The sequence below is a fragment of the Chenopodium album genome, chromosome 1, assembly GCF_948465745.1.
Source record: "Chenopodium album chromosome 1, dcCheAlbu1.1, whole genome shotgun sequence".
NCBI lineage: Eukaryota > Viridiplantae > Streptophyta > Magnoliopsida > Caryophyllales > Amaranthaceae > Chenopodium > Chenopodium album.
In genome coordinates, this window is record NC_137834.1 from 9,705,443 (window position 1) to 9,777,531 (window position 72,089).

General features: G+C 33.8%; 2 pseudogenes; one reads left to right on the forward strand and one right to left on the reverse strand.

The window, feature by feature from the left end:
• Positions 1-7,851: 7,851 nt before the first annotated feature.
• Positions 7,852-11,378, forward strand: LOC145628053 (pyridoxal 5'-phosphate synthase-like subunit PDX1.2 pseudogene; annotated as a pseudogene).
• A 232-nt stretch (positions 11,379-11,610) lies between these two features.
• On the reverse strand, positions 11,611-59,649 carry LOC145559246 (beta-amyrin synthase 1-like; annotated as a pseudogene).
• Between the last annotated feature and the right edge of the window lie 12,440 nt (positions 59,650-72,089).

A 72,089-nucleotide genomic window follows, 5' to 3' on the forward strand; every position in this document is an offset into this window, starting at 1 on the left:
GATCTAGTTTCGGTGGATCTGGGTCAAGGGTGGGTGGGTGATGGGTCTGTTTCTATTTTTTTTTCTTTTTTTTTTTAAACTTTTAGCGACCGCTTATGACGGTCGCTAATTTAAAGATTTGCGACCGTTTCATAAAGCAGTCGCAATTATTAATATTTGCGACCGTTTTCTTAACGGTCGTTGAAAATAGTAAAAACGGTCGCAAAAAATCTGTAATTTTGTTTTTTTTTTGCGACCAAAAGAATAACGACCGCCATGTTACGACCGTTGACGGTCGCAATTATATTTTGCGATCATTTTTGCTATTTTCTGCGAGCGTTTGAGGCGGTCGCAATTTGGTCGAATTTTAGTAGTGCTTGAAAAATAGGAAAAACCTAGCCAAGATACTAGAAATAAAACCCTCCCAAGGAAAACCTAGAGAGAACTCTCTATTATTATCTTCCATTATGGTCCTAATATTCGAATAATTAGTTTTTTAGTTATTAAAACACTGAAATAACTAAAATTAAGCAGCTATTTAATTACAAACACTTTTACACAATAAGGGAGTTACAACCAGCTACTCAAATCAGCTAGTATAATCAGTTAGTCAAACTAGTTAATACAATCAGTTGTATCAACCAGCTAACCGCTAATTACCAAACAGGGTCTAACTATGTGTCCAAGATCCTTACTTTTTTGAGCTGAACTGTACTGAATTAAACTGATTGGAGCTGAACTGAACTGAACTGAGCTGAAATGAATATTTTATGAAAGAGAGAACTTAGGAGTTGAACTGAATTGAACTGATTGGAGCTGAACTGAATTGGGAGCTATGGAGATCAACCTTAAAGTTCTATAATTTGGTGAGGGAGATAAACGAAGTAAAGTAATATGCATTTTTGCTTTTATATCAGCCGCTAGATTTGTTTCTTATGAATGGCTAGGATTCATTCTCATCCTTCTCATTTTGAGGCACTGTACTATTCAAACGAGTTTATTAAACTTTTTATAAGGTAGGAAAAATAAGTAACAATCATACAAAATAATCTTTTTACAAATTTCCCCTATTTAATTTCAAAAGTTGTAAAATTATCTCTTGAGTCTTGAATCTCTTACATTTATATATTATTTATTTTATTAAAAAAAAGTTCCATTATATTGCTATATTTTTAAAGCCATCTTTTACTTTCTCCATATCTTTTTATTTTATTTATTTATTTAATTTGGAATTTAAACACCATTTAGTACAAAGTATTAAAGAGACTTTAAATTAAATGTACTATATATGGAGTAGAATTATGGAGTATATAATTGTGTGTTTTGTTGTTTAATTATCCAGTTTGTCTTAACATATAAGAATATAAAATTTATTAGACATGCACTAATGTTTCCAGAATTCGAATTATACCATTGCTTTGTTAAATCAAAGTATCTCTACTAAAATTTCGAACATTGTGCAACTACATAACATTTAACACATTCATCGCTTGTAAGCAAATAATTATAATAAAATATCATGCAAACTAGCATAAGGTATAATGCCACTAGTAGTAATTCTTTTGAAAGGGCTTACCATATATACCTCTCACATTGCGCGCGTTGAAATACCTAGTGTTATTATATTTTTGTTGTTGCTTTTTTTTTCTTTCTAATTACTTGATTTTGTTTCTACATACTCTCAGTTTAAGATTTCTTTTATTTTCCTCAAAAAAAAAGTGTTTATTTAGTTTTTCCTAACAATTTGAATTATTAATTATCTTTCGCGGCAATAATTATTGATTTGTATATCCGAATGCACAATATTCATTATACACCCTCAATATACATAAAAGTTAATCAAACCAAAGAACATAAAGGCCAAAACAAATGAACATGAACCTAAAAATAATGATACAATAGTAGTCAAAGTGAATGAACATGAATCTCTAAACCATCAAAGAGCATGAAATGAAATTTATTGACTTTTACCATAAGACAAAGGAAAAATTGCCCAGAATAATCCGACCTTTGGGCCGTCCGCGAAAAATAATCCCACCTTTCGATTATTTTTAAATAATCCGACCTTTAATGTCAATCCACTTCAAATGGTCCCAAGTGACCGGTAACCTGTTAAATAGGTAATTTTTTTATTTTTTTGTTTAAACTACACGTGTCACTCTATGATTTGTCTAAAATTTTAAATTAAAAATTGAATTAAAAAAAAAACTCTGCCCCAGCCACCAGCGTATTGCAGCCCCAACCACCGCCAAATTCCAGCCAGCCACCGGCGAATTATAGAGCCAGCCACTGTCGCCGGATTGCAGCCCCAACCACCGCAACCGATTTGCAGCCCCAACCACCATAACCTCGTCGCTATTGTGGGTTTGTTCGCTCTACAATTCACACCCGAAATCTAGGCGGGGAAGGTGAGGGAGGAAGAATTAGAGGCGAGGAAAGCGGAAGGAAATCGGTATCAGGATTGGGGAAGAGGGGGTACGACATCGACGTTGGGGATGATTAAAGTAGGATTTCATGGGAGAGGGAAGGGGGTTGATGGTTCGAAGGAGGGGAAGGGGGCGACGGCGCTGGGGGAAGAGGGTTGGGGGTTCGAGGGAGGGGAAGGGGGCTACGGGGAAGGGGGCGACGACGCTAGGAGAAGGGGGCACCTACGCTGGGGAAGGGGCACCGGCGATCGGATCCGCGGCGGTGGGGTGTCAGGCAGATTGGCCGGTGGGGATGGGCGGAGGTGTTGATGTTTTTTCAATATTTAATTTTTTAAAACTTTTTTCTCTAAAAAAAATTAAACTTTTTTTTTTGCTTTTTTTAGCCAATTATAGGCCGACACGTGTCATCTAACTTGTTATAACAAGTTAGGTAACCGGTTGGGACCATTTACAGCGGATTGGCATTAAAGGTCGGATTATTTAAAAATAATCGAAAGGTGGGATTATTTTTAGCGGACGGCCCAAAGGTCGGATTATTCCGGACAATTTTTCCTAAGACAAAATATTTATCAATGAAAATGTACTACTAAGCTAGTTACACCAAATATGCATTGAAAAAAGAATTAAACAAATAAATAAACTAATAAGGTTTGAATTTGATAACCTGTGGGCTTAAGATAACATGCAAATTAAATAAAAATAAAATAGTAAATGAAGCTTAAAATTAAACTGTACAACACAATAATATTAAGCACTTTTTGTCAAAAACTACCTTTTAAAATCATTTAAAATTAATTTTTTGTGAGAAGTTACCTAATAAAAAAAATGTTGTAAAAAACTACCTATTAAAATAAAAATGTTATAAGAAACTACCTATTAAAACAAATAATTTTGTAAGAAATATTATTCGTCCAAGTTTGTCTTTGACTAATTTTTCCGGCGTTGACCATCCTCGAGCAGTCACATGATAGGTGGCATTGTTGGTGGGGCATGGAAAAAAAGGTTCTAAAAGTGATTGGCAGGTGGGTGGTCAATGTCAGAAAAATTAGTCAACGGTGAAAATCCGGTAATAAGGAAGTCTATTACAACATTTTCATTTGAATATATAGTTTCTTACAACATTTTTTTGGTTAGATAGTTTCTCACAAAATAATGGCTTTTAATAGTTAGTTTATGACAAAAAGCCCTAAGATACTTTTGTTGGTACAAACTTTTATAATTTGGTCACATAAAACATCTCTAACACACGTACATCTTAGCATTTGATCACAGAATATTAACTACTTGGTCTGGATTCAACATCATACGAAGTACATGTTGTTATTGTGTTATGTGATAATTTCGAAAGAAATGCTAATCTAATAATCTGACGGATAATTTAGATGATGAAATATTATCCGTGATGATAGCAACACAACCAATTAAGAGTGGTAAGCCTAGAATCACAACCAAAACAATGCCAGTGAAAAACCAATGATAAGTTACATCTTGGAGAAGAGCAGCTTTGCATGATTCGCAATCGTAGCATAAGGTCTTCGGATCATTGTCCCATCTGTTGCAGTCGACGTTCGAGTAGTTTCCGATCTCTGGCTTTACCCAAACCGCTGGACTTGTGTAATTGAAATTACATTCTTCCGGTGGCTTGCAACAACCAGACTATCATTGAATAAATTAAAAAAAAAAAACAACTAATTTCGATATTTGACAATACTTGTCGTCGCTATCTGGACTTTAAAATATATTTGCTTACAAGAATGGATTAAGGCCTTGTTTAATTCAATATATTTTTGCTTATTCAAGAAAAAAATTTATTCAGATCATCATCGTTTCATGTGCGGTTTTTTTTATCACTAATTATTTTTAATTACGTAATGAAAAAAAATTATAAATACATATTAATAATTTATTAATATGTATCTAACAAGACCCCCCACTTAATATAATATTCTTTTCAGATTATTGTACACACAAGGTCAAAGCTTGGTCAAACCAAACAATCAAATCTGATCCGTTAAAAATTGATAAGAATAATAAGGTGAATTAAACAAGCCCAAGACTATGTTTGACAACACATTTAATGAACCTTCAATATAAAGTTGTTGATAATTCAAGCCACCTTAGGGTTCGTTTGGCATTGCTGTGATTTTCTGTTTTTTGGTTTTTTGTTTTCTCAAAGTATATGATATGAGTCCCATAATGAATCAAAAATTATATAAACTTATTAAAATTATGATAATTTTGAAAACTGACAACAAAAAAGTGGAAACACCTTTTTCTTGTTTTCTGTTTTTGGTTTTTGGTTTTCGAAAAAAACAGGAAACTGAAAACCAAAACAGATGCCAAAATGATTGTTTGGCTGTTTGAAAAAAAAAAAGAAAAAAAAAGATTGTTTGACAAAAACTTTAGATCAAAAGTATAATTGTTTAAAAAAAATTAGTCGCACACTTATTTTATTTATTTATATTTACATTACTACTCCATAGTATATACAAGTAAACTTAATTATTTCCCTCAAAAAAAAAAAAAAGTAAACTTAATTATTTGGATTAAGGTCTTGTTTAATTCAACATATTTTTACTTATTTAAGTAAAAAATAAGTTCATATCAGATTAGACAAAATAAGTTCAAATTAGATCTTCGTTTTATGTGTGGTTTTTTATCGCTAAATATACATTACTACAAATTTAATAAGACCCCACTTTTTATAATCTTCTTTAATTTTTAGATAATTGTACACACAAGGTCAAAACTAGGTCAAACCAAACAATCAAATCAGACCAAATCAGTTCTAATCAATTAAAAACTGATAAAACAAAATAAGGTGAACTAAACAAGTCTTAAGGCCTTGTAAAAAAAAAATTTTAAAAAAAAGGTCCTAAAACTTTGTTTGGAAACACATTTAATGAACCTTCAATAATAAATTGTTGAAAATTCAAGCCACCTTAAATGAATGTTTGGCTGTTTCAAAAATAAATAAATAAATAAAATAAAAAATGATTGTTTGGCAAAAACTTTAGATCAAAAGTGTAATTGTTAAAAAAAAATTAGTCGCACACTTATTTTATTTATTTATATGTACATTACTACTCGGTAGCATATACAAGTAAACTTAATTATTTGGATAATCTCTAAAATAAACAAACATAAACTCAAAATACAAAATACAGAACAATTAATTTAAAGTACTCACCTCATAAGGAGATAAATTTCGTTTGTGGAATTTATCAAGGGAGTCTCGCCTATAATCCTTACCAAATTTTTTGCACACATGCTCTTTTACAATAACCTTCTTGTAGTATTTTTCCCAATTATATGTATCATGAACCTTGTTCTGCATCCACTTAGAGTACGACTCTACGTGGTACTCCTTGTACGATCTCCCAGGGATCGATTCTCCTCCCCCGTTGCTGCTCACAGCCAGCACGAATATCCCCAAGCCGAGGAGGATAAGTAATAAAGGCGACGCAACGATTGGCAGGGCTTCTGCATTATCCGCCCCCCCTGCGATGGAACAGACAATGCCACAGCAAAGGAAGAGGAGTATAATGACTCCGATGATGGTGAGTGTTACACCAAGGAAGCGAAAACCGGAGCAACTTGAGCCGAGAAAATCAAGTAGGTTCGATCCCAAGAGTAATGGGATAAATAATGAAATACTCCCAACTAAAGCAATACACCCTCCAGCTGCGCCACTCATCTTGCACAACTACAAAATTTTGTACAAAGACTTTCTTGTGAAGATGACTTGAGCCGTGCAATAAAGTGTTTATATATAGCACATACATAAAAAAAATATTACGTTTTGTGTGCGGCTAACCAAGAACAAAATAACCACTATAAAACTGGTTGAATAACCCTTGTAACACCGAGTAAGTAACCTCTATAATACCAAGTTACAACAATATAACATTGGCGAAGTGACTCCGATAACACTGACGAGTAACTCCTATCACACTAGTGAACCAACTCCATGATTGCTGTCCATACGATATGATCAGCCACATATAGGAATTTATAATTGTCCAATGTCTTTTTTTTTTTTGTCGTAAACATAATTAAATAGCCCATAAGTACACATCCTCCTAATTTTAGAGGAGATGAATTGAAATCAATCATTTTTAGAGACTTTATGAAGTATTTTAAACTCAAAATAATCTGTTTTAAGATCATTTTAACCAATTTTGGACTAAACTAGCTAGTGATAAGTCACCAGGAATTATACGTCGACTAATAGATTGGCTATTTTTACAATATTATTCTATTTTGTCTGATCATTTTTATTTTTTTTCTGCGAACCAATTTTTGAAGACCAATAAGATCTGTTTTCTTCGGCTTATTTTCAGTTTAATTCAATTCAGTTCCTAATTTTCTTTTCTCATAAATTATTCAATTAAGCTCCAATCAATTCAGTTCAGCTTGTTTTCAAAAAAAAAAAAAAAAAAAAAAAAAAAAAAAAAAAAAAAAAAAAAATCAGTTCAGTAAATTAGAACAGACCTTAAGTGGATTGGACTTTTCTCCTTAAATTAATGAGATATTAACATCCTTAGTCCTTAGAAGCTTCGTCTCATGCTAAGTCCATAAATATTAGTAACCTATGGCGTTCACGTAGCTCTATTCAAGTGGGAATATTTAATTTCATATACAATAACTTAAATGGTATCTATCAACTTCAAATTTTGTCGCCAATCAAATTTTGTAATATAATACGTTGAAGTCAATAAAAATATAATTTTCTTTTGATCGGGTAATATAATACTTCACTGATACCGAAGAAACTTACATTAAACGTACGTGCTACTACGTAGTAGTTGCATTTTAAAAAACCAATAACGTATACTATGACTTGGTCTCATACGCTCAAGTCAATGCTTATACAATGCTGGCTTGCCATCTTCTCTGAGTGCTTGATCCAAATTATCCAATTATCCTTAGATTCGATTATGTATGTCGATGCGTTACGCTACATTTTCGGATCTTGTCTACGTCAATTTATGAATTACCAAGTTACAATATTGTGACTTGTGAGACTACTTAGGGAAAAAAAAATGTTATAATATGGTGAGATTATTTCAATTAGTTATGCTTTGTAATTGGGTTGTTAAAATTACTCTATCATATAATTTTGTATGTGATGGAATACGGAGTACTTATAATTTATGGATAAGAAATAGTATATCCTTAAGTATTGACTTATTAGTAGCAATTTTTAACCTAAAAAGAGAATTAGTATTGTTTGATTTGAGTACTTAACTATATAAGTTGATTTTTTTTTCTTTTTTTGTTAATATATGTACTTCCTCTGTTTTTTTTTTTTTCATTTTTTTTTAGAGTTGCAACACTTTTCTTTTCACGCTTGTCGATACATGTTTTAAATTAATTTCTATCGTTAATATCTTTAATTTCCGACAAGTAAAAATTATAAATATTTGATATTAAAATTGTATAAGTCGATACAAATCTAACAAGATCCCACATGACTATATTTTAACTTAAGTATAAACCATCAAAGCTAGTCAAAACAGAATATTTGAATAGTGTAAAAGTCAAATTATTGCAACTATTAAAAAACGGAGGAAGTATTAGGAGTCAAGGGTGAATGTGGGTACTAAACTTTGCCAAAAGTTGCAAATAAGGGACTCAAGTATCAGTTGTTGCAGTTAGAGTACTAAACTATGTACTCTACCTGTTTAACCTGTTCTAGCCGGTAATAGAGAGCTTTAATTATATAATTTTTTTTTTCCTTTTTTTATTTACTTGAAGTCTGAGTGTGATTTCAATAATTGTCATAGTACAATTAAGTAGCAAAATAAGCACTTCAAATCAGTCTTCCTCTATATTCAATTTCCCTATTTTTTATTAAATCTCGAAAAATCCCTTATACCCCATCAACATCAACACATCAACCATCAGCAATCTCTGTTTTTTTTTCTAACAGGCATTTCATCAAACACTTAGAGCTCATCAATGGCGGACAACAGCGTTGTAGTGTTTTACGACGGAACCATTGTCACCAGGCCACCGACACCAACAAAAACCCAAATCCTTTTTTCGATCAAATCCGGGTTAACCCAGATGCTACGCGGCGGTGCAATCGTCGAAGTCTCCGATCCTCGGCAAGCTAAAATCGCTGAAAGTGCAAGCGATTGCTGTCGTCGGAGATCAAAAGGGTATCGGAAGAATGGCAGACCCATCAATCATCAAAGAGATTAAACGCATCGTTTCGATTCCCGTCATCGCTAAATCTCGGGTCGGGCATTTTGTCGAAGCCCAGATTCTTGAATCAATTGCATCCGATTACATCGATGAAAACGAGCTTTTATCGATTGCAGATGAATATCATTTCATCAACAAACACAATTTTGGGGTCCCATTTGTTTGTGGGTCGAGAGATTTGGGTGAAGCTTTGAGGAGAATTCGAGAAGGTTCGGCAATGATTCTACTCAAGGGAATTTATGTGGGTCTGGTAGTATTGCGCAAACTATAAGAAATGTTAGGCAAATAATAAGTTCTGCATCAATTCTCTTTAACCAAGGCAAAATCATCATTGCTCTGACATTCGAATATTTAAAAAAAAAAAAAAAAAAAAAAAAAAAAAAAAAAAAAAACCCGGTTGTAACCTGTTAATAGAGGTAAACTTATTGGAATATTCCCTCCGGTAAGTACTCTACCAAAGTTTGAGTACCCATTTTGCAACATGTGAAAGATGAGTCCCTTATTTGCAACTTTTGGCAAAGTTTAGTACCCACATTCACCCTTAACTCAAAGTATTAGTTAGCAATTATTTACAGGAAAATTTGTTTAGAAGGGATATATATGTTCACTATTTTATTTGGAAAGACCTTATATGTTTAACGTGGTCTAAAAGGACCTTATAAACTGATTTTGTTGTTTGGAGAGACCTTGAGGTCGGGATCCGACAATAATTGACTTTTTTATCTGACATTGACCTCTTATGTGACCTTAAAAAAAGACCCTTTTTTTTTTTAATGATTTCCCTCAAATTCCCTTATTTTCATTTGTGCCATTTGGGGATTAGAAGAGAGTGAAGGAGGAATTAGAGGGAAATCGTAGAAAAAAAAAAAGAAAATGGAGTCGTTTTTTTAAGGTCACGTGAGAGGTCAACGTCGTAGAAAAAAGTCAATTATTGTCGGATTTTGACTTCAAGGTCCCCCAAACAACAAAATAAACTTATAAGGTCCTTTTAGACCACTTTAAACATATAAGCTCCTTTTTGACAAACAGAGCTTTTTTGGTGCAGCAGGCCACACCGTGTGGCCTGCTGCCAAATCAGTAAAAATAACAGATTACACTGTATAACGGGGTTACTATTCACTCGCATAACGGGGTTACTGGTTTTGTTAGGGTTACTTGTATTTTTTTTTTCAGGGGTTACTTGTATTTTTTTTTCAGGACTTGTATTTTTTTTTCAGGGGTTACTTGTATTTTTTCTTTCAGGGGTTACTTGTATGGATTATTTATTCAGGGGTTACTTGTATTTTTTTTTCAGGGGTTACTTGTATTTTTTTTCAGAGGTTACTTGTATGGATTACTTATTCAGGGGTTACTTGTATTTTTTTTCAGGGGTTACTTGTATGGATTATTTATTCAGGGGTTACTTGTATTTTTTTTTTTTTTTTCAGATGTTACTTGTATTTTTTTTTTCAGAGGTTACTTGTATGGATTACTTATTCAGGGGTTACTTATATATTTTTTTTTCAGGGGTTACTTGTATTTTTTTTCGGGGGTTAATTGTATGGATTACTTATTCAGGGGTTACTTGTATTTTTTTTCAAGAGTTACTTGTATTTTTTTTTTCAGGGGTTACTTGTATTTTTTTTTTTTTCAATATTTAGTTGTATTTTTTTTTCAGGGGTTACTTGTATGGGTTAATTCAAGGGTTACTTGTATAAGTTATTTATTCAAGGGTTACTTGAATGAGTTACTTATTCAGGGGTTACTTATATGAGTTACTTCAAAGGTTACTTGTATGAATTACTTATTCAATGGTTACTTGTTACTTATTCAACGGTTACTTGTAAGCCCCATACCAAACCAGTAAGACCCTACAAGTAACCCTTGAGCAAAACTAGTAACACTCTACAAGCAATCCCTAACCAAACCAGTAACACCCTACAAGTAACTCTTGAGCAAAACTAGTAACACCCTACAAGTAACCCCTAACTAAACCAGTAACACCCTACAAGTAACCCCTGACCAAAACCAGTAACACCCTACAAGTAACCTGACCAAACCAGTAACACCCTACAAGTAACCCCTGACCAAACCAGTAACACCCTACATGTAACCCCTGACCAAACCAGTAACACCATCACCAAACCAGTAACCCCTGACCAAACCAGTAACACCCTACATGTAACCCCTGACCAAATCAGTAACACCATCACCAAACTAGTAACCCCTGACTAAACCAGTAACACCTACAAGTACCCATAACCAAACTAGTAACACCCTACAATTTTTGACGTAGAATGTTTGATCTAAGATTCCACGAAGAAAACGAGCTCACATTTCTTTGGTTCTCATCAATTTCACTACTTCAAATGTTGTTGATGATTTTAAGGATAATTAATCACAATTTTCACAGCAATTTAACACCCAATTTCTACAATTTCGGGCTTTAATTGCAGCAATTTGGCAAAGAGGAGAGAAAAAATGGGTGGAGTAGAGATATGGTTGTTGGTGATGTGTGGTTTGGCTTGAAGAAGAAGCTAAGAAAACAGGAGAGAGAAAATGGGTATTGTAGAGATATGGTTGTTGGTGATGTATGGTTTGGAGAATAAGATAAGAAAAGAAGAGAGAGAAGAGTTGTGATATTTTTTTTTAAAAAAAAATTAATAATAATAATAATTGTGGCTGGCCACACCGTGTGGCCAGCCACATACAAAAATTTGTGTTTGACAAAATAGTGAACATATATGTCTCTTTCAGACAAATTTTCCTAAAACTAATTGATTTTCATAGTTTTACTTGATCCTGAAGTAGGAGAAACAATATTGTATAAAGTATAAACTTGTCGAAAACTTATACATTGGATGAAGTAATTATGTCAACTAAAAAACTCTGGCGTTTTTATTTCATATTAAGAAGTAAATTTTACATATAATCTTCGCTCCGAAGAGTAATTTAAACAATAGGCAAATAAATTGATAAAGAAGGGCATTTTTAGAAATGAATAAAAACATAATTAAACAGAGTTGGTTGAAGGTAATGGAACAATCTTGATATATTCAGAAAGTGCCCACAATGGGAAATAGTTCCTGTACAATGGATAATTTAATATGCATGTCTTCAAGGATGTTCCCGTAATTTCCTATTTTTAGGATACAAAATACAACACAAATGAAAAACAAAATTAATTTAACATTCAAAATAAAAATCATAAGATATTAATTCTACTCTCGCTTTATATTGTTTGCAACTTTAGAATTTTATATATCTCATAAATAATATACGCTAATATTACAAATAACATGAAACGATGGATGATTTTACAGTACTCGTTTGAAAAATGACTACCATATTATTTTAATAGTATACAATATGATTGGTTTATTTTTTCACCTTATAAAATGGTCACAAATAGTCTTTTATATCTACTATGCATACATATTTTTTGAAAATTTTAATCCAACATATAATAATTTTTTTTCGAGAAATTATAAAATAAGAATAAAAATTACATAAATGTAACTAAAAATTTGATAAATCAAAAAAATGTTGATAATATTTTTATATACCTAAAATAAAGTAAAAAAATTAATTATCTAAAAAAAAATATATAAATTATAAACTTTATAATCATGAAAACATTATGGTAATCATACTTCAAATGAGTACTGTAAAATTTTCAATGAAACGAAGAAAGTATTACTTTTTCTATGTCCAAATTAAATAAGCATTTTTCATGGACAAGCATGTTTTGGAGAGGAATTATTGTTTGATTAAAGTTTGAACACGATTCACACGAAGATAGTGAAAATAGGTTATTATCATCATAAAGGAAATTAGAAAAAAAATATGTGGTGGGATTTGTCAAGTCATGTGATGATTAAAAGAGAAAAAAGACTCCTAAACGAAACATCTTGGTAAATAAATAAATCGAATAAATTAAGTGAATTTTTTTTTAGGAAAAATTGTCAAAAATAATACAACCTTGAGCAATTTACCAAAAATAAGTCAAACTTTTAATTATTTTTGAATAATATAAACTTTGAGGGGTATCCGCTTTAAACAAGTTAAAACCGATTAGTTACCTCATGAACATATTATATGGAACATGTGACATTGTATTTTTTTTTTTAAAAAAAAAAAAAAACTATTAAACAACTTTATAAGATAAATAAAAAAAATTGACCAACTAAATAAGTCGTAGGTAAAATAACTTGTTTAAAGCGAATATCCCTCAAAGTTTGCATTATTTAGAAATAATTACAGGATTGACTTGTTTTTAGCAGCTACCGCTTAAATTTTGTATTATTTTTGACAATTTTTCCTTTTTTTTATCACAAAAAAACCTCAATATTGACTTTACCACCTACTCTTTTTAAATATTTATATTAATACAACAAATACATCTAAAAATTAGGCCCAACAGAAACACGTGTCATTAAGCTGTTGGGTAAAGTTCTCGTCTTCTTAAAAAAAAAAAAGGAAAGAAAGCTGTTGGGTATAGTAAAGGAAAAAGGAAAAAAAAATCTTATATACTAACCCAACAACTAACCACCCCCACCCCTAACCCATACCATCCTCTCCCGGGCACCGGCACACCCCTAATCTTTGCCCCCACCCCACCCCACGGTGGTGATGTGGATGAGGCAGGAGGTGCCGACAGGGGGAAGGGGTGCCACCCACCCCCCACACCACCCCCACGATGGTGATGTGGATGAGGCAGGAGGTGCCGACAGGGGGAAGGGGTGGCCAATGGTTGGGGTGGTGGTTGGGTTAATTTTAGGCTTTTTCAACCCAATATCTTAATGACACGTTTACAAGGTAAGAGCCCCTAACATATTTTTGGATGGAATCTGTTATACGATGATAGAAACCATTTTATAGATTTTTTTTGTGGTGTTAAAATCTATAAATGTACTAAAATAACAACCGCTGACATCATCACTTATTAAAATTATACACATGTCAAGCTGTTGTTAAAATTTTCCCCGCCTAAATCAATTGCTGACATTATATTTTTTTTTTACCTTAAATTATTACAATATTTTTTGTGAAGAAAATTATTATTATTATTATTATTATTATTATTATTATTATTATTATTATTATTATTATTATTATTATTATTATTATTATTATTATTACTATTGTTATTATTATTACTATTATTATTATAATTACTATTATTATTATTATTATTATTATTATTATTATTATTATTATTATTATTATTATTATTATTATTATTATTATTATTATTATTATTATTATTATTATTATTATTATTATTATTATTATTATCTGACTTCAAAATATAATTACTCTCAGTTAAATAGTACACATAATACATAATTTGCTTAAGTTTTTACTGTTCTTCAAAATTAATAAGATCTAAATATCATTCCAAATGGCAATTAATAATTATGTTTTTATAATTTATTTCATATGAGGGACATATATAAAAATATATATTTATTTCAATAAATTTTTTTACGCTGTGCATCGCACGTATGGGAGTTATCTAGTATAACTAATATATAAAGCTAAACTTTTAGTCAGGTCACGAGACAGCGACACTTGACGTTCCAACTTTTCGCCAAGTGTCGCGCCACGTTGGATAAATTTAAATACACTTCATAGGATTAAAAAAAAAAAGTTTAGAATTCTATTTTCAATCAAATTTGGATAAAGTTTTAGGATAAAATTGTTAGTTAAGAGTTTTATTTTTGATAAAATACCAATATTTCATATGTATAAATTGAATTATAATTTTATTCAAACAAAAATTAGATTATAACTCTAAAAAAATATCAATATTATTATTAGTCATTTACATGCCTACTACATAGTTTAAATCGTCACAAAAGCACATCAATTCCTAACTAATTTTGTATTAGAGATATATTTTGAAATTTGACATTTACATTTAAAATTTATCTACAAAATTTAATATACAACCCGGACATCGCACAATGCACAGAACTAGTAAAACATTAAGAGAGTAGGTGGTAAAAGCCAATATTGGATTTTTTTTTTCTTGTGGTAGAACTTAAAATTTCCTAAATTAAATATACAAGTTAAGAGATACACGCTACGCGTATACAATATAAGAAATTAGATGAAAAAAAATAATCGATTCAAGAGTGGTTTTATATTTTATGGGGAGTTGAATATGTAAATTATGTGGAAGAAAGGGAGCAGTTATTATTGAGTAATTATGATAGGAATTTTTTTTATTTTAAAAAAAATAATTAACTGTAATTGTTAATAATAAAAAAAAAAGTAATTTTGCAACTTGAGAAGGGTAATTTGGGAATAGTGAAATTTATCACCCAAAAGACCCTTTCACTTTATATATAGGATATATATATATATATATATATATATATATATATATATATATATATATATATATATATATATATATATATATATATATATATATATATATATATATATATATATATATTTGGGAGATGAATTGAGTTACCTGTTGAGGAAAATCACCATTTCCCAACTGTGAATTGATTATAAGTTTTGCTGCACGGTGTAGAGGACCCAAGTCCCTTTTTGCCTGATTAAGATTTAATAAAATTTAAAGATTAGTAAAAGTCAAAGGGATTCTTATGTACAATCGGGTATAAAGTACATCCAAGGGTATATTTTTACTCATCTCAATGATCTTTGCTTGTTCAACCATCAAATGAGCAAATATATATATATATTTGGGTACACCTTGCACCTAGGTGTGTATATATATAATTTTAGAGAGCTGAACTTATAAGATTTCAATAATTTATTAATGGTTCTTCTTTTAAAGATAAATAGATAGATAAATCCATTAATATTTACCATATCAAGGTCCCATTAGTAAATTAATGTATCTTAGCAACCCCTTTTTAATCTCATAATACTTTCATCACTTTGACTACATGTACTTACTAATCGACCTTTGAAATCTTTAAACATTTTTTTTTAATCATACAAAAAAAAAAAAAAAAAAAGTATTTATTAAGATTAATCAATCTAATATCTTTCAATACTAATTAACATTTGTATTCATATGTTGTAAATAGTACAAAAGATCAAAATGAGTAAGAAAGTGAGAATAAATGGAGAGCTTACGCCTACACTTTCTAGTTTTCTAAACGCCCTATTAATCACATACATTACTTTGACTAATGTTTGTATTTTATACATAAGATTAAACATAGTCATGTGGATATTTGTTAGAATCGATCCAATATGTAATTTCAAATTAACATTTTAAAATTTATAGGTTTTTTTTTTTTGACAAAAAAAAATTTATAGAGGATAAATAAGATGTCAGTGATCAAAGTTTTTCAATGATGTACATATATATTGTTGGAAGTAGAGTACTTCCAATATATAAAGGAATTATAACTCTATAACTACATATTATATGGTACATAGGGAGTAACAAGTATTACATACAACATTACATACTAATCTAAACACCAAAAAAAAAAAAAACAAAGTTGGTATGTACCTGCCCACCATGGAGTAGACCCATCAAAGCCCACGCAGTTTGGACCAAGTTGGACTTTGGAAGTGGCACAAGTTCCTTTTGTTATATCCATGAGGGCAATAGATAATAACACAAGTATAAATAAATATATGTATACTTCAACAACAATGCAAAATGCTAAAGGACTAAAATTTAGAAAAATTACCGCATTTGAAGAAAAAGAAAGTTAAGATAAATAATCTCACTAAAACATGTAATGTTGTCTCTTGTTAATACTTCATGATAATTGATAAAGTTTTTGTCTCTCGTAACATGTTTGACCTTTAGTATATGAGTTTCTCATATTGAGTTGGATTTACATATAATAATTGTTGATTTATTTTTTTTATTCACTTTAATCAATAAAAATAAAATCAAACTTTATTTTCTAAATAATTGTGCCCAAGCTAAATATAAACTCTATTTAGGGATGAAAATATAAGTTAAACTGAAATATGCGTGTAATACATTGTGCATAGACGCATAGTTGATATTGCAAAGTGTTAGAAGAAGCCATGAACTTAATTACCTCCTTGTGACATGAAAGATAGCTCTCACCCCAGCCACCATCCTCCATTTGTGTTGCGAGAAGAAATTCAACACCCTTTCTAATGGTTGCACAATTATCGTACCTCTTTCCTGTTATGGCTAGTCCTTTAAGAGCAAAAAATGTCCCATACGTGAAGCAAATTCCCCAACTTCCATACCTAAACTCAATATTATGTCAATGTAATAATTCAGCAAAAGGTAGCTTTTTACAATATTAATTATTTTATAAACTAGTTTATTACAATATCTATGGAAAGTTAGTTTCTTACAAAAAAAAATTTAATAAGGTAGTTTTTCACAAAAACTGATTTATGCGTAGTATAATGTAGTAATACACATGATAATATGGATTACATATTTATGTAATATAATATACATGATAATATGGATTACATACGTAGCTAATAACATACCAAGATCCATCAGGAAATTGAGAGTTCTCAATGTAATCAACAGCCTTGGTGATTAAAGCTTCAATCTCTTTCTTCCTATGGCTTGGATATAACTTCTTGAACAATACTAGAGCTTGAATTACTGAACTCTACGTACCTATAATATATAATGTGTATCACGGTACAATCTTCTTATATGCATAGCCATTCAAAAACTAATAACAAATGTCGAACTTGTGAGCATTAATTTACAGGAAATTCCCTGTTTCTCATAGAAACGAAATTTGTTTCTCATGGGGACATTTTTATAACTAAATCAACAACTTTTTCATTATTGTGAGCTTCACAATTGAATGAAGTTGAATAAAGTTGTTGGTTTATTTACGAAAATATCATGTGAGAAACAAATCATTATCACTTTGTTTGGATAGGAAGAAATGGAAGGAAAAGAAGAGAAGAGAAATGGAGGGGGACAAAATCTCTTGTTTGGGTAAAAGATTAGGGGAAGGAAGGGGAAGGAGAGAGAGGGATCTATTTTCCCTCTCTCTATAATAACCATAATCTTTTCAAAATTGGAGAGATTTGGAGGGAAAATGGAGCTCACCTCCCCCTCCCTTTCTTTTCCCTTCCCTTCCTCCATTTTCCCTCCCCTTTTTTTCCTTCCTTCTTTGCTATCCAAACAAAGCGTATGAGAAAGTAGGGCATCCCCTTTATTTACTAGTTTGAGTACTCACTCGTGCTCAACCACAACGTTGGCAAAGACATTTGTTGTGTTCATAGCCTGAAATGGTACAAAAGAGCATGTCAAGTTCACTTTTTAGAGATTGCGTTAAAACATACTACCTTCGTCCAAAATATTTTTTTGTAGAAGTCTTTTTCTAATTGTTGTCTCTCCACATATATTTGCTAGCCTATATTTAAAATACAATTCTAAACCTATCTATATTTATAACCTACAAATTATGATATTTTTCAAAATGTATATACCGAAATAATCATTGTAATTGTGTACAAAGTACAACAATATGGAAATTATTTACTCACTTCTAGCCATTTGTAACCTCTTGCTTGCTCCCAGGCAGTAAGCCCTCCATTTTTACTCTGCAATAATAAATTTAGTGAATGGTAATTAAAAATATTGCTAATAAATACGGAGAACATGAAATTATATGAGTATATACGTGTGTAATGTGGATGTTATGTTTAATATTTTTTTTTTCTTTTTCAAATCACAAAAATAACATGGTGGTTGCCCAATTTGCTCATTTGTGTGGATGAACAAGTCAATTTTGCTCATTTGCACAAATGAGTATATTAGTTTAGTTCTTATTGAGCATTATTTAACAATTAAATTTGCTCATATAATTCTGTGCAAGCAAAAAAGTGTAAAATGTGCAATATCTATATAGTTGCGCATTATGTACTAACGTAAAAGTTAAATTGAGTCTACTCACTTGAGCTATCCCTCACTCTCATAAAGTGAGTATACTATGAAGTTATGATATTCTGTTTGAATATTAAAATAATTGACCAAAAACACTATATTATACTATTAATATCAACCTAGAAAATGAAATTGAAGATAGTACCTGTAAAGAAAGCAAGAAATTGACGGAATCAAAAATAGTTTTAGTGTCCATCTTTTCTCCAACAATTTCAGGAGGCATCGTCGATAAGATTAAGCAACACTTGATATAACAAATACAATTAAAAAATTAGAGGAAATGATATAATTAACAAATTAAAAATGTACAATTAAATTATTGAATAGATAAAGGTCTACCTTGAGGGCGTCAGATGTGCAATCAGAAACTTGCCAACCATGATCTCTATCAGAGAATGCCCAGGCTCCCTTCGAGATGTGTCGATACATACCCTTGAAGTCACCCGATGGATTTTCCTTTATCTACATACATCATAAGATTACTTAGTACATGCTTCTTATATATATATATATATATAGATTGAATAAAACTCAATGACTTGATCGTATTGATTACTCTCCATCGCATATATAATACAAGCTTAACCCTATTATGATAGGATTAGGAAACTACCAAAAATATATCGTAGAGATATTCTAGGCATAAAATATGATACAAAATATATCCTAAAATATTTCCAAAATATATCACGCAATACCCCCCTTCAAGTTTGAGCATGAGGATAAAAAATGTCCAACTTGGAAAGAAGATGATGAAACTGATTCTTCCCAAGCGCCTTGGTGAAAATATCCGCCAATTGCTCCTTGGTGGAAACATAGGAAGGAGCAATTAAGCCCTCTGTAATAGCATCACGAACAATGTGACAATCAATATCAATGTGTTTTGTACGTTCATGAAAAAATGGATTTCGAGCTATATGTAAAGCAGATTGATTATCACAAAACAACTTGATCGCCTTAGGGTGTTGGACACCCAAATTCAAAAGCAATGCCTTCAACCATTTCAACTCATGTGTGTCTGAAGCCATGCACCGATACTCAGCCTCAGAAGAAGAGAAAGATACCGTGGGTTGCTTCTTGGTTTTCCACGAAATAGGAGATTTACAAAGAAAAACGAGCCAACCAGTCAACGAACGACGAGTAAGAGGACACGCCGCCCAATCCGAATCACACCAACCCCATAAAGTCAGGTCACTATCTGCACTCAACAAAATGCCTTGTCTAGGGGTGCCCTTTAAATAACGAACAACCCTCAGAGCTGCGTCCCAATGCTCAATGCGCGGCTCTTGCATAAATTGGGAGAGAATATGAACATAATAAGCTAAATTGGGTCTTGTAACTGAGAGATAAATTAGTCTCCCTACCAATCTGCGATATGACTCAGGATTTACTAGAACTTCACCACTAGCGAGACCAAGCTTGTGATTATGCTCGATCGGAAATCCACTTGGCTTTGCCCCTAACAATCCTGCTTTAGAAATAATATCCAAGGTGTATTTTCGTTGACACAAAAACAAACCAGATTTACTACGAGCAACCTCTATTCCCAAAAAATATTTCAAAGGACCAAGATCCTTCATCTTGAAACAATCAGAGAGATAAGCCTTGAATACAGTTAATGCAGCGGAATCAATCCCAGAAACAATAAGATCATCAACATAAACCAATATATTAATCTGAATAGTACCCCTAGTGTATGTAAACAAAGAGTAATCAGAGTAAGATTGCAGAAAACCATACCCTTTCAGAGCCGTAGTCAGTTTTGCAAACTAACACCTCAGAGCCTGTTTCAACCCATACAAAGATTTTCGCAAACGACACACCAAGATTGGATCCGAACTCTCAAAACCTGGAGTTAATTTCATATACACCTCCTCCTTCAAATCACCGTGCAAAAAGACATTCTGAACATCCATTTGATGAAGCTCCCAATTTTTAGAAGTGGCTATAGCAAGGAAAGCCCAAACTGTAGTCATTTTTGAAACCGGGGCAAAAGTCTCACCATAATCTATACCTTCCTGCTGGTGATTGCCAAAAACAACCAAACGCGACTTGAGACGTTCAATATCACCATTAGACAAATATTTTGTCTTGTAAACCCACTGACTACCTAGAGCTTTCTTACCGGGAGGAAGATGATCTAAGGTCCAAGTCCCATTGTCTTCTAATGCCCTGATTTCTTCTTTCATCGAACGACGCCAACCATCAGATTTCATTGCTTCTTTGAAAGATTTTGGATATTTACCCTAAACAACTACTGCAAGAAACTTGCGATAATTTACAGAAAACATGTCACAATTTATATAGTGTGCTAAAGGATAAGGCGTACCTGAAGGAGGGATCGGATTTGGAGAGGACGGAGACAGACTATTAGCAAAAACGGAGTATGTTACATGATCACGAAGCTTCACCGAAGGGAATTTTTGACGATGTCCCTTACCCAAGGCCTCTGATTGAGGTTGTTGTTCTGTCGGGTTGATGCTGACCTGCTCGTGGCTGCTGGTCTGCTCGGCAGTGCTGCTGGACTTCTCGGTAGTGCTGCTGGGTTGCTCGCAGGGCCTAGCACCCGAAGGAATGCCCTCGGGCTGACCAGAAGCGGGGCATGCGTGCGGATTAGCTCGGCCAGCGCCCGCTGGAATTCCCTCGGGCTGGTCAGTAGTTGTGCCTTCGAGCTGCTCTGTATACGGGGCTGCTTGCTCTGTGTACGGAGCACCCTGCTCTTCCCCATCAACATTAATAAAATTGCCACCAAAATCACCCCATGCCTCATTTTCAATAAAATCCTCATGAATTTCACAATCATTGTCATACATTGTGGGCACTATATTGACAGTTTCCGGGCTAGCATATGGGAACACTCCTTCAATAAATTTCACATCACGAGACACCAAAAAAACCTTAGATTCAAGATCATACAATTTCCATCCTTTCTTCCTAAAAGGATATCCCATAAAAACACATTTTCTACTCCTACTAGCAAACTTGTCACCATTCGTTTTTTTTATTGTGAGCAAAGCATAGACACCCGAAAGTGCGAATAGCACCAAAGGAAGGGGGTTTATTAAATAGGATTTCAAAGGGAGTTTTATTTTGTAGCAAGGGTGTAGGAGTACGGTTGATTAAGTGAGCAGCGGCAAGAACACACTCCCCCCAAAAATATATTGGTAAGTTTGCTTGAAACCTTAAAGCTCTCCCAACATTAAGAATGTGTTTATGTTTTCGCTCAACCCTCCCATTTTGTTGTGGAGTACCCACACATGAAGTTTGGAAAATAATGCCCGTAGCAGAAAAATAAATCAATGATTCTATTAAACTCAGTACCATTATCACTCTGCACAACTTTAATTGTTTGAGAAAATTGTCTATCAACCATTGCCACAAATGCCAAAAAAATTCTAAAAACTTCTGTTTTATCAACCAACAAATAAATCCAGACTGCTCTAGAATAATCATCAAAAATAGTAAAAAAATAACGAGCTCCACATGACGAAACATGTCTATATGGACCCCATAAATCACAATGTATTTTCTCAAAAACTCTAGAAGCCCTACTCTCACTTAAAGGAAATTGTTCTCTAGGATGTTTAGCACGCATACATACTTCACACCCCTTATCTAGACAATCTTTATTACTACTAACATGAGGAAGTAACTTAACTACTTTCTCGGAAGGATGACCCATGCGACGATGCCACAACTCCAAGCTTGAAATTCCTTTGTCCACACCAACATGATGCACCGAATCCGATTTGCTAAAATAGTATAGTTCGTCTCTCCTAGCTCCCGTTCCAATCAGCTCCTTCGTTTGGTCCTGTATAGCACACATATAAGAGTTAAATTGGACAATACAATTAAGCTCATCTGTTAGTTGTGATACAGAAAGTAGATTACAACTCAAATTAGGTACAAAAAGAACTCCAGTTAAAGTGAGCTTGTCCGACAAACGAAATGAACCAACCAAAGAAGCCACAACTGTGTCACCATTGGGAAGACCAACAGGACACTCAAAATTCTGTGTATCAAACAACCAAGATTTGTTGCCAGTCACATGATGAGTTTCATCTGTGTCAATAATCCAAGAGGTAACATCAAACTTACCATTCAAGCGATGCTCGGGAACATTGGCATTACCAAACAAACCCGTAATAGCCTTCCACTGTTCACTTGAAAACACTTGACTATGAGAAGAGCCTTCGATTTGAGCACTCAAGCATGAAATAGCATTAGCCCGCACCGGACCTTGGCCACGACCAACAGTGTACCTCTCCCCTTGGCTGCCATCATTCGAGGGAGGTCTACCATGAAGATCATAACACTTGCTTTCAATGTGACCATTCTTCTTGCAATAATTGCAAGTTTTGTCAGACCAACAATTAGAAGTCTCATGACCAATTTTCTTGCATTTACCACACACCGTACCACCATCACGGCCACGGTAAGAAACTCCCCTTCCTGCCCCTGTACGGACAACAAAGCCTAAAGCATCAGGAGGCTTTTGGTCGTGCTCAACCTTTGCCGTACGCACTCTTTCATCTTGCACCACCAATTGATATGCTCTATCTAGACTAGGAAGGGGATCTTGAGACAAAATATTTGTACGCAAAGAGGCATAAAAATCATAATAAAGACCCATTAAGAAATCATGTAATTTAGCTTGTTCACGCCTAGCTTCATGCAATTGACCGGCCGTACAGTTTGAAAAACAAGAACAAGAAATTAAAGGGTCATGATGATCTAATTCTTGCCATAAAGAATGCAATTTTCCATAATAAACAGAAACGGACATCGATCTACTTTGTTCACACTTAGCAATCGATGTTTTTAATTGTTGAATTCTAGGGCCATTGGTTTGAGCAAAACGTTGCTTGAGATGGTGCCATAAAAGTCTAGCTTCACGAAATTTAGAAAGGGACGACCTTACCTCTGGATCAATGGTATTGGTAATCCATGAAATTAACATTGCGTTGATGGCCGTCCAATCGGATTGAGTACACGGATGAACAGGTGCTAAGATCGAACCATCCATGAACCCAAATTTTCGTCGAGCCTCCAAAGCAGTCTGCATATCCGTAGCCCACTCGTCATAATTATCATTTTTGAGTTGTACGTGTAGGGGTAATAAAATCCCCAGGTCGATCTTGCGACCCAAGGTAAAACGACGAATTTGGTTTAATTTCTGTGATAGGGGGTGGCGGTGGAGGTGGAATATCATCTCCAGCCATTGTTACAGGGAGAAAAAAAAAACTCAAACAATAAACCTTGCTCTTGATACCATGCTAGATTGAATAAAACTCAATGACTTGATCGTATTGATTACTCTCCATCACATATATAATACAAGCTTAACCCTATTATGATAGGATTAGGAAACTACCAAAAATATATCGTAGAGATATTCTAGGCATAAAATATGATACAAAATATATCCTAAAATATTCCCAAAATATATTCCGCAATAAAATATATATATATATAGGATATATTTTTGGTAGTTTCCTAATTCTAGGCATAAAATATGATACAAAATATATCCATTTTTATTTACTTGTAGCACAATATTTTGGCACGAATTTTAATAGATATATTAGACTAAGTAAATGGATAAATTAATAATTGACAAAATTTTACCAACGATAAGAAGAAAGTGGTATGTTGCTATGACTAATTTTCATATTTCATTTTGTTCGTTTAACTAATTTAATCATTTTCGCAAATAATAGTGTATAAAAAAGGAGCAGTGCAATTATATAAAAACTAAAGAAAGTACTTCTAAACCACATTAGAGAGCGCGGGGGAGGGGGGGTGGAGGTGAACCAAGTCACATTATAGCTTGCATGGTGCAATGTGATTTGTGGCTTAACCACATCATATCATACATATCACTCGTAAATAAAGTCGAATCTCACAATCAAGCCACGAGACATCGATATTACTTGACATTATAATTTTTTTCTAAGTGTCACTCCATATAAGCAACAATTATGCATAAACATTCCATGTTAAAAGCCATATATATAAACAATATTCGATAGATTTGTTTAGGATTAAAAAGTAATTTTAGAGTTTTAACTTCGATAAGACTTTAATCTTTCACGTACATAAATAATTTATTTTTCAATACACATCTTATAAAATTGTAATATTTCCATCATAATATTCATTTAAAAAAATTCTTTACAATGCATTAAGATCCATTTAAGATATAATTTAACCAATTACGAGTATTTTATTTCAATCCTATAATCAAGTCACGAGACAGGAAAACTTGGCATTCCAATTTTCGCCAAGTCTCACACCATATAAACAAAATTATGCATAAACATGCCACATTAGATGATGGATATTATAGGATTATTAAAATATTTGTCGCAGAGTAGGATATATTTGTATATATTTGTGATATAGTTTGTATTCTTATCGTAATAGGTTTCCTAACAGGATTAGGACTAGTATTGTAACACTATATATATTATTCAATGGTACACACTCCAACCCAAGGAGTTTTCCCGAAATCTAACATGGTATCACAGCCTAGATTTTTTTAGGGTTCCACAAGATTTTTAATTTTCTAAAAAAAATCTGATCCTTTCTTCCGAAACTCTACTTTCACGTGGTAATTCATCACCAATATTGCTACCTTTTTTTTGTCCTTCTTGCCGCAAGATCGACCCTTTGTTTGTTTTTACAGTAGCAGGCTTTGTTTCTTTTTTTTTTTTTTTAATTAACAATGGCCAAAGATGATGAACAACCTTCCACACCTCCTCCATTAGCAATATCAAGAATGAGGTGCCTGAAATTCTTGATCGTGACAAAGGGAATTATGGTAGCTGGGTAGAACTTTTTGAGACTCATTGTCATTCTTGCAATGTTATCGACCATATAGATCTAAAATCACCTCGTCCTACGGACCTCACCACGGGGCAGTGGAACCGCCTTGACTCAATTGTGAAAAAGTGGATTTATAATACAGTTTCTGCAAATTTACGAAGCACGGTGTTGTACAAGAATGCTACGGCACAAGAAACTTGGGATATGCTCGCTAATATTTTTCAAGACAATGGTGAAATTCATGCTATTTATCTTGAAAATAAATTTAACAATCTGTTTGTTGAGAATTTTCCAGATGTGTCTTCTTATTGTCAGAAATTGAAGGAACTCAAAGATCAACTTGCAAACGTTGGTCAACCCGTGTCTGAGAGAACTTTGGTTTTACGTCTTTGCGCAGGTTTAATCGACTCAGACTATGATAGAGTGGCTCAATCCATCACTCAAATTTGAACTCTACCCGGATTTGATGAAGCAAGATCAAGAATTTTGCTCGAAGAGTCTCGCAAACCGGCTAAAGAAAACTCCAGGTAGACTTTTGTTACGCAAGCTAATAACACCACCACCACCTCCGCGGCAGCCACCCAACAGCAACAACAGTAGCCGCAACACTAGGGCAGGGGAGGTGGTAGCGGTGGGCGTGGCAACAAGGGCAGGGGTGGCGAACCCAAAGCCAAAGGTAGAGGGCGTGGGCAAAACCAGCAGCAGCAATCCATGGCAGCCCAGCCCACCCCTGCTAATCAATCAGGCCCAAGCCAACAACAACTATGCATGGGAAAGCTTTCAGCAGTGGGCTCAGCAAGCCACATGGGCCAAGCCTCCTGCTCCGTTTCCAGCCCAACAGCAGCAATCCATCCTCGGTCAGCCCAGACCACAGCAGCAACAAGCATACGCGGCCCAATACGGGCAGCCCATGACACCAACAGAATTGGCATCTTCTTTCTCCACAATGACTCTTCCAAATCCCGAAAATCAGTGGTATGTGGATTCGGGTGCAACATCTCACATGACAAACAATGCCGGTAATCTCTTACCCTTGTTTAATTTAAGACTAAAAATCATATTTTAGTTGGTAATGGTCATCGTATTCTAGTAACAGGTTATGTTCATGGCACCCTTCCCCATACTAAAACACTTCTTGTCCTTCGTGATGTCCTCCTATCACCTCAACTCATAAAGAACCTTATTTCAGTTCGTAAATTTACCTCTGATAAATTTGTGTCTATTGAGTTTGATCGATCCTTTTGGTTTTTCTGTGAAGGATCTTCGTACGGGGAACATAATAACGAGATGTGATAGTTCGGGAGACCTATATCCAGTCAAAACCATCAAGTCCCCTCCGTCAACCTGTCTTGCTACTTCCCTCACTGCTGTTTCTCCATCTACTTGGCATAGTCGTCTAGGACACCCTGGAGCTTAAGTTTTTAGCTATGTTAAGTCTAAAAATCATATTTATTGTAATAAGGAGCAAGACTCCACATTTTGCAATTCACGTCAATTAGGAAAACATACTCGTCTTCCCTTTGATAATTCTAATAATACTACTGCTTGTGCTTTTGATATTATACATGCCGATTTATGGACATCTCCTATTCGTAGTGCTCAAGGTCACAAATATTATCTAGTTTTATTAGATGATCATACTCATTTTGTGTGGACAATTCCTCTAAGATACAAGTCGCAAGCTTTTCAATTATTTATCAATTTCCGAAAATATGTTGAAACCCAATTTGAACGTCAAATTAAATGTTTTCAATGTGATCATGGTAGGGAATTTGACAATGACCCATTTAAGCAAAAATTTATGGACCATGGAATGCTTTTCCGTTTTTTTTGTCCACACACATCTTCACAAAATGGCAAAGCCAAGCGCATGATTCGCACACTTAATAATATTAAGCGTACAATTCTCTTTCATGTGTCTCTTCCCCCTTCGTATTGGTTTTATGCTCTTGAAACGACCACTTATCTTCTAAATATTTTTCCAACAAAAGCCCTTAAAAACAATACTCCTGCTTTTGCCTTGTTTGGAAAAACTCCTTCGTATGATCATATCCGTGTTTTTGGGTGTCTCTGTTTTCCTAATTTGTCTACAATAGCTCCACATAAATTAGCTCCTCGATCAACACCGTGTGTGTTCTTGGGTTATCCTATTGACCATAGAGGGTATAGGTGTCTTGATCTCACCACAAATAAAATAATCATATCGCGTCATGTCGCCTTTGATGAAGCGACTTTCCCATTCCAAAATCTAGCTAAATTTTGTAGCCAAGATTATGATTTTTAAGGTGATGATGATCCCCCACCTCACTTGTTGCATCCCATAGCCCATAATCCGCAACAAGCAAATCCACACCCTCCTTCACCACAAAACAGCCCACACACTTTTACACCTCCTGTCACCCCACAAAGCCAAAAAAAGCAGCCCACAAAGCTCACAACACAGCAGCCCACACTCCAAAACTGCCCAGCTCACACCGCAGCCTTCACCCACCCACCAGCCCACTCCGCAACATGGCTGCGGCATCCTAGCGTTAGCCGCAGGTGGGCTGCGGACCCCTCTATCCACGCCAACTCTGGACAGCAGCCCAGCCCAGCCACGCATAGTCCACCCTATACACCGCCACCTTTGCGTGGCATTCCGCCCTTACAACCCACTCGGCCACCACCTCCCTCTCCCCGAGTCACCCGTAGTCAACGGGGTATTTTTAAGCCAAACCCGAAATAATGTAACATCACCGTTCAACCTTTGGGTCCCCTTCACCATAAATCACCACTTCCAAAGTCCTATAAACAAGCTTTAAATGACCATAATTGGAATGCGGCGATGAATGATGAATATAGTGCTTTAATTAAAACAGGGACATGGGAATTGGTACCTAGGCTTGTGGGGGTGAATATTGTTAATTGTATATGGCTCTTTAAGCATAAATACAAGTCTAATGATGACCTTGAAAGGCACAAAGCTCGTCTTGTATGTGATGGCAAGTTGCAGGAAATTGGTGTGGATTGTGATGAGATTTTCAGTTCGGAAGTTAAACCGGCCACTATTCGTACTGTTCTCAGCTTAGCTTTGGCTAAAAAGTGGTCAATACATAAATTAGATGTCAAAAATGCCTTTTTACATGGTGACTTACAGGAAACTATTTATATGCATCAACCTACGGGTTTTCTTGATCAGAGAGCACCCACTCATGTATGTCGACTTCGCAAGGCTCTCTATGGTTTGAAGCAAGCCCAGAGCTTGGTATCAACGCTTTGCAAATTTTCTCATTAAGTTGGGTTTTGTCATTTCTAAGAGTGACACCTCTCTCTTCACTTTCCGGCAGGGTGATGATATGGTATATTTGCTTCTTTATGTTGATGGTATTATATTAGCTACCTCATCTGACAGGTTGTGTGCAGGGATCATATCTCAGTTACAAACTGAGTTTCCTATGACTGATTTGGGTCCGTTGAGTTATTTTTTAGGGATTGCAGTGACTCGCACCCCCTCTTATTTGCTATTTTCTCAGGAAAAGTATGTCCAGGAGATTTTAGAGCGTGCAGGTATGGGCTCATGTAAACCTGCAGCTACTCTAGTTGACACTAAGTCATTACTTAGTGAAGATGCAGGACCACCGTTTCGGGATCCTACATTGTATCGCAGTTTAGCAGGTGCTCTTCAGTATCTCACCTTCACTAGGCTAGATATAGCCTATGCGGTACAACAGGTGTGTCTATTTATGCATGATCCCTGGGAACCTCACTATGAGGCATTGAAACGCATTATGCGTTATATTCAGGGTACCATTGATCACGGCTTACATTTGTATCCGACTGTTTCTCATCGACTTATTACTTACACTGACGCTGACTGGGGAGGTTGTCCCGATACCCGACGTTCCACATCGGGCTATTGTTGTTTCCTTGGGGACCACCTCGTTTCTTGGTCATTTAAGCGTCAGCATACTTTGTCTAAGTCGAGTTCAGAAGCAGAATATCGAGGCGTCGCAAATGTTGTCTCAGAGGCATGTTGGCTTCGTAATCTTTTATTTGAGTTACATTGTCCTCTACGGCAGGCTACTATTGTTTATTGTGATAATGTCAGTGCAATCTACCTTTCTGGCAACCCGGTGCAACACCAACGCACCAAACATGTGGAGATGGATATACATTTTGTTCGAGAAAAGGTTGCTTTGGGAGAAGTTCGGGTTCTGCATGTTCCTTCTAGATATCAATTTGCAGACATTTTCACTAAAGGCCTACCACGAGATTTATTTCTGGAATTTAGGTCCAGTCTTAGCGTACACCCTCCTCCCGCTACGACTACGGGGGTGTGATAGATATTATAGGATTATTATAATATTTGTCGCAGAGTAGGATATATTTGTATATATTTGTGATATAGTTTGTATTCTTATCGTACTAGATTTCTTAACAGGATTAGGACTAGTATTGTAACACTATATATATATTATTCAATGGTACAGACTCCAACCCAAGGAGTTTTCCCGAAATCTAACATTAGATTTCATGTAAGCGATATCGGATAAATTTGTTTAGTATAAAAAATTGATTTAGAGCTTTAATTTTGATAAACTGTTAATCTTTCACATACATACAATAATTTATATTATTCAATATTATACATCTTATAAATTGTAATTTTTGCATCATAAAATTGTTTTAAAAAATGCTTTAAAACAAGATATTTATGATACATTCCACCAATTATGAGTAATTTATTTCAGTCGTCTAACAGATATGAAAAAAAAATTATTTTCTAGCTTTGAAAATTTGTAAAGATTTTTAAATACATATAGTTTAAAATCCTAAACATAATAGAATAATGAATGGACAATAATTATCAACATTATATGAGTCATAGTTATGTAATGTCTGAACAATACTACGAGTATTACCAGCTTAAAACCCATAAAATTAAAAATTAGCACAAGAATAAATAATTACATCTATTATAATGAATTTGATTTAAATATATTTGTCTAATAAAGATCTCTATTGATAGTTACATGACAATTTAATCTTTCTATAAACTAATATAGCTGTAAAAAGTACAAAATTGTATAAATCAATGATATCGTACATCTAAATATCCTACATCATCAAAAGTGAAGATTATTCCGTATGTTATACAATTTAACATTTAAGTCAAAAATTTTATCCTTCAATTTTATCAATAATCCGAGGCATCGCTTGAAAACAAAACTAGTAATAAAAATCAATTTTTAAAATTTCGTTTTATTTGGTGAGGAATATAAACATTTGATAGATATGTGGGCAAAAACAATTTGCTAATCTAGATTCTTAATTGTGGCTTAAATTTTTTTTTTTTTTTTTTTTTTTTTTTTGACATCAAGGAAATCAAATAAGATTAAGTAATAAAGCTCCTAAAGTTGCTTCTGCAGTCATTAGCTCGTTGATGTGCATCTTGAACTTGGTCCCTACTAACCTTCCATACTACGCAAGTGTGGAGTTTCTGTGCAGATTTCCAAATATCCTTAATTGTCCATAAGTTATTCATATCAGGTTCATTCCTTCTATCCAAGACGCTCACCAAATTCACACAATCCGTAAGTAGGAAGATGTGGAAGTGCCCTTTGTCATGAGCCCATTTGATTGCCTTTAAACAGGCTAGAGCTTCTGCGTGAAGACTTGAATGTGCTTTGCAGTAATGGCCGCCTCCCTCTCCATCTTTCTCTCCCCGAACTCGTATCCAGCCCAGACCCACGTTACCCGTCGATTTCTGCCACGACCCGTCAATTTCAAGAGTCACCCCTTGCTTGCTCATCTGGGTATGCTGTAATTTGTATACAATCTGTCCTATGGTTGCATACTCAAAGCCTTGAGGTCTCGTATTTGCTGTATATTTTCCTCTATGGTCTTCTGGTTGAGCTATGAAGATATCTAGTTCTCTTTTGGCTTTCTCAATGTGGCATTTTAGATTAGTCAGGCCTCCATCCTCCCCTCTAAAAATCTTCCCATTTCTATTGATCCATAGTCCCCATAGAATTACTATGAAATTAGTAATCCGAGTAATATGAATACCATCCTCGCTATACAGTAGCAGGATATGGCTTTGAACCCATTGACTCCCACGAGTAGGTCCAGTCGAATCTGAATGAAAAAATAAGGTGTTCTCCTCCCATATGATTCTAGCAGCTAAGCAATCTAGAAAGATATGAGCTATATCCTCCTGCTCCTCACCGCATAATTCGCAAATCAAGCTCACCTGTATTCCCCTGTGGTGTAAATTTGCTCTCACAGCCAGCCCATTCATCACTAATTTCCATAAAAACATACTCCACTTTGGGGGAATATTAATTCTCCAAAGGATTTTGCAAAATTGTGAGTCTAACCTGTTGCTATCACTTTCCCATTTTATGCTTTGGAGGTAAGCATATCCTGTTTTTGTCGTGTATTTTCCAGACTTGTGATGGTTCCAGTAAATCAAATCATCTTGCCGTTCCTCAGATAATTCCATATCTATAATTTCCTTGGCACTTTTTTGTTCAAACCTCTCCCTGATGCTCCCTATGTCCCACCTTCTCGGATTTTCTAAAATTAAGTTGTTAACCTTGCCTGCTCCAACCCCTCTCAAGACTTGATTCGAAGCTAGCTCAGGTACCTTGCCGTTAACCCAGTTCATACTTGCGTATTTAATCCTCTCACCAGATCCTACCTTCCAAGCGTATCCCTTGATGAAGGTATTAGCAACCTTTTTAAGTCCCCTTCTTCCCCAAGATAAATTGGGTTTATAGAAAGAATGTTGCTTTCCAGTATCGAGAGGGCATGATTTTTTGTTGTAAAGAGTATGAGATACAAGCAATTGGGGGTTATAGTGCATCCTTTGTACTTGCCTGAAAAGCATTGCATCATTCAAGGTTGAAATCGAGCGAATTCCCAAGCCCCCCATTCCTTTTGGGAGTTGGATGGTATCTCTTTTGACCCAATGAATCCTTTTTTCTCCCTTTGAAGCCCAAAAGAATCTTGCTATTATTGAATCAATAGCATTTGCCGTGGCGACAGGTAATTTGAAACATTTCATAACATGGGAGGAAATGCTCACTAGCACTGTGTTAATTAAAACTAATTTTGCAGCTTGTGAGAGTCTCAATGAGTTCCATTGTAGTACTTTTGTGGAAACCTTATCCACCAAGTACCTAAAATTTTCCGCCTTTTTGTTCTTAAGATCAATTGCGGTGCCAAGATGAATTCCCAAGTCTTGCCTATACTCCATTTTCAGGATGATTTTGAAATTTTCTTTCTCTAATATCTTTGTCGAGGGGCTGAACTTCACAAAGGATTTGCTAAGGTTTAATTGTTGACCCGAAACCTTTTCAAATCTAGCAAGCAGGTTCCCAATATTCTCACAAGAAGTTGTAGTGGCCTTAAAAAAATCATTGCATCATCTGCAAAAAATAAATGGGAGATGGATTTTGACCTTCTAGTTACCTTGATCCCTTTGATCTGACCAATGTCTTCTGTTAAAAGTAGCATCCTAGAAAGGATGTCCATGCAAAAGAGAAAGAGGTAAGGGGAAAGGGGATCCCCCTGCCTTAAACCACATTCGGGTTTAAAAGATTCGCTTACCCTTCCATTTATCAAGGTCTTGTACGAGACCGTAGTAATACACTGCTCTACCCATTGGACCCATTGTCTAGGGAAACCATATTTCCTTAGAATTTTGATTACAAAAATCCAACTCACTCTGTCGTAAGCTTTAGACATATCAATTTTAACCGCCGCCATTGGGGCTTGGATTTTTGTGTTGTTAATGACGTGTGTCAATTCATGACTCAAAAGGATGTTATCTTCCATGTACCTTCCTGGCACAAAGGCATGCTGAAACTCCGTTATTAGAGCCGGTAGTGTAGTCTTCATTCTGTTAACCATGCACTTTGTAATACACTTGTAAATGGTATTACAGAGGCTAATTGGTCGAAAATGCGTAGGTAATTCCGGATTTTCAACCTTTAGGAGCATGATTAAGAGGGAATTGTTGAACTCCTTTAATAAGAATCCCGTCCTGAAAAAATGTTGAACTGCCTCGACTACTGTGCTCCCAACAATATTCCAGTGTGCATGAAAGAATTCTGCTATTATCCCATCCGGCCCAGGAGACTTTAAATGGTGTATCGAGAACATCGCTTTCCTTATTTCTTGGCTTGTGAAAGGTTCGATTAGTGCTGCTGCATCCTCCTCTCTAAGTGTAGGAAGCTCCATTTCTCGAAATAGCAGGTCGATTTGTTCTTCCATAATTCGGCCCTCTTGCCTTGGAGGGATGTAAACTTTTTTTAAAGAATTTTGGATTAACTCCGCAATGTTATCATGGCCAGTCACCCATTCATCTTCATCATTGCGCAAAGTGAAAACCTCCCTTTTTTTTTTGCTTCATCTTAGCCCTGTTGAACAGCATTTTTGAAGAGATATCTCCTTCCTTTACCCATTTCTCTTTTATCCTTTGTTGCCAATAATGAAAATTAATTGCACAATTGGGAATTATTTCATTTATTCCAGTTACATACTCCTCTCCTGCTGCTATGGTCGAAATAGCTTCTCCCTGCCTTGATAGCTCATTCGAGATAGCTCGCCAATTAACTCCCCAGAATTTTTTGTTATCAAGGCACCACTTTTTTGCTTTTCCTCTAAAACACTGCAGACGCTTTGCTAAGCTAAACATACTCAAACCTTGTACCTCATTTGCCCAGCTGTCCTGTGCTATAGTTCGAATTGCCTCAAACCTTAGGCACCATCTTTCTAGTTGATAAGGCCGATTTGCTCTTGGTAAAGTAGGACTCGAGTCGTACACTATTGCTGCATGGTCCGAGGTAGTTATAGGCTCATTGATTACCCGGCCTTCCGGAAATTCATTAAACCACTGATCAGTACATAGAGCTTTGTCCAATCGTTCCATGACAAGCCCTCCTTCCAACCTTTTGTTCGTCCAAGTGTATCGGGGACCCGAGCTTGGAACCTCTAACAAGTGATTTTCTAATCTCCAATCAACATAGGAATTAAGACCCCTTATAAAGGAAGAACCCCCTAATTTGTCTTGTAAGGTATCGATTTGGTTAAAATCTCTAATAATAAGGCAAGTAGGAGTTAAAGAGAGTAAGGGAGAAATCTCATCCCACACTCGAGGTTTATCTTCTACTTTAGGCTCACCATACAAAAACAAAATATTACTACTACTTCCATTAGCATCTTTTAGGTTACAAAGGATATTTTTTTTTTAAAGTACCACACAACTAACATCTCCTTGGTACCAACTAAACACCGCAAGCCCACCCCTAGACCCCTCCGCATTTACTCCACAAGAAAAATTTGGAGTAAACGTTTCAACTAAACGGCTTACATCATCAAAAGGCATTTTAGTTTCCGATAAAAACAAGAAATTAGGTAATTTAGAACTAATTAACCACACTAGATAAGGACGTGTAGGGGCTTGTGTGTCGTTTAGACCCCTACAGTTCCAAGAAACAATTCTCATTTGTCCATCGGGGGCTGATCCGGTGCAGCCGCCTCACCAAAACAATCCATCATCATTGTTTCCATAATAGCTTGTTGAACTTCAATATCCATTTCATCGTCGTCACCTTGCGGCTTTGATGAAATCTCCTCACTTTTCCTCCTTTTGGGAGGACCTGATGATGCCGACGATGATGCGGTCGACACTCTTTTCTTTCTGTAGGGAATAATTTCAAGCCTTTAAAAATCCCACTAGCCTGAACCCCACTGTGATCATACACTAAAGTACGGTGGCGTCCAAAAGGGAAGAAGATAGAGCAAAAGAGTCGCCAACAAGTTTTTTAAGGAACTTGTAAACCGTTCACAGGATGAAGGTTACACCCCTTAACGATCCAAGAGATCGTCAACTCCATAAGGTCTAGAACCAAATAAGGGTTCGGGGATGAAGGTACAAATCCAACCTAAAAGAGATTGAATCTGCCCTAATAATAGGCCTCTACTTTATTCTGATCGTATTCATGTGCGCTTTCTGACTAACATACAATCAATATGATTAACCCTAAACCCGTTTATCTATGTTGGTTGAATTTAATGCACAAATAAACTATTATTGGCGATCACTTGAAATTATAATCACATTAACCCTAACAAGATTATAAATTATCTTATTAAGCGCGATTGCAAGTACAAATTCCCTTTAAACATGCAATAAAAGGCGTGATCAAGCAATAAAAAATAAATAATGTATCAAGCAACATAATCAATAATAATAATTATTATAATAATCATAATAATAATCATAAATAAAATAATCATTATAAAAATAATAATAATAATAATATTCATAATAATAATAATAATATTCATAATCATCATAAATTATAACGATTATAATCATAATCATAATCATGTTAATATTAAAGCATAATAATAGCAAGATCCTAGGCATGATACTAACAAGATTAATAACAAACCCTAGCATGTCACTAAGCAATAAAAATCAAATCTTTAACCCTAACATGATACTAACAATCACGAATATTAGGAAGAACATAGAAGGCATCGCAACAATCATATTTAATATTAAAATTACCCTAGACATGATACTAGCTGGAATATCATAACAACAATGTAAACATGATTTCTACATCATAATATCAATAAATCAATAAAGTACTTACTTTGATGCTTCGTACCTCTTTCTAATAAAAAAATACACACGTTAGTAACTTCAAGGAAAATAATAAACAAACAATTAAATTAAATAAGTGAAAGAGAGATTTGGGACCAAACCCTCAGAAATTAAACCTTTCACGTCTAGGGCGAAGGCAACTTCGAATATGGCTAAGTGTTTCTAAATCTTGTGAATGCGGAATTTTGTATGAAAAACAAAGTAAGAAAGAGATGAATGAAAGAATGCTAAAGAATTAATGATTATTGATGAAAGCTAATTAAAACTAGTTGTTGATGAGAATTCGTCCATGAAAACGGAGTTTTTGATACGATATTTATAGAGAAAATCAGCCAAAAAAGATAATTTAACAAAACAGAGTCTGACGCTCAGGAAACAAGGTTGGCGCCAACCCTGGCTAGCTGGCGCCAGGCACCAGTGGCTAGCGCCAGGCGCCAATGGCTAACGTCTGGCGCCAAGCCTGGTTCCAGGCGCCAAGGCCTGGGGTTGGACGCCAGTCTTGATTTTAACGCGTTTTCGAAAATACGATAAGTTTACCGTACTGGAGGATAAAATAATATAATTTCTTCGAAAATGCTATTTGATTTCAATTAAAACTCTGAAAAGTCAACAAAGTCAACTTATCAATGCTAATTGAATTAGGAATGAAAAGAACCTTCTAGAAGAATCTAGAAGACTAAAACCATTCCTAATTGCATTAGGAATGATAAATCACATTAGGCCCTCCCCTAGATCATTGGGCCGTACATAAAGCTCAAACCGGGCCCAATTTAGTAAATTGGCCATAACTTCCTCAATATTCATCGGAATTGGGCTTATAATATATCGTTGGAAAGGTCTTTGCAAGCCCCATCCAACTACACTATTATTGGGCCCATATCATGGACCAACCAAACTGGATTGGCTTTTTTCTTAAAATAAAGTTTTCCAAAACAGAGAGAAGAGAAAAGAAATAAAAACTTTCCGCAACATTAGACCTTTCCACACTTTTGTTTCATTCGATTATGATTCGACGTGAAAGACACTCATCACTGGGTTTGGTTTTGGGGAGACACAAATGGGTGTCTACACTTTCCTTTCGCCTTTTTTACCCTATCCTCACGAACCTTGACCCCCCATTGCTTAGCCATGTCGACATCCGAGATCGCTTTAGACTTGAACTCAAACCCTGTTGTTCAATTCCTTCTCTGCCAAAGACTAAATCTTCCTTTCTCCGACCACCTATTCAAGGTTCTTCGCCTCTTCCTAGCAACCCAATCCGGGTCGAATGCACAATCCCTTACTGACCCATCATCACAAGATCTCGATTCATAACGTATCTCTTCCCTCACCCTCTTTCTCGGCCACTACTGATTGTTACCAATTAAATTAGTATTTTGCGAAACAGGGGTATTGGGGGAGTCGAATTCCAGCTCCGGCATATGCGGATATTCTGCTTCATAAGGTGGTGACCATGTTGCTGGTGGTGCTGGGTGAACCCTTGCAGCGTCGGATCGCCCATTGGTTAGAGAGTGAACTAATATTCTCCCTGCTTCAATTATGTCTCTGGCATAGGGCATGATTGTTTGAGAAGGCGGGGGTAATCGGGTCACTCTCGGTTGAGGCCTTGAATCCAGCAACCACATTGCCGGCGGAGGAGGAAGAATTACCGGCGAGGCTCCCGGTCTGCTCTGATATGTCATATCTTGCAAGAGCCCAGTAGTAGTTCTTTCGCTCAGTTGATTTTGCAGGGTTGAAGCCCACTCTGAGATTCCCAAGGTCTGGAAGAGTGTTGGCCCATTCTGGTGGGCTTTGTCTATCGAATTATGAGCCGCATTCGAGGATTCCCCTACCTCGTAGATGGAATTCATGAACCTCGATCTTGTTGTGGGGGGAATGTTCGATTCCGAGTAGCACGATAAACCCCCCATATTTTTTGTTGGATTTGGTGATGGGCTCCACCTTTGGAATTGGCCTTGAAAGATTCTTGGTAAGCCGCCATTATGTTGTTCTCGAGTTCCCTCTTCTCGTTGATTTCCAGTATCTGGCCCACCATTGACTTGTTCTTGACGAGACGGGTAGAAATGGGCATACGGGTCCCCCGTCAATCCATACCTTCTCCCTGGTGACAGAGATAGGTTTGGTGCAAAATCGACCTCACCATGATTCTGGGAATCATCATCCATCTCTTCATCCCCCGAATAGAATACTTCCGTATCATTCGAGGGTGAGGACTGGTCGAACTCCGAGCCCGTTATGTCATTGTCTCTTAAGCCCGTATAATTGTGGCTTAAATTATGGTGTGGTTTAGTTTCTTAAGTTTTCAAAAATCCACACCAAAATTGCCACTGTAGTAAGGACAAATACCTAAATCACCCTACAAATTTTAAAGTGCAAGCACACTAAAAAAAAGGGTATATATATTTTCTCACTCCCTCTGTATTTAAATAAGTGAACTATTTTGACTTTTTGTATTATTCATTTAATTCACTTTGACTAATAATTTTGATATACAAGAATAAATATAGTCTTTTGGCTATTTTTTTGAATCGTTTCAATGAATAGTTTGTCAATATTCAGGATTCGTTGTTATAATTTTTACTTATTAATAATTAAAAATATTATCAATCAAAGTTTTGCATTAGCATACGCGTACAACAAAAGATGTTTCACTTAGTTAAATACAAAAGCAGTATTAGTTTTTGGTATTGGACATTGGGCATCACTTTAAAGTTTGAACACCCTAAATTTTGAAAAAGCTTCATTTTTTTCCCCTCTTTGGTTTTTTAGTTTTTGTAATGTTTATAATAACTTGATCATTTTTCTTCCTCAATTCTCTAAAAGGATCTTTTCTCTTTTGAGGAATTTGTCAACGGTTAATAATTATTTAGGATTGTAAAATTATCAATTTCTTGAATACAGTAAGATGAATCAAATGAAAACATCCTCAAGGTTAATAGACAAACAATCATTAGACCCGCTCTAAGAAAATTGTATATTTCAGCGATGTAAACGGAAGATATGTTCCATAGGTCAGATATACTAGAGGATTGTAGTTTATTATATGTGAAGGAAATCTTTATTTGATTCGATATATATCAAGTATTAGTTAATTATAATCGTATTTTTTTTTATAAACGTCGTCATATGACTTTTTATTAATAGTTTGATTTTACTATTAAAAAAATATAGAAAAAAAGTAAAGATAAAGCAAACAAAATAGATCATTAGTCTCTTGTAAAAAAAAAACAAAAAAAAAAAAAAAGATCATTAGTCACCAACAAATTTTTATAAGAAAATGTGACCTGTGATTCTTTGATGTAGAAGTGAGCTTTGTTTAAAGCAGGTCCAATTTCATTAAGACCAAGATTTGAAGCTTATAATGCTTGGACAGACAATCCACAATCCCATTGTTGGCTTCCAATACCCTGTACTTTTAATCCATCCTCAGATATCCAGATATAATCGGGGATTCGAGCAAGATGTTTCTTGAAATGATCTCCTTCAGGATTTTCCACCCAACATGCCAACATGCACAACACCTGTATAGAAATAATCACATTAGGTAGTACACTAGACTATTTTGTATCTCTATAGGTCATTTTATGCAAGATCACCCAGATTTATACCAATCTATCTATAGATAATGAATTTTATATTTTTATTTATTCTGATAAGTTAGGCCTGTTAGGGTATAGTTTTGAAAGAATAATATACTAACGTCTTATTTAGTTCACCTTATATTATTTGTCTATCTAAGTTGATTTGAACTTATTTTTCTGATATGGTTTTATCTGAATTTATTTTTCCTGATCTAATCTGATTTAACCAAATTTTAACCTTATATGTATACTAATATATAAAGAAAAATTGCATCAAGTGTGATCTTACTAGCTTGTTAGATTCATAATAGCGTAAACTAAACATGACCTAACTTTAAGCTTGTATATTTTTCCTATAAAAAAACGAAATACATGCAATATAATTAAAAGAAATTTCATTTTTTTTCCCTCTTTGGGGTTGCTCATGCATCATGCTAGACCTGGCAATCCCGACCCAGACCCGATGACCCGACCCATGACCCGAAATCGACCCAAAACCAGTGACCTGAAATTGACCCAAAACCCGAATTAACCCGACCCGACCCATACCCGACCCAAAGTGGAACTGACCCGACCTTGACCCAAAACCCGAAATGACCCAACCCGAAACGACCCGACCCGAGATAACCCAACCCAAAGTTGACCCGAGACCCGAAAAGACCTGACTCGAAGTTGACCCGAGACCCGAAGTTGACCCGACCCGAAAATGACCCGACCTTTAACTTCTTTTAGTAAATAATTATATAAGTTATAAAAAGTTTATATTAGGAAATTATACATTAAAATAGACCCAACAACATCTTACATGACTACATTGACTTTCATATAATAGCTAAAAAAGATGGTCAAAGTGAGATGTGTGAATAGTGCAAAAAGTCAAATCGTTAAGAGTAATTTGGGACGGAGGGGGTATAAGAATAATTCAAAGAAAATATTACAACAATGACAATGATAATAAGAGTACGTATTAAAACTAAGATCAATACGAGAGTGAGGTATAACTCAACTAGTTAGAGCATCCCTCTTAGTTTCAGGAGATCCTGAAAGTGATTCTCAGTCTAAAATTCTAAACACACACAAAAAAAAAAGGTTAATAAAAGTCAAACAATTACTATAATCCATGAAAAAATAGCCTTAATAAATATAGTGAGTTTTTCGTCAATAAATAAATAAATAAATATATATACAGAGTTGAATTTAACCCAATGAATCACCCGAATAATATGACTAGACTAGAAGTTGACCCGACCCGAAGTTGACCCGAAAATTGGACCCGAAAATTGACTCGACCCGAACTAACCTGACCCGAAAATTGACCCAACCCAACACTACAACATAAACGAGCAAAAGCAATGGTCAAATGCAACGGTTAAAGCTAATACAACGGTCTGATGCAACGGTGATAGCTAATGCAATGGTTCACTGCACCGGATAAAACTAATGCAACCTTTTTGTAAGCTATTGCAACGTTCCTAACATAACCGTTGCATCAGCCTATCAAATGCAACGGAATTTTAGGCTACTGCAACGGTCCAAAAATGACCGTTGCATTAGGTGCTAAAATGTGAAAATTAAAAACGCGCCTTGTTTCCCGTTCCCATTATTTTATCGAAAATTTGAAATCGTTATTCGGCGGGACATCATTATTTTTTGAAATAAATTCTTACCATATACATACTCTTAATGTTTATCCTCTACTCTCTTTCTCTCTCCACATCTATCTTGTCTCTCTCTCTCTCTTCAAGTTCCAAACTTCCAACATCAAGCTTAAAATACTTTCAATTATCATATCTTTTTTGTAAGTTTTTGTTTTTGAAATTTATTTCTTTAATTTTTTCATATTTGAAGTAATAATATGTTTAGTACAATTTTACTTAATTTTTGTTTATAATTATTGACATGCCAATTTTTTTTATTTTTTTTTATTTTTTTTATTTTTTTTTTTGCCAATTAGCTATTACTAATCAATGAATATTTAGCTAATGCCTTGTTGTATTTAATTATTTTATAGTTAATTTATGTTGGTCATGATATGTAGATCTTTTCAAGTCCATACTATTTCATTCAATTCTTCTACTTCTATTAATTATGTTTTTAGATTATTTTTCTCTTGGGGATTTTGTTTCATTTGCTCATCTAGTTTTTAGATTATTATTTATGGGTGTTTCTAAATTTAAGTGTTATTTTTGGGTTTGTGGTTTTATTTAATTTTTTGACATTTAAATTAATTATATAGGCTTGGTTGGTATCAACATATCATTGTACTATGACAAATATGTATTATTACCTTCTCTAACAAATTTATCTAATAAGAAACTCAACTAACTTTTATTTTAATGTAGAGTGATGTGATTAAATGATTTTATTCTCTAATGTAATTAGTTGTTTGTTTTATGTATATAGGTACATGGTGATATGATGATGAACAACATGGTGTATATCAAGGAGGAAGAATGGTGATGGGATTATTGTGACAATATTGTTGGACAATTAGATACATATAAAATTAGGTTTTATAATCTCCTTAATCCTTATATAGGTTTATATATTAGTAAATATTTTGTGAACTATTTAGATAAATATTTTGGGTATGGAATTGTTTGCAAAGTCAAATATCAATGTAAAATTACTTAATGTATATATACATATTTCTAGAGGAAAAATAAAATGGTTGTTATATAATTTTGTTTACATTATTTGTTCTTTGTAGTTTTATTAATTATTTTATTTACTACGTGCATTAAATAATAATAATAATAATAATAATAATAATAATAATAATAATAATAATAATAATAATAATAATAATAATAATAATAATAATAATAATAATAATAATAATAATGCAGCGATTCTATAGAAAGTAATGAGTGTTGCACTAGAACTAAAAGACCATTGCATTAGGTCTACTACAACGGTTCGTAGGAATTCTAAAGAACCGTTGCATTAGGTTTTATTAACCGTTGCTTTAGGCCCTGATGCAACGGTCCATGGTTGATGGCATAGGACCGTTGCATCAGGTAAAATGAACCGTTGCATTAAACCTAATGCAATGGCCGCAAATGCTACGGCCCTTTAACCGTTGCAATAGGTCTATAACAACGGGTTTTTGCCCTATTGTAATGGTTTTTAGGGGTTGCATTTGCTCGTTTATGTAGTAGTGCCTTGACCCGACCCGAACTCGACCTGAAGTGTTGACCCGATACCCGACCCGACCCGATTATCGGCCGACCCAAAATCAACCCGAAACCCGAAATGACCCGACCCGAACTTGACACAATAATCTTTTGACCCGACCCGAAATGAACAGACCCATACCCGACCCGAATGACCCATTTGCCAGGTCTAGCTCATGCTAGAGATAAGAATATGAGTCGGTACCAATAAATATGACAGGGGTAATTGATATTGAATATTGTCTATGTCACTTTTCTAAAATCTATTATAAGCAGATTTCTATAGATTGAAAAATCAAAAAACGATATTTTTTCTAGCTTTTATTAGTTGACATGTTTTGACTTTTGATAATATTTACAAACTCTATATTTTGGCCAACTTTTTTGACTTATAACTATCATAAAACATAGTCATATGAGATCTTGTTTGATTCCTTTTATTGTTTTTTTTTTCTTGTTGATATTTAGAGATCAGTTATTAATCGTTATCTTGTACAGTAATATAAAACTTAATAAAAAGAGCATGTCAAATAGAAAAGAATGGAGAAAATATAGGGTAAATACAAGTTACTCAACCTGAGTAACAACAAATGTAACTCAAGGGGCACGAATGTAATTTTTTGCTTTTAATTTGGGGGTAAAAACGTCTCAACATATTTCATAGCAATGGATGAGTTCCTTCTAGGGATGGCAATGGATCGGATTTGGATCGGGTGGAGCTTCACCCGCATCCATCCATTACTCTAATCGCTCCATCCACATCCATCCGTCATCCGCTTCACCCATCATCCATATCCGTCCGTCCATCATCCGCGGATGAAACGGGTGGAGCGGATGACTAATGGATGAGTATTAAAGTGGAAAAAAACTCACATAAACTCTAATTTTCGGTTATTTGTACAATAATTTTTTTATTTTATTAATACAAAATGAAACAATAACAATATATTGTTTGAATAATTAATTTGCAACAAAAAAATAAGTAATTTTCTTGCACATTTCATATTTTATTATTAAAATTCTTAGATTAAAAAATATAATATATGTTAAACGGGTGGGTGGATGGTTAGCGGGTGAAAAAAGTATCATCCACATCCGATCCGATCCATCACCCGTTTCATCCGTCACCCGCTTCTCATCCATTTAATTCGGGTTTTCGTCCATTTATTTATAGCGGGTGGAGCGGGTTCGTGGATATCCACTTAATATTGCCATCCCTAGTTCCTTCCATCCTCAACAACACCCTCCTTCTTCCTCCATTCTCCCACAACAGTACCCTTCTTCTTCTCCACTGTTCTTCCTCCTTCCCTCTGAAAGAGTAACACCTCCGCCGGAACAAGATGCTAGCCCTAAGGGGTTGATATGGCCCTAATTAAAACTATTTGTTCCTAGGGTTTCGTTTTGTTTCGCCGCGAAGCGGCGTTTAGGGCTTGAAGTCATTGTTATCAAGGAAGGAAGAAGAAAAGGGGGACAACGGGGAAGAAGATCAGAGATCGTGGGTAATGGTGGTGAAGCGCAAACTGGTGGTGGTGGTGAAGCCCTGAAGCGCACTCAACGTTCTCAAGAAGACGAAGGTTTTTTTTAAAAAACAAAAAAATTAATAATAAAAAAAATTTGTGTAAAATTACAATATATGCCACTTGAGTAACAATTTCGTTACTCAGGATGAGTAACTGGGGCTTGCTCGAAAATATATAGCTTGGAGATGATCAGGTTTTAAAATTTTAACCCTACATATATAGCACAAAATAAATGACTCGAAAACCTAGAATCTGATCTGCATAGGTACAACAAACTCATACTAACTCCACCTAATTAGACCGGACCTAAACAAACTTAGAATATAATGATCCGAATTGACACTTCTACGGTAGCAAATTTCTTAAGTATTACTCCCTTCGTCTAATAATATAGTTTTCGTTTGTGTTTTTTTACGGTATTGAAGAAATAGGAGGACAAAGTGAATAAATTACATTAATAAACGTAAAAAGTACAATTATAGACAAAAATTAGAGGGAGAAAGTGGAAAAAACTAGAATACATGTGCAAAATTCAAGGGTAATTAGGAAAAACAATGAATAAAGTTAAAACGATCTTGCTAACGAGCGCCCCGGGGCGTTAGTTAAGGATAAATTATATTGGTTGAAATGATATTAAGTTAGGAATTCATGACAAAATCACGCGTTGTTCTGTGTAATTAATGTTAATTTTACTCTAATATTTGCACTTTAATTCTCTTATCTAACGTCCCGGGGGCGCTATTTAGCTTTTGCCAAGTTAAAAAAGTGATGGTATAACAGTCTTTACATACTATCCAAAAATAGAAACATGGACAATATTTTACTTCTATAAAATAGGAAAATAAAAACTATATTATGAGACGGAGAGATTACCTTTTCCACACATGCAAGTGTTATGTAATGACTGTTTTCGTATTCATGATGTATGTGCTTCATAGTAACCTCCAAAGCTTTCTTTCGGACTAACTGGTTTAGCGGCCATCGATTAAGGAAAGGCTCCACAACGTTTTGAAGAGTGTCCCAAATCAAATCTTGAATCAAAGGGTGAGGGTAAAAGAGATCTTCCTGTTGTATAATGACTATAATCATCATCATTTAGTTGAACCCAATCAATTTATACGTGCCACTTATTAATTTTTACTCTTCTGTTTATTGGTTTATATAATGGCAATTATTTTATTTTCAATCTTGACAATGAATAAATTCAACTAATAGTTAAACCCAATGTAATAAATTAAGACAAATATAGCAAGATCTCATATAATGCTTGTAATCTTGAATCACCATTCACCAATATAAAGGACTTAGATGTTTGCATTTAACTAAACATAAATGAAATTTGAACAATATAAAGGGCGTTTGTGTTCAATAGGGTTCTTCTCCAACCTTATGTTTTTATTAACAATCAATCACTCAATAACATTATACTAAAACACACACTGGGAATAACACATGTCACTTCTTAGTGTCGTTTTTTCTCTTCAAAAACCATTTACCAAAACTAAATATATTCTAACTTTATTTTTCTTTTTATATCTTATTGATTGACAACTTATTTAAGTCAATAAAATTATACTCCGTGTATAATTAATGTATACATTATAATTGAAATTAAAGATTCTAATTACTAATATTAAAATTATTTGCGGTTTTTTTTTCCTGATATGTTACAATCACATGGATTTAATTTATAGTACGAAATTTTACAAAAAAAAAGTTACGTTATATTGCATCAAATTGACTTTAACACATAAATTTATAACTATATCTAGAACTATAACTAAAGTAATTACCGCAGACATCATTACTATCTACATGTTAACCTCTCATGAAAATTTTTCCCACCAAAACTAATAGTGACATTATTAATTTCTTTTTTTCAAGACAAATAAAGGTTTAAAAATGGTAAATTAATTAATTATTTTCCTAAAACATTTTATATTTAAATTGACTAACTACACAATTTATGATGCACTAAAAAATAGGGTAGTTGGACTATACTACTCCGTCTGATTATATTCCATGAATTTGGGTTTCCCGGTCTGTATGAATTCATCATTTTGCTTAAACTATTTATACTACGTACTACACACAAAAAATTCAAAAAATTGTTATTAAAATCGTGCATTGCATGCACGAGACTGACATAAGATTATAATAAAGGTGAAACCAGGAATGACATATGTCATCTCCTTTTTAAATAATTTCGCGCCAAAATAATATTTCTTTTTTTCCAAGGCTTCTTACAGAATATTTAATACTATGCAATAATATTTTTCTTTTTATTTCGTAATTAAATTCCATTTATAAACAACCAACATAACATTATTTGTTTATTTAATACTATGCAATAATATTTTCCTACGTATAACTTTATGACGTAATCCATAATTATTTTATTACTCATGCATGTAATGCTCCCACGCACTATTTTCTTTAGAATGATATTATTTTATTTTTATCTTTTTGCAATTTGATAATTATTATTAATAAATATAGTGTTAAACTAATGATGAATAATGAAAATTACCGTGCATGGCACGGAGTCTAACCTAGTGTATATCCGATCCATACCCGACTAATACGAAATTACGTTTTAATTTTTGTAATAAACACAAGATATATATGAATCACCCCTTTTAAAACATTATTGTTAATTAAAAGTCAATTCATATCTTAGCAATCTTAGGGCTTGTTCACATTTACTTAATTTCAGTTCAGTTTAGTTCATCTCTAGTCAGTTCAGTTTAGCTCCAATCAGTTCAGTTCAGTTCAGCTCCTAATTTCCCTCTCTCATAAAATATTCATTTTAGCTCAGTTCAGTTTAGTTCAGCTCCAATCAATTCAGTTTAGCTCCGATCAGTTCAATTTGGTTCAGTTCAGTTCAGCTCAGTTCAGTAAATGTGAACAGACCCTTATACTTGTATTCAATATCGTATTTTGTGCTTCTATATCTTTATAAAAATTTGTCTTATTTTTTTGACACAATAAAGATTTGTCTTAGCTATTACCCACTTAACTAAAGAGTGGGTATGCCTCAAAAAATATAAAAAATAATAATTGGATTTTGTTATACATAGCCCTAAGGCCTATGCATAAAAAAAACTACACTTTCATGTTATTAATGCCCTTTTTCTTGTTTCAATGGAATCTAATTTATTGTTGAATTAAAAAGCTTATTTAATTAATGTAGTATTGCTGATGGGATAATTTTTCATCAAACAACATTTAAGGCCTGTTCATATTTACTGAAATGAACTGAACTGAACTGAACTGATTGGAGTTGAACTGAACTGAAAAGAGTTGAAATGAATATTTTATGAGAGAAGAAAATTAGGAGCTGAAATGAACTGAAATTAAGCTGAAGTGAATAGACCCTTATTAGCCCATTATAACTTTTTTTTAAAGGATATTAAAATTAATTTTTGTTACGCAGTAGAACTAACATCATATTTAAATGGAAAATAAATGATAAAACCCACAATAAACTCCCTACAAATCATTTTTTCTCAGTTATAAGTAGTACATATAAATCTTTATTTCTCATTTTCAGGCCCCATCTTTATGTACTCCAAATTTTTTATACACATCTTTTCTAATTAATTTCCGATTAGATCAATTGTCAATCTGTCATAGTACAGTTAAGAAAAAAATTACAGTATGTCTTTAAAAATCACAAAGTATGTAAAAAAGAATAAATAGGTAAAATACAATCTACCAAAAACAAAAATTTACTGCATATTAATTAGCATTTTACAAACAAAACATAACTATTGCATATATAAATTAGCTAATTAACATTTGCATACATATTACAGTACTAATAAACCCAAAAATAAATCAACCCAAATTAATAAACCCAAAAAAATATCATCCCAATATCATGTAATCATGTTGGTGTCTTTTAATTTTAGTAGAAGCTAATTAAAAACTTTATCTCGCCCCAATTTTATCCCAATTTCAATTGAAATTGTAATGCTGATTAAAAATAGTTCTATAATTGAATCTGAACAGCTATGCAAAAGAAGGGGGCAAAAAAACATTTATGCTAGCAGTATCTTAAATTGAAGAGGTTACACGATTAATTGCCTGGAAACCATAGAATGAATGTTATGCTCTATACTTTTGGGAAGATGAATTGGAAGATGACAATTGAGTTTTTTTTTTTTCTTTGGAAAGTGTATTTTCAAGGTAATTACTAATACATGTGTGAATGGAATTAATTACATATTTAATTTGGGTGAATTTATTTATCAGTTATATATTTTGGGAAATTTTGTCAGAAAAAACAATTTATAACAACTTTTTTGTTGGAAAAAACCTTATAAATTTTTTTGGGCACGGAGAAACCAGATTGTAAAATATTTTTGTTCAAAATAGCCAAAAACTCTAATTAATTAGCCTTTAACTATCAATTAATTAATTATATTAATTAAATAAAACATTAAACACCCTACCCCTACCCCCACCTCAACCACCCCTCCCTTGCAGCAGCCGCGACGGCCATAATCGGCGCCGCCCTTACCACCTGTCGCTACCTTCCCTTTCCCCTACCCCGCGCCGGCGCCGATGCCGCCCCTACCCTGGTTTGCAAATTTCGCCGGCAAGTTATCAAAACAAATCGCACAAACTTCAGCCTCTTTGAATCTATATTTCGGAAGAGCTTTAAGCAATTTTAATGAATAATGCCCAGATTCCAAGATGACGAATCCCCATCCTGAAAATCGGTCGTTGGTGATTGCGACGGTGATGGTGGCCACTCTATTGGGTGGAATTTTTTATAAGGGTTTAGGACGGTAGTTGCGACAAGGGTTAAGGAGAAAGCGAGGGGGTCAGTTTGCCGGTAGAGGTTGGTCGGCAAGGGTAGGGGGTTCTAGGCAGAGGCTGGGGAAGGAAGAGGAGGTTGTTGCCATGGAAGGGGGACACTAGTAGAAAAACGTACATTTGCGTCGCCTTATTTGTGTCACTCATACAAAAGAATGAAGCAAATGCTTTTTTTTAGCATCATTAAAAGTGATTTACGTCGCACATTACCTAAGAAGCGATGCAAAAGTCAGATACATTTTAGCTTTCTGTTATTTGCGTCGCTCTTAATTATTGAAGCGACGCATATAATAATGTTATTTGCGTCACTCATTTAGTGACAAGTGACGCAAATGAGTGATAGAATTAAAATGTGTCACTCCTTTAATTAATGAGCAAAATAAATAAATAATGTGCAGCATTATACTTTTAATTCTTTGCGTCACATATTATTAGTTGAGTGACGCAAATAACTCTTTTGTATTTAGGTTATTTCTAATTCCACTTGCTAGCTGCCTCCCTTTTACTACTCCTATCTTCTAGAAAGCGATTTCCAAGAGCTAAACACCAAGAAATTAGAGAAAAAAACCCCAGAAATTTAAGCAAAAATCACCCAGAAATTCAAGGAAATTCGACCCTAAAACCCCCAGAAAATTGACCCAAAAACCCCCAGAAAATCGACCCAAAAATCCCCAGAAATTCGACCAAAAAAACCCCCACAAATTCAACAACCAAACCGCAATCAAATCAACACCCATAATTGGAAAAAATTCAGAGCTACAATCCCCCAATTTCGAGCAAAACACAAAAAAAACCCAGAAAAATTGAGCAAATTCTGGGCATTAATTCGAGCACATTCGATCAAAAAAATAGAGCATTAATTCGAGCATTAATTTGAGCAAATTCGAGCAAAAAAGTCGAATCAAAACCCCATTAATTCGAACCCTAGAAACCCCAAAAAATTCGAGCAAAATTACTGTCCTCATAGTCGAGCAATGTTGGGAATTTTGTGTTTGTGAAGTCGATTTCACCTAAGGTAAGATTGCTTCTATTTATGTTCAATATTTTCAAAATTACTATACAGTGTCGTTGTTGGTTAAATTTTCTGTTTTAAGATTGTTTCTGTTTTATGTTAAATTCTCCGTTTTAAGTTAAATTTTCTGCGCTTTTTACAATGCCCAATAGCCAAGATGGACATTCTGATAATCGATCCTTTTTCATAAAATAAATTTTCTCTTACTGTGAGTTATGGGTACCAAATTGTTCAACTGTTTGCTTTAATAGGTTGATTATGAGTACAACATGTCAACTAATACCAACCCAGAGCAGTTCGACCGTGTTCGCCCCTCCAAATCAACTGCATTTAGGCTCGACATTGTTGAATTTGTGAAGTCGATTTCACCTAAGGTAAGATTGCTTCTATTTATGTTCAATATTTTCATTTTCTCAAAAAAAAAAAATGTTCAATATTTTCATGGTAGATAGAATGTAGCATCTGACTTAAACAAGGGCGTAGTTTAGTTTTAGGTTTACTATTAATTCATTAATTAGAAAATATTTTATAGTATGATTGAATTTTGTTGGTTTAATATATGTAATTTTATATGGCAGATTCTTAATTATGCAGAAGTGAATTCCACAAGTTGCTCGAGGTTCTGGTTGTGGACAAACGATTAAGGCGGTAGTACCTATCACCACAAGTTGGTTTGGAATAGTAAGCATAAAGCTTTTTACTTTGTTTTCTTTGATTAGGCTGCTGTAATTTTTGTTAAGTAATGTGTATTCGTCAATCTCACTACTTTCATGTTTTTCAGGCAAGTAAAACTACCCATACATGCCAAAATTCAAGAAAATTCATCTAACTTCTAAATATTTCACTTGTGAATCCGTGAGAGAAATCATTCCCATATGTGCTCAATTTATCTAGTTTGTTTTCTTGTATCAAAGGTGATTCTTGGGATCAGTTTGTTTTTTTAAGGGGTTTTTTTTCTTGTTAATATAAGAGATATTTTATAGTATTGAAATGAAAAAAGCACATCTTTGGCACACTTTCCAGTTTCCACAGAGAATAACATGAAGGTGTCTATTTGGCATGGTGTCTAAGAGTGGGTACAGGCCTGAAACCCTGACCTTGTTTAGAAATTGGCACTTGAAAAGGCCTAGAATTCTATAACTATGTGTTTTCCTGTTTAGTAACTTTTTCACCCCTTGATGTTATCATTTGCTCGGCAAAATTAAGTGTTTGTTCCATTCCTTTCATGATTATAAGCAATGCGTTGCATTGGATGAGACTTTAGCTTAGGCTCTCTTGCTCTGCTTAATCCTCCATAATTACCAGGAAAAAAAAAGAATAAAAAAATTGTGGCATTTTTGTAGATTAAGTTGGACTCGAGTTTTGTTCTGTTTTCTTTCTTAAAAGCCTGTTTGACATTGTAATTTTGATGAGCCAATGTTATTTCTTAACGTGTTGATTTTAGATCTGCAATAGAATTACTTTCTGAATAAACAAACCATTCATATATGTTATTAAGTGGCATTGTACTTCTGGTGTTCTTGTTGTATGACAATGAAGATGAAAAGTTAAGGTGTTGATATTCAAGTTTCCGGGGAAAGAGAGCTAACATGGAAGATTTATTTTTATGTCAAAATGTCTAAAAGAACAGGAAGACTGGGTGCCTCTTCAAAATATTTGATGGTTAGACATTCTATACTTGACTTGCAGCTTGCTTATTAGCATTTTGTTTTTGTAGAATTTGAACTATATTATTGTCTATGTTTGTATGCATCTTGCAAATCTCTCTTACATATTAGCTTTTATTACCTTAAAATGTCTTTGACATTGAAGTTGTATTATTTGTGGCTTGTTAGTAATCTTAGTATAGAGCATATCTTTATTTAGGAAATGCTCAATTCAACCGTATTAGCTATAGCATGAAATTTGAGGTTGATTAATACAATCTAAGATAATATTCGAAACACCCTTCATTTTCTTATTGAGTTTTCACTTATGTGAAATTTTCTAAGGAGATGTATTATTCTTTTTCTTATACAACCCCAACTCCCAAACAATACTATCTATACCATGAAATTTTAATTAGGAGACATTATTAATCATAATACAACTACTCATGAAGGAAAAATAGTCACTGTTAGGTAACAAAGAGTATTGTGAAGGCTATGTCACTAAATAATTATCTTAAATTATAGCATAGTGATACATTAGATAGTTTTTCCTCACTTTAGATAGTAGTTGTTGCTGTGTACTCTAATCATTCATCTTTCCCATGACCATACTTTGAGCACTATGACCCATTTTTTTTATCTTCCTTTTTTTTTCCAAGGTCAATAGTTATAATTAGTGGAGTTTTGGTTTATGAGTGATTTTATCGATATTTTATAGTGAGTCATTTTATGCGGTATTTGATGTCTAATGATAATTTCATCAATTAAGAGAGACTAACATTGCCATTTTGTGTTGCGTCTTGCGTGCAGCAGGATATCCACAAGACCACAACCTTCTTAAGATCAAGAAACATTGAATATTAATTTATTCACAAATTTATCATAGCTTATGAAGGCTTGTGTGTATAAATACTACCCTTTTTCTTGTTCAAGAATATGTGAATTTTCTTTTTTTTAGCGGTATGTGGTTGGTTAATACTTAATATCTTATTACAATCATTTTGCATAAGATTCAAGTACTAATTTGTTCAGTTTCTTATTTGGAGTTTAAAGCTGTTATAGGTCCTTCTACTATTGGAGTTATGAGAGCAGGAGCCTTCAAGATTGGTGACATCGCAGGGACTATTGACAACATTGTCTAGTGCAAGCTTTACACCGTATACCGAGGAGGAGATAAATGAGATTCAAGATATTTGGGCAGAGTATTTTATATGTAATGTTGAACTTTAGATTTACACTTAGCGCATGTTGGACTCTTGTTTTGGATTATAGACTTGACATGAATGATTTTGGTTAATTGGTGTTGGGATGATGAGTATAATGTCTATGATATTGAGATGTAAATTATTGGACAGGTTGTTAATATAATGCCGTCATTCCCAATTTTATGGGTAGGCCAAAATACAAAGGAGACTCTGCCGAAATTTACATTTGCATTCAATAATATTGCATTTTAATTTCAATTATTAGCATTAGCATATTACTTTATACCACCAGCAAGGAAAACAGGTACTACAAACATATACAAGCAATTATTATAATTTTTTTTAAAAAAAATTCACATCATTTGCGTCACTCATTAAACAAACAAGTGACGCAAATAAAGCAATTTTGTATTGTCTAGTCAGTCATTTGCGTCACTCCTATATAAACAAGTGACGCAAATAACAAACAAGAAGTTGATCAGACCAGCTATTTGCGTCACTCCTTTATAAAGGAGCGACGCAAATAACTCTTATTTGCGTCACTTGTTTATAAAGGAGTGACGCAAATGACTTTTAAATCATTTGCGTCGCTCATAGAAGCGACGCAAATACACTATAAAGGAGTGACGCAAATGACTTTTAAATCATTTGCGTCGCGAGCAGTTGCGTCGCTCATAGAAGCGACGCAAATACACTATAAATGAGCGACGCAAATGAGCCTTTTTCTACTAGTGGGAGAAGGAGAGGATGGCTCAGGCTGGCGGTGCGTGGTGGTGGTGAAGAGTGGTTTTTGTTTTTATTTTTTAATTTATAGATTAACTTAATTATTGAATTGATTAGTGAGAATTATGGATAATTTCAAGAATTATGGAGAAATTAGAAGTTAATTGAGTTATTAGAGATCTCTAGTTGTCTTCAACAAAAATATTTCACAATCTGATTTCTCCTTGCCAAAAAATTTTTATAAGGTTTTTTTCCAACAAAATAGTCGTTATAAATGGTTTTTCTGACAAAATTTCCTATTTTTTTGTTTTCTAGAATACATAAGAGAATTACTCTATCCGTCCTAATTACATTTCTATTTCTAAATTTACACGGGAATTAAGGAACTTGGAGTAACCTTAAAACCCATGATTAGAAAGTACAATGGGAATTAAAAGACATTTATTATTGTCTTTGAATAAAACAAATATATTATGATATTGAATGAAGCACATGTCATCAATCCTTTGAAAAGAAAAAGGACCAATCACATTTGTTTATGAAAAATAAAAGGACAAATCATATTCGATTATAGTGCTACACATGAGAGTGAGGGATAGCTCAAGTGGTTAAGCTTCCCTCCCGATTTCAGGAGATCCTGGGATCGATTCTCATCCCCGCCCTCGTGGATCTCTTAACACCAAAAAAAAAAAAAAAAAAAAAAATAGTGCTACACATGGATTCAGAATGTTATGAATAAGAAAATATGAGTGAGAAAATTATGGTTTCTGTGCAACCATTAATTGCAAAACAAAAAAATAATTAAAGTTATGCCACATCACAACTATTTAGGGATAATTGGGGATATTTGGTAAAAATTCACTTATTAAAAAAGGAAGTAGGAATGTACTTTTGAAATACTAAAAAAGGAAAGCAGGAATGTAATTAAGGGACGGAGGGAGTATAAGCTTTCATTAATGTTTATATATAGCCATAACCTTTATTAAATAAGCTTTTTAAATTAAGGGTACTAGGGCGTAGTGCTATATAAACATTAAATACACTTTTAAAAATTGTATAAAGTTAGGAATTTATGAAAAAAACACACGTAAATCAGTGTAATTAGTGTGTATATTTTTATGATTTTTTTTTAACTTTTTACGATATTCAAGTGTAAATTTAATGCTTATATGTAACCCTAAGGGATATGTATAGCGCTTGTGAAAAAAAAAAGGATATATATAGCATTTTCCTTAAATTAATAATAAATAAGATTTCATTAAAACAAGAAAAAAGACATTAATAACATAAAATTATTGTTTTTTATGCATCATGTCAGCACTTAGGGCTATAACAAAATCCTTACTCCTTTTTTTAAGTGTTACAATTTGACCGGCACATAGTTTTAGGCAATTTAATTGAGTTAAATAAAATAAGAGGTAAGTGAGGTAGTTGGACTATTAAAAAATTGTAATAAAAAAAAATAGTGAGGTTAATAGTTTATTGAAAAGTAATGAATGTGAGAGGAAAGATAGAATAAAAAAAAATAGTAGTGGGTTTGGGTGGGGACCATGAGAGGAGAGATAATTGAGAGATATAATATTTTAATGTAACTTTTTCCTAAAAAAGGAAGTGTAACACTTAAAAAAACACGGTCGAAAATAGGAAGTGTAACACTTAAAAAAAACACGAAGGGAGTAATAATTATAGAGTAGGTACGCCATATTATTGCAGGTTCAATACAACATATAAAAAGTTTATAAAAACTAGGAATATCTTCTCCGAAAAAAAAGGATTATATTCTCGTACAAAATAAAATAGGAATATCTTACCGAAGCACAAGAATGACGGGCTTTCCTCCAACTAATTTGGTCAAAGAGTTCGTTGTAGAGTTCTTTTCTTAGTTGCTTAATTAGTGGTGTTATTGGTCCCACAAACCTTTTCCCATACAAGTAAGACATTGGCATAAACACCACTCGAATGTAGCACCACATTTTACCTACATTTAATCATATTATAGTCTTAAATATAATTTTACTAAACATCAGCCATAACATAAGATATGAATGTTGGATTTTATAAGTATGTAATTTTATAGTGTTATTATGTAAGAATTTCACGAATTTCAAAGAAAATATAAATAGATAAAAAAAATTTATTGTATACCAATATGCATTGGAAGAAAGTTCGGAAGAAACAATAATTAAGGTGGCATTGGATTACAGCCAGACCAATCGTATAGCCCAAGCTAAGTATCTGAAAGAATACACTAATTTAATGTTAATTAAGAGAAATTAAATATTCTTGATCTTGGTCGTTAACTCGTTTAGTAGTGTATTTGAGTTCTAAAGTAGTCAGATTCAATTAACGGCTTAGCTTTACTCTATAATCAATTTTAACATGTTGATATAACATAATTTTCAGTTTTCACGATCTCTAAGACACGATTTTTTTTTTTAAATCAAAACTTACACAAAGCCATGTTTTTCCGCACGGAGGAATATGTGTAGCACTGCCATGGTCAAGGATCCATTTGCGAGCTCTATGGCACGCGTTGTGATCACCTTCATCAGGTCCTACACCAAGTATCCGCAGGCATATGTAATTGAGCACGGTACAAAACATTGTGCTATGTCCTTCACAATGAAATCCCCAACCTCCATCTTCATTCTTCCATAACCACAACAATCAAAACTAGCTATTAAGCCATGGAAAATTTGATAATTACCACCAACTATTATTGCCAAAATTGAAAATACCATCTCAAGTTTTTTTTTTTTTTAATTTTACCACCTAATTTTTTCCAAAAGTTTTCAAATTCCCACCTTTTTGCCGCATGACGTCATCATAGGACCCACACTTTCGTTTTCCCTCATTATTCCCTCGATTTCCCCTATTCTTCTACTCCCTTCTTTCAATTTCATCTCTCAAATTTGATTTCAAATCCAAAAATTTCGCAAATTAGGTTATGTTGACCCTTATGAGGTTTTGATGATGATGTTAAGAATTGAGCAAACTTCCTTTTAATAAGGATTTTCTAGTGTTGTGATGTTTACAGGTTCAGTAAGCAGTGGCTGAAGTAGGAACTGAGACAAAGGAACTTTAGAAGATCCATGAGGATAAGTAAAGACAGAAGAAGAGTTCCAGCAATGGAACTTCCCAAAGTTTCTCAACAGGAACTTCAAAACGGGTTGTAACGACCTGGTTCCGGTGTAATGTTGGGGCAAGCCTCAATAACCAAGGATCAGTGCAAAGATTGAGATATCAACCGAAAAAGATGGACTTCATAACTTATAGTTGTATAAAGGATAAGTTTGTTTTTGTAGGTTGATGTAAGCATATTAATGGTTGTTGTGCACGGAACTTATTAGAAATCAGATAAAGCTTGGCAAGCTGATTAATTCGTAAAAGATAACTTTAGTTTTATGAAAAAGTACTTAATTGATTTTATCTTATAAAATCTGATTTAACTTGGTTTTATCTTTTTCATAAAATTCTATCTTTTAGTTAAAACGAATTTCATAAAATTGGTTTTCAGATAAAGCGAAATTAAATCTGTTTTGATTTCTATTTTAAAGAAGATAAGATAAGATTTATGTTTGATTTATCTTGTTTGCGAAAATCCTAGTTTGTTTAACTGAGAAACTCCTATAAATATAGAAGTACTTCAGCTTAGCAAAACGAGAGTTTTAAGCGTGAAAACCACTTAGTGCTTAAGAGTAAGTTTGCCAAAGGTTAAAGCTTTATCATTTTGATTTCGGGTTTCATGTGTAGCTTTCCATTTATGTGTTAGAGTGTATCTTTGTGTTGTAATTGTTTTTGGGGTGAGATTGTGAATTCTCTTAAATTCACGCTTGTGCATGAGTTTGAATTCTCTAAAATTCGAGTGGTAGCTGTGAGTGCACAGTGAGTGAAAGGAACCTGAGAGGTGTCTTGGGTCACCTAGGAAGTGTCCTGGGTAAAGGGAGAAAAGGGTCCTAGGAGGTGTCTTAGGTCTGGTATGAGGTGTCCTATCATATAGTCAAGTGTCCGTGGTGGAACTTGCAAAGCAAAGGTCTGTGTAATAGGTTGTACTAGGAGAGTTGCCTATTATAGTGGAATTTGTTTATAATTCCCAATAGGGCCGAGGTTTTACTTCCAGTTAGGCACTGGATGGTTTCCTCGTAAAACTTGTTGTGTGCTTTACGTTCCTTTACGTTTTAATTGTTTATTTCCGCTTAAGTTCCGCGATTGGCCGGAACCTACTACTATTCACCCCGTCCTCTCGTAGTAGTTCATCTAAAATAACAGGTTATAATTTCTACAATCTAACCTACAACGAATCGAATTGAGTAGTTTAATTAGGGTTTGGGTAATCAATTTGGGGGTTTTGCTAAATTCGAAAAATTAGGGTTTATGAATTCATTAATTGGATGAATAACTGGACAATTAAACATGTAACTGGGGTAAAAACATAATTTAAATGTGCAATTAAACATGTAATTCATAAAATGTTAGTGTTTTCGCCCCAATTACATGTAAAATTAGGGTTTATGAATTCATTAATCACCACTACAATGTTAGTGTTTTCGCCCCAATTACATGTTTAAATTATGTTTTTTTCCCAATTACATGTTTAATTGTCCAATTAATCAACTCACAAACCCTAATTTTTTTAATTGAGCAAAAAACCCCAAATTGATTACCCAAACCCTAATTAAACTACTTAATTCAGTTCATTGTAGGTTAGATTGTAGCAATTATAACCTAATTTGTGAAATTTTTGTATTTAAAATCAAATTTAAAGATGAATTTGGAAGGAAATCTTGGGAAGAAAGAGGGAAATCGAGGGAAGAGAGAGGGAAACGAAAGTGTGGGCCCATGCTGACGTCATGTTACACAAAAGGTGGGAATTTGAAAACTTTTGGAAAAAACTAGGTGGTAAAATTTAAAAAAAAAAACTTGAGGTGGTATTTTCAATTTTGACAACAATAGTTGGTGGTAATTACCAAATTTTCCTTAAGCTATATATAATTATTATAATATGAGCACACATTTTTCTTTTCTCTACATTTCCGATATTCCATACTAATTCTAACTCTTTGACAAACATGAGATTGAAAGTATATAGGTTTAATCATAAATTGATAGAGTATAAAACATATTCCTGAACCTCATCCATTAGCTTAAGTTTTTGGTTGAGTTGGTCTTTTAACATGGTAACGGAGCCAGCCTGACATAAAAGTCACGGATTCAAATCTCATTCACCCCTCCTTTCAAAGTAGAATATTAAGCGCAGGGTATGAGCAGGGCCCATGCTGCATCCACACTTCTAGCCCAACGGGCACCTATGTGAGGGGACGTGATATAGTATAAAAATATTCCTGGACCCCAAGCATTAGCTTAATCTTTTGATTGAGTTGATCATTTAACATAAATATAAGTCAAGAATAAGTATGAACCTGATGATTGTAAATGGTACGAAAAATTTCTGTTCGGTGTTGAGCTGAGATAATAGAATTTAGATGTCCTGTAATGTATAAGCAAAATACCTGTAGCAAAATAAATTTAGATTTATTATATAATTAACTAATGAAGGGTTGATTATATACTTACGTACGTGTATGCATATGCAAGGGTATTTTGTTTTAAAACAAAATTCTTTAAACTTAATATGAACGAACATTATTAGAGTTTAACAAGAATCAAACTATTAGATGCTGAGAATTTCTAAAAATTATATCATGAAGGAAAACTGACCAAGGGAGGGATGTAAAATTGAGGAAAAGCAGTGTCAGCAGGCCAATGGCCATCCTCATCAGCTTGCAACGCTGTAAGGTAACGCGCAGCTCTCTTCACCGTCGTTGAGGCGGTTTCGTGTGTGATCTCCTCCCCATCCTCCACCTTAACTTGAGGTATTGTACAAGTATGGCGCCCCAAAAAGTTGTTGCTACTGTACAAGTATGGCTCATTTGCCCCTTGTGCTATTTTCAACCTCCACATTATATGATCAGCTCAAGCCTCAAAGTGTATATCATAGACTAACTATAATTTTGTGTAAACTTAATTTGGAAAGAGAGTACACATTAATAACTAATTCAAGGTTTTGAGATGTATTGTGATGGTATCAGCTCAAACTTACATGTGTGTATCAGTGTATATATATGTGTGTAGATTGTAGAAGGAGATGAGTAAATAGATTAATTAATTATTCCAAGGTTTTGACTTTTGAGATGTACGTATTGTTGTGGTATCAGTTCGGATAACTTACGTACAATTATTATTATTATTTTTTTAACTTTTGACTTTATTTTTTATTTTTATTTTTTTAAAAAAAAAAAAAAAACTTGTATTATAGTATTTGTTTTTCACGATTGTCAATGCATAAATATAACCATCAACATCGAGTGAGAAATAAGAAATAGGAGGCAAAAGGGAAGGAAGATATTATGTGGGGTCCACATAACGTCATTAGGTGGTTGAAAGCCAATTAGATGGGAATTTTTGGTGTTTCAGAAAAAAGTAGGTGGTAATTTTCAAAAAAAAACAAAAAAATAGTAGGTGATAATTGCTAAAATGAAAACAATAGCAAGTGGTAATTGTCAAAATTTCCGCTTTTCCGTTTATTTTAGTTAACTACACGCAAAAAGTTAAGTTCACCACCACGTACTAAACTAAAAATTATTGATTACTGATTTTCTAGCGTAAACTTGCCCTATTAAGATCTTGGGGTAATATTTGCCCTTTAGATTCGATTTGAGGTCAAACACCCAAAAAAAGTATTGTAAACGCTTCATTTTGTGCGTATCCCGCCAAACGTATAATCTACAACACAAAAACAAGACATTTTTTTATTTCTTTTTTATTCAGAGCAAGGTTTCTTTATCCAACACTGTACTCTACAATCTTCCTTTTTCATAGGGTTTGGTCTCTTTCGACAATAGGAAATTGAGGAAAATAAAGGTTCATTGTCACAAGGGTAATGTTATATGTAACCCTAAGGCTATATATAAGCATTAAATATACTTTTGGAAATTGTATAAAATTAGAAATTTATGACAAAAACATGCGTAAATCAGTGTAATTAGTGTTTATATTTTTATAATTTCTTAAATTTTTACGATTTTCTAATGTAAATTTAATGCTAATATGTAGCCCTAAGGACTATGTATAACATTTTCCTTGTTACAATAGTTCTCTAAATTCAACTTTTTTTTTCTTTTTTTTTTTCCCCCGGCTGATCACACAGTGTGGCAGCTTATAAAAAAAACGAAATAGCTCCAATAACACTGATAGAGTAACATTTATTATAATGATAGAGTAGCCCCTACAATACTAAGCTATTCCTACAACCCTAACTGATAGTGATTAACCCCTATAACACTAACTGAGTAATCACATGGTGACTAGACATACTGTGTAGCCAGTCACATATAAAAGTTTGTGTAAATGTTATATTTTATTTTTTTTCCTCTTATAATCCTTACCAATACCCAATCACTATTACCTTTTTTTTTTTTAATATTTTTTTCCCTCTTTTATTCTTTATTTTTCAATAAACTATTAACTGTACCCTAATATCTCTCTTTTACATGCAATTTTTTTATAATATAACTATTCCACCTACCTCTTATTTTATTTAAGTCAATTAAATTGTATAAAACTATATGTCGGTCAAAGTGTAGCAAATATCAAAATACGGAGAAAGTAATAAATAGATTTCCGCTAAAATAGTGATACTTTGCGAAAACGAGCCAATACTGTTAGATTTATTCAAAGTAACTAGCTATTTTTTAGGTGAATTTGTTAAATGTCATTGATAATTTAGTCTTTAGGAGTAAATGGTTAGTGGCTAATTACGTGGGAGTAGTCATTGTTACTGTTAGTGCAGTCATGCATAGTGGGTTAGTAAGATAAGATCATGCTCCTAATTATTAGCTTTAGGTTGTTATTCCATATGCTATTTATATTCAAGCATCTCTATATTCTCATAGTGTAGCAGTGAGTTAATAAAATCAGTTTTTTTTGTTTATCTCAATTAATATTATTTCACTTGAGTCTTAGTTTCAACATGGTATCAGAGCTAATCCGGGTTCCGATCCTAAACCAAAATTAAATGTCGTGAGTGTCGTGAGATTGTTTTTGAGTGAAACCAAAAAGTTAAGTTGTATTTTATTTTTATTAGTGCATGATTGTCGTAGTATTTTTTGTGGGTAAGTTTTTTTGAGTAAGTATGGCAACCAATGGTTCAAATGCAAATACACAACCCTTAATTCCAATTTTCAAAGGTGAAAAATATCATCTTTGGAGTATCAAAATGCAAACAATGTTCAAATCTCAAGAGCTGTGGGATATTGTCGAGTGTGGGTATGTAGAATCGACGGAGTCGTCGACGGAGCCAAATCAAAAGTTGCGTGAAAATCGCAAAAGGGATGCAAAGGCATTGTTTTTTATTCAATCAGGAGTAGATGATGATATTTTCCCTAGAATTTCATCTGCAAAGACATCCAAGCAGGCATGGGATATCCTAAAAACTGAGTATAGGGGTGATAGTAAGGTAATATCTGTTAAATTACAAAACCTTCGTCGTAATTTTGAGTCACTATTAATGAAAGAAAAAGAGTCGGTGCAAGAATATTTGTCTAGAGTATATATCAAATATTGTTAACCAAATGAGATCATTTGGTGAAAATATTAGTGATCAAATTGTTGTGTGTAAGGTGTTAAGGAGTTTAAACCCTAATTTCAATCATGTTGTTGCGGCAATTGAAGAGTCTAAAGACATGTCTAATTATAGTTTTGATGAATTAATGGGTTCCCTTAGAGCTCATGAAGATAGAATTTCAAAGTCTCATGAGAATGAAGGAGATGAAAAAGCCTTTCAAGTTTAAAGACAAATGTCAAATGGAAGGTATTATGAGGGTAGTCGAGGTCGTGATGGAAGTGGTCGTGGTTATGGTCAAGGTGGTCGTGGTCGCGGTCGTGGTCGTGAAGAAAATGATAGTGGTGATCAATTTGAAGGTCAACGTTCATCCATGAGTAGAGTCCAATGCTACTATTGCAAGAGGTATGGTCACAAGGAAGATAGGTGTTGGGATAAGTAAAGGGATGAGCAAAAGAAAGCGCATACCAATTTTGCTCAAAATGTCGAAGAAGAAGAGAGTAGGCTCTTCTAAAGTCGTGTGTCGTGGTTATGTCGTGAAAGTCGTGGTTGTGGTGCCTTGGGTGTCGTGAGTTAATATTTGTGTCGAGTTAAAGTCGAGGTTCATTGTCGCAAGTTGTTGAAGTGTCGATGTCCGTTGCAAGTCGATGAAATCACTAGCAAAGTTTAGTCATGTATGAGACTTTGAATCAAGGGGGAACGTTAGATTGATTCAAAGTACCTAGCTATTTTTTAGGTGAATTTGTTAAATGTCATTGATAATTTAGAGTCTTTAGGAGTAAATGGTTAGTGGCTAATTACGTGGGAGTAGTCATTGTTACTGTTAATGCAGTCATGCATAGTGGGTTAGTAAGATAAGATCATGCTCCTAATTATTAGCTTTAGGTTGTTATTCCATACGCTATTTATATTCAAGCATCTCTGTATTCTCATAGTGTAGCAGTGAGTTAATAAAATCAGTTTTTTGTTTATCTCAATTAATATTATTTCACTTGAGTCTTAGTTTCAACAAATACAAACTAGTTCAGAATTACTTTGAACGAGCAAATGTATGGGAAACTATACTACACTACAAGCCTAAATATTAAAGTCCACAAATTGCCATATCATCAAATTAATAAATGAAGACTAAATACACAATGTCGTTATTATATATTGACACTACCGGTTGATCAGATCAACTTGTATTTTCCCATTCTCAATGCATCACTCTCAATTATAATACGATTAAAGCCAAATCTTCTAGCAATTTGGAGCGCATTGATAAGGCTTCAGCGATGTCAGACGATCACGCACAGCCATACCCAAGCCTAGATTCATGGTACGCGTACATCGTCCATGACATTGAATTAATGATCATGGACAGGCAACTGAATGTTATGGGAGCTGATACAATACAATTTTAAGAATTTCATGGGATAGACTAAAATATACATTCATGGTTCATTTATTTTTAACAACGATATCCTGATTAAAGATTTGATTGAATTTTTTAATTGTTTGTTTAAATATTGGCTTTTTTCTTTTGATAATTAGGGTGAAAGAGATAATGGAATGGCTTTATTATTATCCATCAATAGATAGAGTATTTATACAAAACTTACGCTTATAAAATACCTTCGTTTTTAAATACTTGATCTATTTTTCCATTCGTGGAGTTTTAGGAGTAATAAAATATGAAGGTGGTAGGGTTGGTGAAATAATAAAAAATTATAAAAACCAAAAGTAAAGGAAAAAATTGAAGGAGAGAAAATATAAACTTAATATTGTTGGGTCCATTTGGTTAGAGAAATTAATTAAATATTGTAAAAGCTTTCCAAATAAGGAAATGAAGAAAGTATTTAAAAACGGCAAGAAAACGAAAGTAGAGCAAGTATTTAAAAACGAAAGGAGTAAAATAATATTCCAAAAATATACTACTCCACCATTTATAGCTATATACTAAATGAGAAACCAGAAATGACACGTGTCATCCATTTGTTAAAAATATTTCCTCCAAAGCTCTTTTTTTTTTTTTTTTTTTTTTTTTTTTTTTGTGACAAAGTTATTTTGTTTATCCTAGAGAATATTTAATATGTAGTATTATACTGTAATTAATCCCTTCCTATAAAGTAAGTATATTTTAGTTATACACATTCCACAAATATATTACTCTTTTATTTAATACAAATATTATATACCATATAATAATCTAATATATATATATATATATATATATATATATATATATATATATATATATATATATATATATATATATATATATATATATATATATATAAAGGGGAGTTTTTTCCTGAGTTATTAGAGAGCCATGTAGGATTTAATTTTCTTAGCCCGCCATGTAGGATTATAAATTTCAGTTATACCCAATAAAATAAGAGATTATTAATTTCTTTTAAAATTAAATAATTCAAATGCCATGTAAGCAAACTTGGCGAATGAGATTTTTAAGCTTAAATTAATTAAATATAAAATATTATCTTTTGATAATATGAATTTTTTCTAAATATATAACAAAGTAGCACATAAATAATTTTTTTTTTAAAAATTTCAAACAAATCGTGCATCGCACGGGCTTCATCTAGTATTTTTCTATATATAACTTTTTGATGTATGTAATTCATAATTATTTTTATTAGTTGTGTATGTAATACTCCTTAAGCTTTAGTGTATTTATTTATTATGATATAATTTTCTGTTTATTTTGTAATTACAAAACTTTCATTTTATTTTGTAATTACATTTAAATTTTTTTAATTAGACACAATATTAAACTAATGATAAATGGTAGAAATTACTGTGATAGCACGGGATCAGTAATAATAAATCCTAAAAATATATTCTCTTTGTAATATTTTAACATAAAATAAACCTAAATGTATTATATCTACAGAAACTATATCACACAGATATTTTTCGATAATATATCTCATATCTCTAAGGCCCTGTTTGATTCACCTTAATTTTGCTGAACTGAAATTATTTTTACTGAACTGAACTTATTTTTACTGAACTGAACTTATTTTTACTGAACTGAACTTAATTTTACTGAACTGAAATTATTTTTACTGAACTGAAATTATTTTTACTGATTTTCTATTATAATTCTTCTTTAAGAAAACTGAATTTTACTGAACTGGACTTATTTTTACTGAACTGAAATTATTTTTACTGAACTGAAATTAATTTTACTGAACTGAACTTATTTTTACTGAACTGAACTTATTTTTACTTAATATTATTTTTTTAAGGTGAATCAAACAGGGCCTAATACCCTCCCGCAACGATAGTAGCACGAATGTTGCGATTGGAAAATCTTCACTTTGTTAAAGTCGATCGAGTTGCTTTACTCTGATGTCGCCTTCGATTTTTCTTTAATACTTGCCCTGTCATTTCAAGGTATATTGTCCTGTTGTCTCAAGGTGCAAGTAAACCAATTTGATTGTCCTGTCGTTTCAAGGTATAATGTGATGTCGTCTCAATGTTCAAGGAAAATAATATGTTAGTCTTGTCATGTGACTCATTTTAAGGTACAAAATCATGTCGTTTCAAGGTACATAGAAACAACCAATCCCTGTCGCACCACAGGAAAAACTCACGTATAAAACCGTGTCTCACTGTGTAAACACAAATTTTAAATCTACAAAATATAGACTCAAAACAAATGCAACAAAGTGTTAATTTTATTAATTTGAGAATTTTGGGTACAATCTCTAATTTGCTCCTCTAATTCGATCTCCACTTTGACTTTGACATAATTTACGGATTGACTTTATTTTTGAACGAGGGTCATTGAAGCTTGATCTCGATTGAAGATTTGATGTAGAACTAACCTTGATTGATGATGATGTAGACCTTCGACTTCTTGTTGATGTTAAGACCTTTAACTTGAATTCTTGATTGAGGGCCGACGAGGCTTGATCTCGATCAATGACTATTTGATGTAGAGGTTGAATTGGTGCTCGATGATTTGAATTTCTTCTTTCCTTCGTGTTGAGGGCTGTCGAGGCTTTGATCTTTTAGAGTAAAACGACACTTAGAGTATATGAGAGGCTTTCTCTGTATTTTGATCTCTTCGTTTACTCTAGGTTTTTCTCTTCCTCCCCCTCCCCAAATGAACTGAAAGAGCTCTATTTATAGAGTGAGGGACTCCTAGGGTTAAGGTTTGACATACATTAGAAATTGGGATGGACCATATAACCCATTTATGATGGTCTACCTTATATATTCGGTTTTATAATTTAGTTAAATAAAATGGGCTATTTGAATATATTTCACCTAAATTAATAATTTAAATTAATAGTCAAACCGTTAAGTCAATAATTTGACTTTTAACCCGTATAATATCCAATGTGGCACTTATAACGCCTGTTTTTTAATCAGAGTCACCTAATTGTACTTAACTCGTCATTCGCAGCGGAATTAATTAACCATAGATCGATAAACCCTTCTTTACTTATCATACGCAGCGAATCAATCATATAGGTAATCTTATAACCACATGTGGGTTATGGGCCCACAAATAAACATACTCCTTGATAAAAAAAAAATATTTCTTTAAAATAATACAACTTCCAGGCTATAAAATTCTAGAAATAAAAATAATTTAGGAAAAATGGAAATAAATAATCAACCTTTGCCTGATCTGACAATAACAATCCCACCTTTTGATTATTACGAGGCAATCCCACCTTTGGATGTCATCTTCTTTTAATAGGCTTTTTTTTACCTACAACCTATTAAACAGGTTAACATGTTTTTTTAAATTATTTTCAAAGCCACATGTGGCTTGATGATTGGATAAAATAATAAAAGTTAACAAAAAAAAAGGTAAAAAAAAAATAAATAAAAAACAAAAAAACCACCAGCCCACCCCCACCCCCACAGCCACTAGCCACTCCCCATCCACCGAGAAACCCCTACCCCATACTCTAGGCCCACCTAAAAACGGCCGGATACCAGCCTAAACCCCCAAAACGCCAACCGGAATCACAAAAAGTCACCCCCGAAATCACCCCTAACCCAAATTTAACTCCGACACCAAAACCACCACCCTGAAAACACTACCCAGCCGCCGAAAACCCTTATGCCCGCCGAATGCAACCAGCCCAGCCCCGATAAACCCCTACAACCGCCGACAAAACACCCCATCCCAGCCCCGATTTACCCTTATTACCACCGAAAACCTCCATCCCAGCCTCGATTAACCCCTATATATAACCGCCGAAAAACCACCGACAATCCCACTCAACCTCCCTAAATACCCCCGAAATCCCCATCTCAGCCCCTAAAAACACGTCACCTAGTTGGTGGGTAGATGTCGGCCGGCGCCTTTCGGACGTTAAGGAGGGATGCCGGCCTATCTTTGGTGGTGGCTGGGGTATGGATTTTACGGTGGCTTGTGGGGGGTTGATGGGTGGTGGTCGGTTTTTTTTTTTTTTTTTTTTTCTGTATTTTAGTGTTTTTTTTTAATATAATGAACCAATTAAAATCTAACACGTGGCATATAACCTATAAAAATCGGTCACTAACCAGTCAAGGTCTATTATAAGAAGATGACAAACAAAGGTGGGATTGCCTCGTAATAATCAAAAGGTGGGATTGTTATTGTCAGATCAGGCAAAGGTGGGATTATTTATTTCCATTTTTTCAATAACTTATCTCTCAATAAATCGTAATTCCACAATAAAAATAATTTATCTCTCAATAAATCGTAATTCCTTTAATAGAATTCATATATTCATAATTTTTTTGGTGGACATGCATGCTAGTCGCTGGATAGTATGGCATGGCGAAACGTCTTCCGTGATGGGCAGGTGCCCATAACATAGAGCATGTGCTCGACATAGTTGGGTTGATGCCCCATGGATACATGCATTGCCCGACCGAAACATAACATATACTGCCAGACAGACTAGGTCTTTCACTTTCATTTATCATGTTGTGTAACTTTTAATAAGTTATTCATAGATTAATAACGTACTTTCGTGAGATCCAAAGATTAATAAAACATTATTGTATATTCATAAAATCATTCAACTAAAATCATATGACTGAAATAGTCATTAAACATACTCATAATCTCGCACGTCAATACAAATATAATCAGAGCTATATATAAATATAAATATATATATATATATATATATATATATATATATATATATATATATATATATATATATATAACATGCTTTTAAATCATATTATGTCAAACATATCATATGAGTGATACAATAACATGTCATTAAGATTACACACGTGCACTCATAATAATCAGACATAATTATCACACATACAGGACTAAACACAGTTGCTGGACATAATAGTTACATATACGAAACTGAACACAATTGCTAGACATAATGGTTACACATACAGGACTAGACATAATTTCTAGATATAATGATTATCTCATTTGATCATCTTTAATCATCTCACTTATTCTCCACTAATCATCATCCGAACTCTCAACCTCCATCATTAGTTCCTCATTGACATAACTCATTCGATCATACCCAATAATAAAAATACTCATTAGTAACTTCTTAATTCAAAACCTTTGATAAAAACAAATATAGACTTATTTTCAGAGAATAAAACAAGTGTTGCATAATTCAGAGTAAAAGGGGCACTATTTATGAAATAGATACTACTACTATTCATACTAGTGGAAAAAGATTAAAACCATATACCTCCTTAGCTTAGATATTATTTAGAATGAAATTACCAAAAATTATTTCTAGAAATATATATTTTGTAGCTTTTAATAAAAGGAAAATAAGCATACTACTTCTATATGAGTAAAAACAAGTATTATCACTACTAATCCTTTTTACATATATAAATAGAAAAGTAACTTATATTAATTAATAGCAAAAGTGGACATATATTAAACAAGTATTAATTAAAAATGAGTATAGCAATATATAATAGCAAAAACTCATTTGAGAGATGAGTATTATTACTACGTAAGTAATGATAGTATGACTATTTAAAAGCAAATACTACCATAATGACTTGTTTAAGAAATAAGAGTTGTTTTCCCAAAATTAAATCAAACTTATACCCATATTTACTAGCAGAAAGAGTAACTTACTTTGGGTATTCATAATAGCAAGCTCAAGGAGGGAGGAGGAGCCCTTAACTTAGTTTCCTCGAGCAAGAGACGATCGTAAAGGTGGTGATGATTTATATCTAGAAAAAATGGAAACTAATAATCCCACCTTTATCACTTCTGCTCAAAATAATCCCACCTTTTTGAATTCCCAAAATAATCCCAGCTTTGACCACCATCTTCTCAAAATGAGCCTTTTAACCCACAACTTGTTTAGCAGGTTAACTTCTTTTTTTTTTTTTTTTTTTTTTCAATCTCTCATCTCCCACCTTAGCTATCCACCACCACCCTTCCATAAGCACCACCACATCATCACCTAACCCCACCACCTTCTTTCTCTCTCCTAACTCTGACCACCGCCATCCACCCACAAAACCCCCCTAACACCAACCACCCCAGCCAGTGGCAACCACCTCGAAATACCACTGCCATCCACCCACAAACCCCCCTTAACACCAATCACCCCAGCCACCCCGAAATACCACCGCCCACGAATTCCAGCCACCACGAACCCCAGCCACCACAAACTCCCACCACCCACCCACAAATCCCGACCACCCACAAAACCCAAACCACCCCCGAAGTGCCGATCTCCCCACGAAACCCACCAACCCCGAAATCCCGACAAACCCACAAACCCCAGCCACCACAAACTCCCACCGCCCACGAATCCTGACCACCAACGAAACCCAAACCACCCCCGCCGATCTCACCCACGAAACCCACCAACCTCGAAATCCCGACCAACCCATGAAACCCACCAACCCCAGAACACCGACCAACCCACGAAACCCAAACCACCTACGAACCCCGAATCTCCCACGAACCCCGATCACCCACGAAACCCAAACCACCCCGAAATACCGCCGCCCACGAACCCCGACCACCCACAAACCCCGATCTCACCCATGAAACCGGGAAAGGGAGGTGGGGAAAGGGCAGGGGTGGTGAAGTGGTGTCTGATGCGGTGGACGGTGGTGGGGAGTTTTTTTTTTAAATTTGCAAAAATTAAAATTGTACCAATCAGAAGGTGACACGTGGCAAGTCACCTTCTAAAATAAGTTACCAATTTCACAAACCGGTAAAAGGCTCATTTTGAGCAGATGGGGGTCAAAGGTGGGATTATTTTGGGAATTCGAAAAGGTGGGATTGTTTTGAGCAGAAGTGGCAAAGGTGGGATTATTAGTTTCCATTTTTCCTTTATATCTATGGAGTATTATTGCTAGAATTTAAAAGAAGAAGAATGATAGAGTTTTTCATGTGGATTGATAAACATAAACTTGTTCAAGGATGTAAAAGATTAGTGAAACACTTGAACAACAAATGGGAAAGAAGCAAATTCTGACTTTGCTCATTTTTCTCAATTCTTAACCGTGAAGAAAGAAGAAATTAAGAGGTGGCCTTTGTCTTTTTGTTGGAGAGGATAGGCTCATGGTTAAGCTAAATTTAGTTTTTGGGCATGTAAAATTAAATGAGAAGTAAATGAAGAAGCAACACTAAATTTAATTCTCAATACTTGATCGTGAAGAGAAAAAGGAAACGGGCTTTATCTCTGAGCAAGGGCATTTTGGTCATTTCCTCCCACGGGTAAAAATATAAATTTGATGCAAATCTTTAAACTTTTGATTGAACATACAAAAATATTACCTGACCCGAAATACATTTTAAAATAAATAACTTTCCTTCGTAAAATTAAATTCCGAAATAATATAATCTCAAAATAAAATTAAGACTAAAACATTCGTTCTTGGTAAAATAAAAATTACAATTTAATTAAGCTTATGATATAGATTAGAGTATAATGATCATGTTTTTAAATCCCGAGTATTACAACACTTATATAAAATTTATGTGCCTGTAAATTGCCCCTTTCGAGATCGGTCACGGACATAATTTTAGAGTGTTTGATTGTGATCGGGCTTAGGGGTGAAACAAACTCGATTTAAAACCGAACCAAACCGAAAACCAAACCGAATAACAAATATGGTTCGTTATTTTTTTAAAAGTGGTTTGGTTTCGGTTTGCAAAATCAAGAAACCGAAATTATGTGGTTCGATTTCGGTTTCGGAAAATGAAAAATCGAAACCAAACCGAAATTTCGGCCCAACCCCAAAAAACCCTAGTATATAAAGGAAAAAAAAACCCTAATCCTTCTTCAGCCACTTTCCTCCCTTTCTCTCTGCTTTCCTCCTCTTCTTTGCTCCTTTCTCTGTCCTCTTCGATCTCTTCTTTCTCTGTCCTCTTCGATCGCACCTCTTTTCTTTTCCTCTTTCTTGTCTTTCTCCTTGCCTCTACTCCTCTTTGTCTTCAAAAATAGCACGAAATTTGCGATTTTTCATATTAAAGCAAAGATTTTTCATGGTCAAAATGAAGGTTTTCGACTTTTCGTAACAAAATTCAGGAAATTTGGCCAAAACGAAGGTTTTAATGGCCAAATTCGACCATGAAAACTCTAGATCTAGAGTTTTCATGGTCGAATTTGTATTTTAAACCAAATTTGAGATGAAATTTAAGGGCCATTTTTGGTTTAAAAGGTATGTTTTCTTGTTTTTAATTTTCTTTTTTTTTTTTTTGAATTTTTAAAAAATCCATTAATATGATTTGATTTCCGGTAAGTTTTGTGCTTGAATTGTTTTGGTAAATTTCATTAGTTTTGGTAAA